Source organism: Arachis ipaensis, chromosome B8 (genome assembly GCF_059453495.1).
Source record: "Arachis ipaensis isolate K30076 ecotype BB chromosome B8, ASM5945349v1, whole genome shotgun sequence".
In the NCBI taxonomy this organism is placed as follows: Eukaryota; Viridiplantae; Streptophyta; class Magnoliopsida; order Fabales; family Fabaceae; genus Arachis; species Arachis ipaensis.
Genome location: NC_142443.1, coordinates 25,106,315 through 25,170,893, shown reverse-complemented (window position 1 = coordinate 25,170,893; position 64,579 = coordinate 25,106,315). Strand labels below are relative to the sequence as shown.

The following is a 64,579-nucleotide window of genomic DNA, read 5'->3' as shown; positions in this document are numbered from 1 at the left end:
AATTAAAACACAAATTCACAACTCACATTTAAATATCAGAGTAAAGCAAATACAAAATATGTTGATTTAAGAGTAAGATTCAACCTTAGAACAGTTTAGCATTCTTAGCACAAATTTTCACCTTTATCCTTGATGGAGTAACATCAACCTCATCAGCTGCTCCTACACCACCTTTGTCATTTATATCCATAATAACATCTGCTTAGCTGATGGGGTGCTCTGTGTATAATTCAATCATATGCCTATTCTCTACAGCAGTTTCATACATCTTAACAATATCTATGTCAAATCATAGAAGCTTCAAACCACCATCAATTTCTATTTCAGGCTGTCGCAAGTAGAAATCGGAGATAATTGGATACCCAATGTCTTTCAATAGGTCACTAATGAAGAAGTCATTCAGGGTATCCACGTTAGTTCTCTCCACCTCAGTAGTTTTACCTTGTACATAACACAATTTGCCATTTGATCCCCTTTCAAGTTTGCCTCTATAGTGTATCACTAACATGATATGCATGATGGTGGTCATTTATATGAATAACAAAAAAAAAAAAAAGAAGCCATCAAAAAATGAACAAACCATAAAAATACACCTACTATTTCCCCAAAATTTCTAAACTGAAACACAACCTTCACAATGACAAACTCTATGCGATCAGTGAAAGGAAAACCCTCTAACTTTAATTAACAAATTCATGGTGTATGAGTTCAATGAAAGGAAAAATTGGTAACTAAAATGAAAATTGGGCACCAGAACTACAAAAAGATGTCTTACCTCTCACTGTGGGAGTGACGACTGTCTTCCAATCATCTCGACACACCCACGCGACGGAAGGATCACCACATGACCACGATTTTGGATTTTGGAGTGGCCACCTTCAACCTTCTAATCAGTTTTATTGAAGCCCAGTAGGTGGTTCATGTCTCTCTCTCTGCTAGGGCATGCGGATATGTGGTGAGCAAGAAGATGAAATGGCGCGAAGTGAACTCTAAATTCTCTCTCTCCCTTTCTTATATCCATCTGGAACTTTTTTTTTTTTTGAAAAAAAGTAAAAATCAAAAGTCAGGTAAGCACTTAACGTGTCATGTTGGCCTTTAAGTTACCGGAACAAACGAGTTAATAACGTCCGGATAATTTCGTCAGACGGACCCAGCCTTTTGAGTCACTTTCCATCTTGTATGGGTACTTTTGTCAACATTCGAAAAGTTCATGGGTACAAATAGTAGTTTTTTCAATCAAAATAAGAAATCTGCACAAGTCGATCTTTCTCAATCTAATCCAAAAATTCTCAATTAAAAATGAAACTAACTAGACTCAATCCTAGACAAAGGTTAAAATGTAGAGGATGACTTGCTGGAAGGAAGAGCTACCAACGGTGCAAAGGCTGACGACGGCAATGAAGAACAATCTCGCCGGAGGCGGTGACGGAGATCGGACTGCAACAAAGACGATTATGTCTCTGATGATCTTGCTAGATGGCGAAACGACGAATACGGCGATGCTTCTGCCTTAGCCGAAGACGATTCTACCTCTGATAGAGACGATTCTCCTCTGACGCGACAAAGACAGCACGCTTCTGCCTCTGTTGTGATGATTCTTCTCGGGCTGGATGTTAGGTGCGCGACAACAGTTCTGCAGTGATCTTGAGATGTTATCCCTCATGGTTGGTCCTTTCGCTAGACCTGGAGAAGATGAAGAAGAGTTTTTTTTATTTATTTTTTTAGATGTTTTTTTTCTAGTTATGAATGGCTATGAGAAATTAGGATTGGTAAGAAGCATCAATAAGATTGAAGACTTGAAGTAATCTTCTTCGAAGTGGAAGAATAATCAGATGAGTTTTTGTTTTGTTTTTGTAAATTATTTGAAATGTAAATATATAAAATTAAAGTTAATAATTTTAAAATTTAATTAATTCAAGAAGGTAGTTTTGTCTAACACAAAAAAAATATTTAAATTTTTTATAAATTATATAATAAAATACTTTTATTAAAATATAAGAGTATTTTAGTAAAAATTAATGATATGTTATATATTTAAGGGTTAAGTACGATTTTGGTCTCTAAGGTAGGGATTGAAAATTTTTTTCGTCTCCGGCCTTTTTTTGCCTGCAAAATAGTCCCAAAGGTTTAACTTAGTTTTAAAATTGTCTTTTGGACGAAAATATCATTCCCCCTTCTTTCCCAAAATTAACTAGAAGCAGAACAGAAGCTGAAGCTGAACCAGAACCTACCACCACCATCACCACCATTATCATCATCATCAGAAGAACAATGGATAATGGAATCATAAGAAGAAACATAAGAAGAAGAAGAACAAAAATGGATAATGGAATCATAGAAGAAACATCAGAACTCAGAACTCACCACCACCACCCCCATCCACTACCACTCCATCACCATCTGCATCATTCCACCCAAAACTTAGAAAATCATCATCATCATCAAAACTCAGAACCTAAAACTTAGAACTCAGAACTCAGAAAAACAAGAACCCAAAACTCAGAACTCAGAAAAACAAGAAAATTATAATCATCATCATTGTCAAAACTCAAAACCATTAACAAAACTCAGAACTAAAATTCTTCCTCTTTCATTAACAAAACTCAGATGCAATTACAATAATCAGAAATCTCCAAATTCATCTTCAATTACAAAAATAAAAAATCCATAAATATAATTACCAAAACAAACGACAAGACGAGGTGCGACGGCGAGGAGGAGGTGCGGCGAGACGAGGGCAACGACGAGGTGACGATATCGACAAGGGCAAGGAGGAGGAGCAGAAACGGATCGCGGCGTGTGACATCCACCCTCGCGGTGAGATTCAGCGGCGAGGACCGAACGACGAGGAGCAGGAGCGGCGACGGCGAGGAACAGCAACAATGGCCTTTCCCCTTCCCTTCCCCCTCTTCTTCCCTGGACCAAAACCCTACCTCCCCCCCAGCTAAAACCCTTCTCCCTTCTCCCTTAACCTGTGTTTTTTTTTATCTTTTTAGTTAAGGATATTTTTGGAAAAAAAATTAAAAATTTGGTAAAGAAGACGATTTTAAAACTAAGTTAAACCTTTGTGACTATTTTATAGGCAAAAAAAGATTGGGAATAAAAAAAATTTTCAGTTCCTAAGGACCAAAATCATACTTAATCCTATATTTAAAAAAGAAAAATTAAATATTAATGTGATAAATATAATCACGTGTCATCTTTTATTGTATTGATATATATAAATTTTTGGGAAAAGCTCTACATCCATGTAAAAATTACATAGATGGTATCCATGCAACTTTCACTTCACGTCCGACACCCCTGTTTATTTTACAAGCGCCACTTATAACCTATATAACGAATTCTTATTTTGCTTTTTCAACGTTTCTCAACGTAAACCTTCTCATATAACGTAAACCTCTTTCGCATTCTTCTTCTTCTTCTTCTTCTTCTTCTTTAACCTAATTAAGTTTGTTGTTCTCCTCTTTCGTATTTTTCTTCTCTGTATTATGGATCTGGATCGATTCAACGCAATTAGCTTCGTCGTTCATCTTTTTCTTCATTTTCTTCTTCGATCTGCACTTTTGAGTTGAAACAATAAATGAATCACCTTCAAATCAGTTGAATGACTGCGATTTGGATGATTCTTCTAAAATGCATCAATTTGATGAGGTTTGGATTATTGAATTCTGAATCGAATTTAATGGAATGAAATTGCTAATTTTATTTGAACTGAATTGAATAGACTAAGGTGATCTATATTTGAATTGAATTCAAATCAATTGATAATATGTAACTGTGAGTAATTGTGAGTGTCAGTAACTGTGAGTAACTCTGAGTAAATTTGAGTAACTTTTTAGTTCGGTAAGTACTAAAGTGGTGGTTGATGCGTGAGCATCTTTCCTATCTTTTCCTAGTGAATTTGCATTTAAATTATCAAATTTAATCAAGAATTAATTATCTTTTAGCCACTACGGATGCTACTTTGAGTCTTGTGCAATTCTGTTTATTTTAGGTAGCATTTGGCTGGATTTGATGGAGTTTCCGTAGAAAAAGAGAAGAAGGCGAATGATGCTGTCAACCCTGACCTCTCTGCACTCAAACCTGAATAACTCGAGCTAAAGAGGTCCAATGGACGTGATTCTAGTGGCGTTGGAAAGCTAACTTGCTTTTCAACGATATATAATAGTCCATACTTTTCTTCCATCAACTCTACCAAGGCTGTGCCTAACTTGAGATTTCTCAAGTTAGGCGCAAGAAACAACAACAACACGCAACATGTGCTCTCCTCCAAGTAAGGCGCCTTGTGTGGTGAACAGCATAAAGTGGTCTCCACGTTACAAGGCGCAGATTATTTAATTAATTCTGATTTAAATTTAAATCTTATTTTAAATAGGAAAATATATTATTTTAATTTTAAAAAGATAGATTTTAAATTAATTAGGATTAGATATAAAAGGAAATTCCAACAGGGTGATTCGAACACAACATTATTCCAATTCATAATTTACAATCCTTATTTTCTACTCTGAACCATGAGCAACTAATCATCCATTGTTAAGGTTAGGAGCTCTGTCTATTTCTATGGATTAATTTTATTGCTTTTTCTCTTTTAATTCATGTATGGATTTATAATTTAAAGATTATTTTTCGCTCTTTATCTTGTGAATTTGGGTGGAACGAAAGTATGACCCTCTTTCTATTTGAGTTCTTGTATAATTTGGAAAAGCTCTTTTCTTGAACAACAGCTTGAAAACATATTCTCCTAAATTTTAATTATCTGGATTTAACGGGATACGTGACATATAATCCTTTTATTTTTGGGTAATTAGAGTTTTTGTGGCATATAAACTGGAATTTGATCATGCAGCTTCTAATTGGAATTAATTGACCAAGAAATTGGCAGTTAATGAATTTTAGAGGAGACTAGAAAGGTCTAAGGAATTAGGGTCTAGTCATATATAGTTTGCTATGAATTACATCTTGCATGATTAAAATAGTTAATAAGAAAAGTCAATCAGGAAAATAGATAACTCTGAAGCCTTAACTGTTTCTCCCATATTTTATTTTCAACTTATTTACTTGCGTGCTTGCCTTCTGATATTTTGAAGTCACTTCTTAAACCTTTTGAACATTTCAAAACTATTTTCTGCTTGGCTAACTAAGTAAATCATTTAACCATCGTTGCTTAGTCCATCAATTCTCGTGGGATCGACCCTCACTCACCTGAGGTATTACTTGGTACGACATAGTGCACTTGCCGGTTAGTTTGTGGTTAGAAATTTCGCACCAAATTTTTAGCGCCATTGCCAGGGATTGATTGTGATTGACAACTATTCGTTGTTTGATTACTTAGATTAGATAACTTTTTTTAATTAATTTTTATTTATTTTTTTATTTCTTTTTTTTTCTTCCCTTTATTGTCTTTCCGTTAGCAAGTTTCCTATCCCCCTTGTCATCGGTTTTCTTTTTTTTTACATCCTTTTATTTATTTTATTATTTTTTTAAATCTAATGTCCGTTCTTTTTTTTATTTTTCTTTTTTATTTTCATTTTGTTTTGTTTTTTTTTTTCTTTCATTATTTTTTTACTTTCTATATTTTACTAGTTTTATTTTATTTTTGTCTTTAAATTAAAAAAATTTATTTGCATCTCGTATTATTTTTTTTAATTTCTAAAATTAAGTTTGGTGTTATCCAGTTGATTTTATTTTAATATTTTTTTGTTTATTTTTTCTGTTAATTTTTGAAAATTTTTTTTTTAATTTCAGTTATTATTTTTGAATTTTATTTATTTATTTATTTATTTATTTAATATTTTTATTTTATTTCTTTACATAGGTTACCTCACAGGGACTTTTCTGCACTCTGACGCAGAGAGTCTCATCTTTTCTTGTCTTCTGTTTATGTATACACAGGAACAGAGACAAAGAACATCTCTTAGACTTTGATCATGAACCTGAAAGGAACTTTCAGGCGGCGTTTACAACAAGCAAGACTTTACAATGCTGCAGAGTCCACTATGGATAATAATAATGCTGTTAATGCCAATGTGGTAAATCCGAATGGGGATGATCAACAAAAGAGAGTGCTTGGCTCTTATTCTGCCCCTACTACGGATCTTTATGGAAAAAGTATTTGTGGTGCCTCCTATAGCTGCAAACAACTTTGAGTTGAAGCCACAATTGGTCACCCTGGTGCAACAAAATTGCCAGTATCATGGACTTTCTCATGAAGATCCAAATCAATTTATATCTGATTTTCTACAGATTTGTGATACTGTGAAGACAAATAGAGTGAATCCTGAAGTGTACAGACTCATGCTTTTTCCGTTTGCTCTGAGGGATAAAGCAAAGCTATGGCTAGATTCCCAACCAAAGGAGAGTCTGAATACTTGGAAAAAGGTTGTTACTGAATTTTTTACTAAATTTTTTCCACCAAAGAAGCTGACTAAGCTTAGGTTGGAGTTCAGACCTTCAGGCAGAAGGAGGGTGAAACTCTTTATGAAGCTTGGGAGAGATACAAGCTACTGACTAGGCAATGCCCTCCGGACATGTTCTCCAAATGGACCCAACTAGATATCTTTTATGAAGGCTTGGGTGAGATGTTCAAGATGAGCTTAGATACTTCTGCAGGTGGTTCATTGCACAAGAAGAAGACACCAGAGGAGACTATTGAGCTTATTAAATTGGTTGCTAGCAACCAATATTTATACTCATCTAACAGAAATCCTGTGAACTCTGAGACCTCTCAGAAGAGAGGTGTGTTGGAAGTGGAAGCTGTTAATGCTCTTCTTGCTCAGAACAAGCTTATGTCTCAGCAAATAAATCTACTTACTCAGCAGATGGGTGGCATGCAAGTCTTAGCTATCAACACCCAAAATCCACCTCAAGAGGCCTCCTATGACATGGCAGGTAATTTTGTGCAAAATAATAATTATGATTATACTCAATCTCCTTCTGAACAGGTCAATTACATGGGGAGTGCTCCTAGAAATTCCAATAATGATCCTTATTCTCAAACCTACAATCAAGGGTGGAGAAATCACCCAAATTTTGGGTGGAGAGACCAACCTCAGAGACCTCAGAACTTCAACAATAATTCTCAAGGCAGCTTCCAACAGAACAATTATAATAACCGCCAATTTCAGTCTCAGCAGGCAAACTCTAAATCCCAAAAAGATGCTAATTGGGAGATGATGAAGAGTTTTGTACAGGAAACTAGAGCATCAATCAAGAATTTAGAGATTCAGATGGGTCAAATAGCCACAAGAGTTAATGAAATTGATCAGAGGACCACTAATAACCTTCCTAGTAATACAATTCCAAATCCAAGAGAGGAATGCAAGGCTATCAGTCTATCACCTTGATAGATGGACAAGTGGCAAGTATGGAAGCACAAGTTAGTGAGGAGCCCGTTGAAAAAGAAGCTCCAGAGGAGAAGAAGGAAGAAGTAGAGCATGTCCCTCCAAAGTGTGCAGATAACTCATTCCCAGACTCTCTTGACACTTATCCTACATTGTCAAAGGCTCCTGAGTACAAGCCTAAAATGCCATATCCTCAGAGACTTCAAAAGGAGACCAAGGACAAGCAGTTTTCAAAGTTCTTGGAAGTCTTCAGAAAGTTGCAAATCAATATTTCTTTTGCTGAGGTTTTGGAGCAAATGCCTATTTATGTCAAGTTCATGAAGGAGTTGTTGTCAAAGAAGAAGCCTTTAAAGGGAGATGAGACAGGGGTCCTAACTAAAGAATGCAGTGCCATCATTCAGAATAACTTACCAAAGAAGATGCCAGATCCAGGGAGCTTTCAAATTCCATGCACCATTGGGAACACAACCTTTGAGAAAGGCCTATGTGATATGGGGGCAAGCATAAATCTAATGCTCTTATCTGTGATGAAGAAGCTACAAATCCAAGAGGCACAACCCACAAAGATAGCATTACAGATGGCAGACAAATCTATGAAGCCTGCATACGGATTAGTGGAGAATATCTTGGTCAAAGTGGGTAAGTTCTTCCTCCCAGCAGATTTTGTGATTCTTGACACAGGGGAGGATGAGAATGCCTCTATAATTCTAGGAAGACCATTCCTAGCCACTGGGAGAGCTCTAATTGATGTAGAAGTGGGTGAATTAGTACTTAGAGTGCATGATGAGCAACTAGTCTTTCATGTCTTCAAAGATATATATTCAGTAGGTGAAGAAGAGAGATACATGCAGACTGAGCTTATTGATCCAAACCTTCAAGAACCCACTGATGATGCACATCAGAAATTGTAGCTCAAACCTCCTTTGGTGACAACCAATAAAATTTCTCCTAACATCAAACCTAAGTTTGGTGTCGGAAATGCATCATCCACCAAGGAGGAGGTTCCCAAAAAGAAGAAAGTACCCAGAGGATGGAGAAACAAAAAGATCCCCACTGAAGGTTTCTCCCCAGGAATGAAAGTGGTGTTGACTCGCAATTCAGTGTGGATTTATACAGTAAACAGAATCCTCTCTCTTGAGCATATTTAGCTACTTTTTGGAGACACAGGAAAGAAGTTCAAAGTAAGGGGTGAAGAGCTGAGCTTCTATGATCCTCCTCCTTAGAGGAGCTAACCGTCAAGCTAATGACGATAAAGAAGCGCTTATCGGGAGGCAACCCGATAATTTCGTATCCTTAGTTATTTTTCGTAGTAGTAGTTTTCTTATTTATTTAATTTTTATTGAGTTTTTACTGTTTTTTTTATTTTACATGTATTTTGATCATGCAGCTATTTTAGAACAGAAACCAAACATTTGCCTATCTCCAAGTTCAACGTGGGAGAGTTGAAAAAAAAAAAAAAAAAAAAACATACAAGCTGGTCCCACAACACCTTTCTTCATCCCCTTATTCCCTTTCTCCTTATTCCCGGGATCACCCTCACTTACCCTCTCATTCATTAACCATTAAACCCAACACCCCCTTCTATATATATGTCTCTAATATATATATACATTACACGCGGCACCCCATATCTTTAATTTCCCAATGCCTATATAAAGCCAATCCATCCCATTGAATAAACACACAATAATAGATATCCCTTGACCCCACCCCCGTTCCTTATATTCCCTTCCCCATTCCCATTCTAAATATGTACGGTCCCCCCTTATATATATCTAAATAATATAAAATATATCTATATATAATAAAAATAAATAAATAAATAAATATATTCACAAAAAAAAAACAAATTAAAACTAATTCTCATTTTTTTGTCCTTTTATTATTATTTTTTTAATAATTTTTATTTTTACTCCTCCGTACATTTTTTATGTCCCTGTTTTTAGATTTTTTTTGCTTGAGGACAAGCAAACTTTTAAGTTTGGTGTTGTCGCTTCGCTTATAGTTTTTCTGTTTATTTTAATGGCACTAAAGGGAGACGAATCTTCTTCACGGAGGAGCACAACCTGAAGAACAAGACGGTCACTAGAATAACTGAGGTGGTTGAGTTCTTTTCATTCTATATTTCCTCCCATTCTTATTATGTTATATTCCTATTTTCTGTTTAATTTGTTATTGCATGATCAATTACTATTTCAACTCTTAGGGTCTAGTTTTATTTACTGTTCATCTTGTTATTTGAGTTTTATGAAAAAAAAAGGGTGTCTCATGTATTGCTCATTGAGCTTGAAAATCAAAAGAAAAGAAAAAAAGTGATGTAATCCATGAAAAGAGTGAGTTGATATCTAAGATTAGTCATATTTACTTAATTGTGGTGGTGTTATTTGTAATTCTGAATGCATGACATAAACCGTGCATGTTTGAATTTGAATCAAGGAATGTTGAGATATAAGGAAAAGGAATTTAGAAAAGTATTATGAATTTTCTGAAATTAGTGACAGTTAATCTTTGAAGCAAAAGAAACAGCAAAAAAAAAAGATATAAAAGCAAGGTCCAAGGCTCTAAGCATCAATGACTAGGGATGTCAGACATGATTAAAAGCTCAAAGAGTTGTTTCCCTAGTTATATGCTTGTGGTGTTCTTGTGTCAAGTAATCCTTGAGACAAAACATTTAGAGTCGAGATCAATTGCAATTAACAGAGTATGCCAAAGGCTTTGAGCACCACTGTCTGGGAGTAACTGAAAAAAAAAAATCAAAACTTCAAAAGAGTTCCCCAATTAAGTGCTTGTGGTGTTTCTATGTCAAGTAAAACTTGAGACAAAATATTTAAAGTCACGGCTAGGCTCAAGGTGCAAAGCACCAAAGAAAATAAAAATTGTTGTGTTCAATGGTTAAATTGAGTTACAAAAGATCAGAGAATTCATAATATTATCTGGATTCTAATTCTGAATGACAGTAACATTCCTCTGATTCAAAAGAGAGTAACATGCCAAAACTATTTAGAGTTACAACGAATAAACCCCATTTTAAGAATAGACTTGAACATGACTAAACTCTCACTTCTCATGCAAATTCACATCTTAATCTTGCACTTATTTTGGTTGCTTGAGGACAAGTAACAATTCAAGTTTGGTGTTGTGATGCGTGAGCATCTTTCCTATCTTTTCCTAGTGAATTTGCATTTAAATTGTCGAATTTAATCAAGAATTAATTATCTTTTAGCCACTATAGATTCTACTTTGAGTCTTGTGCAATTCTGTTTATTTTAGGTAGCATTTGGCTGGATTTGATGGAGTTTCTGCAGAAAAAGAGAAGAAGGCGAATGATGCTGTCAACCCTGACCTCTCTGCACTCAAACCTGAATAACTCGAGTTAAAGAGGTTCAATAGACGTGATTTTAATGGCATTGGAAAGCTAACTTCCAGAGCTTTCCAACGATATATAATAGTCTATACTTTTCTTCCATCAACTCTGCCAAGGCTGCACCTAACTTGAGATTTCTCAAGTTAGGCGCAAGAAACAACAACAACACGCAACATGTGCTCTCCTCCAAGTAAGGCGCCTTGTGTGGTGAACAGCATGAAGTTAGGCGCAGCTCTTAGCCAAGTTAGGCGTGGATCCAGTGAAGCCAAGTGGTCCCCACGTTACAAGGCACGGATTATTTAATTAATTCTGATTTAAATTTCAATTATATTTTAAAATAGGAAAAGATATTATTTTAATTTTAAAAAGATAGATTTTAAATTAATTAGGATTAGATATAAAAGGGAATTCCAACAGGGTGATTCGAACAAAACATTATTCCAATTCATAATTTACAATCCTTATTTTTTACTCTGAACCATGAGCAACTAATCCTCCATTGTTAAGGTTAGGAACTCTGTCTATTTTTATGGATTAATTTTATTGCTTTTTCTCTTTTAATTCATGTATGGATTTATAATTTAAGGATTGTTTTTCGCTCTTTATCTTATGAATTTGGGTGGAACGGAAGTATGACCCTCTTTCTATTTGAGTTCTTGTATAACTTGGAAAAGCTCTTTACTTGAACAACAGTTTGAAAACATATTCTCCTAAATTTTAATTATCTGGATTTAACGGGATACGTGACATATAATCCTTTTATTTTTGGGTAATTAGAGTTTTTGTGGCATATAAACTGGAATTTGATCATGCAGCTTCTAATTGGAATTAATTGACCAAGGAATTGGCAGTTAATGAATTTTAGAGAAGACTAGGAAGGTCTAAGAAATTAGGGTCTAGTCACTTATAGTTTGCCATGAATTACATCTTACATGATTAAAATGGTTAATAATTAAAGTCAATCAGGAAAATAGATAAATCTGAAGCCTTAACTGTTTTCTCCCATATTTTATTCTCAACTTATTTACTTGCGTGCTTGCCTTTTGATATTTTGAAGTCACTTCTTAAACCTTTTGAACATCTCAAAACCATTTTCTGCTTGGCTAACTAAGTAAATCATTTAACTATCATTGCTTAGTCCATCAATCCTTGTGGGATCGACCCTCACTCACCTGAGGTATTACTTGGTACGACCCAGTGCACTTGCCTGTTAGTTTGTGGTTAGAAATTCCGCACTAGTGGTTCATCACGTTCATGTTTTTGGTTTGGTACACAGAAAGGAGTCTAACAAAAATTAGACCAATATGTTCTATTTTCTTCCTTAAGCACTATATAATTATTTCACCATAATTAAGATTTCGGTTCACCCTATTTAATACTTTAGTTCACCATGCAAACCAGCTGTGTTGTGGATGAAAAATTTGTCCCAAAGGTGGGAATGATTTTCAAGACACTAGAAGAAGCTGGAAAGTTCTACAAATATTATTCCAAACTTGCCAGTTTGTCTACCAAAACCAGGAACACGACTCGGGACGTAGACAAGATTAAGAATCAACTAATTGTATGCTCTAGAGAGGGAAGGTGGAAATAAAATATATCTCCAACTTTGAAGACAAATTCTTCAGCTGGGTTAAATTGTCCGGCCAGAATTTATGTACACATAATGAAGGATGTTGGTCTTTGGACAATTTTCAAACTTGTTTTGAATCACTCACATCCTTGTTGTCCAGACCAAGCTGAGATGCTCAAACAACACAGGGAGCTTAGCATGTTCGTGTGTCGCACCATTGAAACCCACGAGGAAGTCAGAATCAGACCGAATAAAACTTACCAATCATTTGTGGTAGTAGCTGGTAGCCATCGTGAACTAGGTTTTATAGAAAAAGACGTAAGGAATTACATTACAAGGGAAGTACGGAATATTTCCGAAAAAGACGATGCTAAAGAATTTGGGAAGTACCTAGTTAGAATGAAAGATAAGAACCAAAATTTCTTCTTTGAGCTCAATCTTGAAGGTGATCACTGCATTAAACATGCATTCTGGGCTGATGCAAGAAGCAGGGCTACATTTGATTATTTCGGAGACGTGGTTTCATTTGACACCACCTATAACACAAACAGGTATTCGGTTCATTCAAACATTTTTTTGATGTTCAGTGAGTGTATATATTTCGGTTCAACATCGTGTGCTTGTTATTTATGCAGGTACAATTTGGTTTTAGGTTCTTTTGTTGGCGTGAATCACCACGGCCAGTCGACACTTCTTGGATGTGCGCTGATGAAAAATGAGGATATTCAATCATTCAAATGGCTATTTGAGTGTTGGCTACGTTGCATGGGAGGGAAGGCACCAAAAGGTATTCTTACCGATCAATGTGCATCAATTCAAAGGGCAATTGAGCTATGCATGCCAACAACAATTCACCGCTGGTGTATCTGGAACATCATGAAGAAGATCCCAAGCAAACTAAATTGCTACTAAAGACACAATGATATTGAACAAGAGATGAGCCATGTTGTTTGGAACTCGTACACAAAAGATGAATTTGACAGAAATTGGAACGATTTCCTCACAAAGTATGGTCTCGGAGGCAACAAGTGGCTTTCAGGTAATTGAGATTTCAATTCAAATTATTTTTATGCTCATATCTTTTTTCCCCAAAAGCATGCACTGTTTTCAGTTCACCACACCTTATAAGTTCGGTTTGGTATGCAGAGCTATACGAAAATCGACATATATGGATTCTGGTTTACTTGGATCACCACTTTTGGGCTGGGATGAGAAGAACGCAAAGGAGTGAGAGTATGCATTCATTTTTCAACAAGTTCATCACACAGAATAGCTCGTTGAGACAATTCGTGAAGCAATACGACAATTTCTTAGCAAGCAGAGAGAGAATTTGATGCTGCAGATTTTCACACTGTGATACCGTGCGCAACAAAATCAGTAATAGAGGCACAGTTTCAGCGTGTATATACCCATGAGAAGTTCAGGAAAGTTCAAGCTCAATTTAGAGGTAAAGTGAATTGTATCACAAGATCAATGCATTCCACCCTAGGTTTCACAACATATGAAGTCATAGAGCAGGTTTCCAACTCCACATTCAACAAGTTTGTCGTCACCTATGATGCAGTATCACGAGATGTAAAGTGCCATTGTTTGCTTTTTGAGTCTAGGGGCATATTGTGCTGCCATTCCCTAAGTATTCTAAGCTTTGAGCGAGTGGATAACGTGGCACCGAAATACATATTGGAACATTGGAGCAAGAACATAAAGAGGAGGCATACACACATCAAGAGCAGCCAAGATAAACCTCTACTCGAGCCAAGAAGTAAGAGATTTGATGAATTAATGTTTCGGTCACACAATATATGTGAATTTGCATCTGAGTCTGAAGAGTTGACCAGAATTTTGCATCGAGCATTTGACAAGGTCATGGCGAAGATGGAAGAATATCAAGAGAAAAGCAAAGGAAAAAGTTTGTTAACCCACAAAGAAGCGACATTAAGCAATGTGAATGACCTTCAAAGCCCACCACGTGTCAAAACAAGAGGTCGGCCCAAGAACAGACTTGGATCAAACCTGAAAAAAAAAAAGATCTCAAATGCTATGAAGAAAAAGAAAAAGACAGCTCCAAGCGAGGTAAAATTGACTTGCTTTTGATTAGTTAAAAATTGAAATGTTCATTTTGCTAATACACAATTATGCCTTTTGTAGTTGAACCTTTTAGACTCCGGATAATTGATTCAGTCAAGCTTCACTCTTTACAATACACCGGATATGAATTATCCAAGAGAGGATTGTACAAGTTTTAGTTTTTATTAATGTAAATTTTTGTTCACCCATGAGAAAATTTTGGTTCACCATGATTATAGCAGGTTTAATTTCTGAATGTTGATAGTCTTTAATGAATAGTCACTTTTTTTGTGAAATTCTATATTGATATATGCAGTTTTTCGATTCGTCTAGTGTATTAATTTCTAAGTTGAATAATTAGAATTTGTTTTTTGGTTCATGGTTCAGAGTTTAGAGTTCTGAAAGTAACATTTTTTTAAAATTAGATCTATGTTATGTTGAGATATGCACTTTTTCGGTTCACCAGTTGCATTAATTTCGGTTCATTGTGTTTTTGGGGTTTAGGGTTTAGGGTTTAGGTTTTAGGGTTTTAGAGATTTAGGGTTTATGGGTTCAGGGTTCAGTGTTTAGGGTTCTTGTTTTAGTGTTTAGAGTTTAGGGTTTAGGGATCAGTGTTTAGGGATTCAATGTGTTTCTACCTTTTGGTTCGCCCAGTGTATTAATTTCGGTTCACTGTGTTCTTTTGGAGTTCATAATGTATTGGTAATCACCCTGATTTCTTTCACTATGAACCTGCAACAAAACCGCAACCAGGCAGTTTCAACAGGTATATAACAAGACAAGGAGTAATTCATCTTGAATCAGTATATACATTAACATTAGATCTATACATTAATATTAACATTTACGTTAATGTTGACATATATACATTCAGAAGAAGCAGTGTCTGCTTTTTTAAACAAGTTAAACAAAATATTGTTAATTAGAACCATTTAAACTGCACTAGTTTTGAGATTCACTTGATGTTTCTGAATTCGTTGGAACAATTTTTTCTTTTTTCATGAGCCTCTTTTGTCTTGTTCTTTCTGCTAGCGTTATATTGTCAAATTTCGATTCTGATTTGGATTCCGAAAAGATTCTTCTTCCGAAGAAGAATCCACAACAACAACTTTCTTTTCTTCTTTCTCCCTTTTTCTTTTCTCTTTCCCCCTTATTTGCTTTCTATACAGAAGTCCCTAAAACACAAAATTATTTAGTTAGCAGAGTATTTGAAATGAGGAAATACAAAAACAATCAGGTGAATCAAAATGACCACAAACACTCAACTGAATTAAATTCATGTGATGAATAATACGTGATAAATATTCAATTATCAAGAAAAATATTTCTGCATGCACAATGCTTCAAATCAACACATTACCATCGTGTCCGTTGCTTACTCAGAAATCCGGTCAAGCATCATCTTCTTTGTCCAATAGGCCACCCACGGTGCCGGGGGAGCATCAAGTCCATCCAAGCGAGGGAACTTGGTTTCATGGAAGTATATCAGCATCAAAACAAAAACACAGCCCTCAACGGACTGTTTCTTCTCCTTTCTCTTATTTTTGATTCCATTCCTCAAGAAGCTAAGCACATGACTTGCCCAATCCCACTGTTGGATGTTATCTACACAAAAGATAGGTGGCTTATGGATCGCGGAGGCCATGCTTACCGTCATCCGCAGCAAGAAGTACTTCTGTACGAAGACAACAAAAGTCCAGCGGAATTTTTGCCGGTTCTCCTCCCCTTCAACACTCATATTTAGGACAGACTTTTTCAAAGTCGCCAACGTAACACATTTGAGGCTATCAAATATTGCCTTGTCTTCCTCATTCAGTTTGCGATAGTCAACCTTTTTAGGAAAATGATCCCCTACAATATTTTAATAGCAACAAATGAGCCAAAAAGGTTCAGTTTAATTTTTTATATACCAATGAACCAAAGTTAAAGGTAGCAATGAACCGAAATTAAAGGGAGCAATGAACCGAAATTTAAGGAAGCAATGAACCGAAAATAAGCAAGAAATGGAAAGTGTATTACCGCCGTGGCTTATCCCCAGCGCAGCTGCTACCTTGGTAGGTGTTATGTATATTTTTTCATGGAGAGTTTTCAAGCAACCATGATACTCATAATAGCAATCAATCAATTCTCTTAAGAGCGCGTGAGATACCTTCATTTCTGGGACATGTGTGGCACCGAATCCCATTTCTTCAACTATATCTTTCTTTTTCTAACTCATATTCTTGAACACTGTTGCTAAATGATAGTATTTCTCCATGCAAAAGAAGTACTGAACAGAGTAACAACCAATTTCAAAGCCCTAGTTACACTATCCACTGAATTGATTGAAAATAACAACAAATTTCATTCCAAACTCTAGTTATACTGTAAAAATGCATTCACAATAGTTCGATCTTTTAAACGAAGCAAATCAATCCAGTAAACCTAAAATGCAACTAGGAGAAACGCTACAGTACAAGATTTCAAGTGAACAGTAATTTTCTCATACCTTTGGTAGTCTCTGTTGCTATTTTTGTTTGTTTGTGGTTGTTCGTTGCCAAATCTTCTAGCTATTCTTCTACAGTAGTAGTTTTCGTAGAGAACGTGACTGAAATTTCAGTGATTTTGAGAGAGATTCGAAGAGAAGGATTGGTTTCGTGCATTTTGAAGAAGAAGGAATGTTTTATTATAATGAAGCGCGTAGAAGTCACGTTTATTTTAATGACGTTGGAGGCGGGTAAATTTATTTGTGCTTGGGTCAACTTGTGATTTAGGGTTTATGAGTTCAGGGTTCAGTGTTCAGGAGTTCAGTGTGTTTCAAAATTTCGGTTCGTCTCGTGTATTAATTTTGTTTCACCGTGTTCATGGTTGAGGGCTTAGGGTTCAGGATCTAGGGGTCTAGGGTTTAGGGTTCAGGGTTCAGGGTTTTGGGGGGTTTAGGGTTTACGCTAGGGTTCAGCGGTTAGGGTTTATGGTTTAGCATTTAGGGTTCAGAGTTCAGTGTTCAGGTTTCAGGTTCAGAGTTCAGTATTTGGGTTCAAGGTTTAGGGTTTAGGGTTTAGGTTTTAGGGTTTTAGGAATTTTGTGTTTATAGGTTCAGGGTTCAGTGTTCAGGGTTCTGGTTTTAGTGTTTAGGGGTTCAATGTGTTTCTACCTTTTCGATTTGCCCAGTGTAATAATTTTGGTTCACCGTGTTCATGGTTGAGGGTTTAGGGTTCAGGATCTAGGGCTCTAAGTTTTAGGGTTCAGGATTCAGGGTTTTGGGGGTTTAGGATTTACAGTAGGGTTCAGGGTTTAGGGTTTAGCATTTAGGGTTCAGAGTTCAGTGTTTAGGGTTCAGGTTTAGGGTTTAGGGTTTATGGTTTAGGGTTTATGGTTTAAGGTTTAGGGTTGAGGTTTAGGGTTTAGAGTTTAGGATTTAGTGTTTAGGGTTCAGTGTTTACGGGTTCAGTGTGTTTCTACCTTTTCTGTTCGCCCAGTGTATTAATTTCGGTTCACTGTGTTCTTTTGGAGTTCATAATGTATTGGTAAATACAGTGATTGCAATCACTGAGAATCTGGAATAAAACAGCAGCCAGGCAGTTCCAACAGATATATAAATATTAATATTTGATACATACATTAATATTAATAATAGATATATACATTAACATTGATATATATACATTTGAAAGAATCATTGTTTGCTTTTTTAACTAGTTAAACAAAATATATACAACTACTATATGCATTGTTTGATACATACATTGACATATATACATTTGAAGTATGCATTTATTTCTCTTTAAACAAGTTAAACAAAATATTGTTAATTACAACTAGTATATGCTATTTGCTATCTAAATCCCCATATGTGTATTTACAATAAGGGCTGGAGAGGAAAGCAGACGGCTTGGTGAGTCTTATTGCTTCAGATTCCGAAATCACTTTGTCTCTGATTGTGTTCACTTCATGAAATAGAAAATATGGACCATATTGGTATCTGGAGTCATCAATTTCTTTCTGCATTTTAATTGAAATGAATTAGTTACATAAGAAATGAACCCAAATGAAATAAGAACAATATCATTCAAAGCCCTAATCATAATGTAAAAATGCAATCACAACAACCCTAAACCCTGAACACATTAAATATCAAGTAAATCAAAATCACATTAAATAACAACAAATTTCATTTAAAGTCCTAGTCATACTGTAAAAATTCAATCACAGTTACCTTAAACCCTGAACAAATTAAAAGGAGTCCACCGAACCGAAAAACATTCAGTTGGTGAATCAAAATTATATGAGTTACCGAACCGAAAATTGTTTATGTGGTGAATTTTGTTGATGAAATTTTAATCAACAAGAATAGTATTTATGCATGGAAAAAAATTATTGAACAGAGTAACAACCAACTTCAAAGCTCTAGTTACAATATCAACTTAACTGAATGAAATAAGAAAAGAAAGAAGTTTATTAATTTAGAAAGTACTTACTTGTGACCAAGCTTTATATTTATATCTCTTCTTGCTTTTTATCAATGAAGTAATCCTACCGAACAGAAAAACATTCATATGGTGAATAGTACATGACAACTATTTATTCATAAAAAAAATGTTTCTTAATGCAGAAATATTCAAATGAACAAACTAGCAATTGCAAGTAAGACAAATAATTTAATTATAACCTAAAAGCATTTCAAAGCAAATTTTTCGGGGAATTTTAGTAGAGTATTTACCAATGGTTGTGTTATTTCGGATGAAATCCGTTCAATGATCATTTTCCTTGTCCAATAGGCCACCCATGGTGCATGGGGAGCATCAGGTGCAAACGGGCGGGGGAACTTTGTTTTATGGAAGTATATCAACATTAATACAAAAACACAGCTATCAACAGATTGTTTCTTCCCCTCTCTCTTGTTTTCAACTCCTTTCATTAAGAAGTTGAGAACATGCTTTGCCCAATCCCATTTCCTAATGTTGTCCACATGAAAGATCGGTGGCTTGTGGATTGGGGAGGCCACACTTACAGTTGTGGGAGCAAGAAGCACTTTTGTATGAAGACAACAAAAGTCTTCTTGAATTTTTTCCGGTTCTCCTCTCCTTCTACACTCATATCCAGCACATTCCTTGACAAAGTTGCCAAAGAAATATTTTTGACACTGTCAAATATTTTCTTGTCTGCTGGATTCAGCTTGTTGTAATCAACCTTTTTCAGGAAAAAAATTTTCTACAATATTTTAATAGCAAAAATAAGACAAAAATGGTCAGTTTAACTATCCGGACACCAATGAACTGAAAATAAGCAGTAAGTGGAAAATGTATTACCTCCGTTGGTTATGCCGAGGGCAGCTGCTACTTTCTGAGGAGTTATGTATATTGTCTCCTATAGAGTTTTCAGGCATCCTCTCTCTACATCAAACCGATTAAGCAATTCTATCAACAGTGTATTAGAGACGTTCATTTCTGGCACATGTGTCAGACTACCAAATCCCATTTCTTCTACAATATCTTTCTTTCCTTGACTCATTTTCCTGTACACTGTTGCTATTATCTTTGTTTAGCATCTGCAATAGTGAGTTTTCTGCAACTTTTGAAACAGAATGTGAGGATATATTTATAATACAAAATAGATATTATTCAAATGAAAGTAGATAAATATATTTAATCTGCTTACGTTATAATGTGCCTTCTCCTTCATTGTTGCCATCTTCTTCTTGTATTTTGATGTAATAAAAAATTTTGGTCAATATTTCATTCAATATATCAACAAGCACTAGCATGTATATGTTAAACAAGTCAATTAAAATGTCACAACCCACCGAACCGAAAATCCTTCACTCACAGAATCAAAATTACAAAAGCTACCGAACTGAAAAATGTTCATGTGGTTAATAAATGATGATCAACTTTAAATCAATAAGAATACTATTACAGTAGTATGGCTTATCAAAGTGAAAGAGTTGTCTCTAATGTGAATTGTCTTAAACAAAACTCATTCAATACATCAACAACTACAAGCATGTGTATGTTAAATAAGTCAATTAAAATGCCACAACCCACCGAACCGAAAATCCTTCATGCACAGAACCAAAATAAAAAAGGATACCGAACCAAAAAATGTTCATGTGGTTAATAAATGATGATCAACTTTCAATCAAGAAGAATACTATTACAGTAGTATGGCTTATCAAAGTGAAAGAGTTGTCTCTAATGTCAATTGTCCTAAATAAAACTCATTCAATACATCAACAACCACAAGCATGTGTATGTTAAACAAGTCAATTAAAATACCACAACTCACCGAACCAAAAATCCTTCATGCAAAGAACCAAAATAAAAAAGGCTACCGAACCGTAAAATATTCATATGGTTAATAAATAATGATCAGCTTTCAATCAATAAAAATACTATTACAGTAGTATGGATTATCAAAGTGAAAGAGTTGTCTCTAATGTGAATTGTTCTAAACAAAACACATTCAATACATCAACAACCACAAGCATGTGTATGTTAAACAAGTCAATTAAAATGTTACAACCCACCGAACCGAAAATTCTTCATACACAGAACCAAAATAAAAAAGGCTATCGAACCGAAAAATGTTCATGTAGTTAATAAATGATGATCAACTTTTAATCAACAAGAATACTATTATAGTAGTATGGATTATCAAAGTGAAAAAGTTGTCTCTAATGTCAATTGTACTAAACAAGAGTCATTCAATACATCAACAACAACAAGCATGTATATCTTAATCAAGTTAATTAATATGCCACAACCCACCAAACCGAAAATCCTTCATGCACAGAACAAAAATCACAAAGGCCACCGAACCGAAAAACGTTCATGTGGTTAATAAATTATTATCAATTTTCAATCAACAAGAATAGTGTTCTTCAATAAAAAATAAGTACTAAAGATAGTAACAGAGCTCTAATTAAACTATCCAAACCAATAAAAACAAACATCTATATCTTAAAGCCCTAGTTATACTGTAAAAATCATTTACAATAGTTCAATCCACTAAACGAAGCAAATCAAATCAGTAAAACTAAAATGAAACTAGGCGAAATGCAACATTGCAAGATTTTAAATGAACAGTAGTTTTCTCATTCCTTTTGTAGTCTTTGTTGCTGTTTTCGTTTGTTTCTGGTTGTTGCTTGCTAAAAATTCTTTCGATTCGTTTGCAGTAGTGGTTTCCACAAAGAATGTTATTGAAGTTTGAGTGATGTTCAGAGAGATTCGAAGAGAGCGAGTGTTTTGGTGTATTAGTTTCGTATTAAAGATGTAACGTTCGTTCATAATGAAGCGCGAATAGAAAAACAAGACGTTTTTTATATCTGACGCGTGTTTCTCAGTCTCTATTTAATGCGCTTGAATTAACATAAATTTGGACCAACTTGGTTATATAATTATATGGATGATTTATCATGGTAGCCCAACGAATAATAAATGAGGCTCCAATTTAATCTACCATTAGACTTGCTCCATCTCCAGCTTTTCTGCACGTCCATGAAAACAAATGTTAAAAAAAAATATTTTATAAAATACACTAATATTACTTAACTCATTTTTAATGAGCCATTAATTTGGTCCGATTGATCACCGGTTTGATTTTAATAACTGTTATTTCAATTTTAATTATAATTACTTTGTAGTTTGAAATTTCGGAATTTAGTAAAGTAGAGTGAAGAGCGAAGAGTGCATCTTGTTTGTAGCAGCAGGATGGTGATGGTTACGGACTTACGGTGACGGTGACGGTGACGGTGATGGTGTGGTGATGGTGATGGTGATGGTGAAGGTGAAGCTGACTAGCTGAGTAATGAGTAGCGAGCAGTGACTGTGAAACCGTCGATATCACTCTTCAACCTAACATATAATATAATCCTTTTATTTTTATGTGCGATCGGATCTGAAGCATTGGATAGGATCATTAATGGATCGGGTTCTGAGGGCGGCGCGTGCCTCCGGTTCCCTCAACCTCTCAAATCGCAACCTCCGGTAATTAACTCACTCACTCACTCACTCCATTTCCCAATTCTATCCATTCATTTATTCATTCATTGATTTCGCGATTATTGCAGACACGTTCCCGATGAGGTGTATCGCAATCTCGACGGCCTCGGCGGCGACGACAAGTGGTGGGAGGTAGCACCACTAACACCTCTCTCTCTCTCTCTCTCTCTCTCTCTCTCTCTCTCTCTCTCTCTCTCTCTCTCTCTCTCTCTCTCATTGGATTGTGAATGAAGCTTTTCAATCTGTTTTATACATTGTTCTTATTGTTTTATGTTACAGGCTGTGGAGCTTCAGAAGCTGATTTTGGCTCACAATAGCATTGAGTCTTTGAAGGATGATATTCGCAACTTGCCTTGCCTTGCTGTCTTGAATCTTAGCCACAACAGGCTTTCTGAGCTCCCGGCTGCTATCGGAGAGTGAGTTCTTACAAATCTCTTCATTTCTTAGTTATCTGCGAGGAAATCTCTTGCCATATTTACTTTACCTTGAATAGTGTTTTAGTTTATATGGGCATTAAATCAATTTAGTTGATTCGGCCGACGATTTGGTGGTTGATCAGTAAATATGTAGCTCATATGGAATCTCATGACTTAAGTGATTTATTACTCTGAATGTTCTTCTTTACATGTCATTGTCACGGGATCAAGTAGTGCATGAAATAATCCAAAATGGATCCAAGGAGGTATTGGAAGGTGATAGTGATAGATATCAGTTGAACAGGGGATACTTCATTGTGGCACTTTGTTTTGAGGTTTTGACATGGAACATTTTTGAAAGTTTAAGTAAATATCTATTATTAGATTAGACTGTATGGCTGTTTCACCTAATATTTTTTAATTTAAAATTCTGTATGCTTAATCATAAATACAATGTACACATAGAGTGATAGTATTGAATATTTAATTACAGTTATTCCATATGTAACAAGACTTACTCCTAGAGTAGGTGAATACCTTCTCTTTAGTTGTTTTTGGTTATTAAGATCGTTGCAAGCATGTGCAATTTTCAAGTTCCAAACTTGTCTGTTGTTTCTGATTGACAGGCTGCCTCAGTTGAAGTTGTTGGATGTTTCATTCAATTTGATATCTAAAATACCAGAGGAAATTGGCTCAGCAACATCACTTGTTAAGTACGTTGTGTTCATTTTCCTTATGCAGAAATGAAAGTGTTCACATCCTGTGATTCTCCTTTGTAATTGATCTACCTTTGTTACAAGAATCAGTAATGTTTTTGTATGATTCTTTTTAGGCTTGATTGTTCAAACAATCAGCTCAAGGAACTTCCAAGCTCACTTGGCAGATGCTTAGAATTGTCCGACCTAAAGGTAATTCTCATGTTGCTAATTGCTGAAACTAAATGTGGATCTAAGTTGGATGGTTAGGTTATGCTACTTAGGTCCAACATGAAAGATGGATTGCCTAAATTATGGTTATTGTGAATTCAAACTTGGAATATTGTTGCCTTAATCTTTCTTGATGTTTATAATCGGACTTTGTTTCTGTGAGTGCATGTTTGTGTGTATTGAATTTTAAAAGCATTCATTGACTGTTAACAATGAAAAAACCATGAGATTTCTGTACATGCTGTAATTTAAAGAGTTAAGAACAGTATGGTATTTTGGGGTGTATGATTGAAGATGGAACTTTTAACGTAGTAACAACAGCAGTGCATTAATCTGCCAAAGTTAGTGCAATTTTGGCATCCACATGCTCTTTGATGACATGGAGTTTATGATACTCTTCTTTCCAGGGATCAAACAATCTTATTGCAAGCTTGCCAGAAGATTTAGCAAATTGTTCCAAATTGTCCAAGCTAGATATGGAGGTAGGCACTAGTATAACAAATTTGGTGTATTAAATGACAACAAAAATTTTGAGAGGTTAAGGTTTTATTAACCAGTGCCTTCATTATAACGTCTTTCTTATCACCAGGGAAACAAGTTAACAGAGATATCTGAAAATCTCTTTTCATCATGGACCATGCTTACTGAATTCAATGCATGTAGGGCTTTTCTTCTCTAAATACACACATATGCTGCTTTGCTATCAATTTATTATTTTTATTCCTACATGTCAACTCACCAATTTTTTCCATTGTTACCACTACTGCAGCAAAAAACTTGTTGAATGGCATACCAGACAGCATTGGAGGCCTTTCACGTCTAATTCGTCTTGATCTCCACCAGAACAGTGAGCTCTTTGAACAAAGGGTCAATGGTTTTCTGTTTCTCCTTTCTTCATCTTGTCTTAAATCTAGCGTGTCTGTGTTGTGCAGGAATCTCATCAATCCCTTCATCAATCATGGGTTGTCATTCACTTGCCGAGATTTATTTGGGGTCAAATTCTAACCTATTAATATGCAAGTCTTCATATTATTAAAAGCATGCTGAGCACTTGGTTTTCTTCTGCTCAAAACTTCTGCATGTCTGATACACATTGTGCTTTCCTTTTCCAAACCTTATTTAGGAATAACAACCTTTCTACAGTACCTATGGAGATTGGAGCACTTTCTCATCTAGGGACTTTAGATCTTCACTCTAATCAGGTAGCTAGGATTGAAAGGGTATTTTGTAGTTACATTATAATTTATTACGTTAGATGAGGGCTCCTATGTTCATATAATTTTCTTGAAAAAATAGCAATAACTAGCACATGCTATAATTGTTTTTTTTTTCATTTCCTTCTCCCTTTTAGATTGCTAACTTAAAAACCTACTATTTTTCGCAATTGCAGCTGAAGGAGTATCCAGTAGAGGCATGCAAATTGAATCTTCTTGTGTTAAATCTTTCAAACAATTCACTGAGTGGGTTACCCGCTGAAATTGGTAAGGTCAGCAAGTTTTGGTATTTTAATAACCTCCTTTCAGCATGATGCTGTTTGGCTATTTCTATGTTGAAGTGTTAGAGACAGAAATAATCTAACATGAAATAAATGAAATAAATGCTTGGTCTTTTCTGTTTAGGTAAGATGACCACCTTGAGGAAACTTTTGCTTACTGGAAATCCTTTGCGGACTCTCCGAAGGTACAGAAAAAGGATTGGTGCTTTGTATAGTCAGTATATGTTTTTTAAATTGTTTTCAACTATTTCTTTTTCTCACAGCTCATTAGTCAATGGACCTACACAAGCATTACTCAAATATCTCCGAAGTAGACTTTCTGAAGCTGAAGGTATGTTAAACTGTTAAACGCATATAACTTATGCTTGAACCTGAAACTTATCATACTTATAATACTTTGAAATTATTATCTAGATTCTGGAGCAGTAATCACAGAAAAAGATGAAGTAATTGCAATGGCTACCCGGCTGTCTGTCACTTCAAAGGTGTTGCATCTTTTGTAAAGGAAAAGATATATATATATATATATATATATATATATATATATATAAACAGCATACAATTACCATTGTCAGCACTCAGTAGCCATATATGATTAATTGCACAAAAGCGAAACAATTCGAGTAAAATTTGATTTGACTGGTGTATCAATTTAAGATTTTGTTTAGGACAAAATTAACACAATTGATTATGTTATACATCCATTATATAACATCTAAGTTGATTACTAAGTGACTATAACAACCGGTTCATTTTGAAGTTATCATGTTGATACTTGCCTGAGATTGATATTCTTAAAATTACTGCAGACACTTCTGTTATATAGTGTTTTTAGTTTTAGTAAAATTTATTTTTCTAGAAAGGAACGTTGTTAACAATTCCAGTTATGTTTTTAAATTGTGTCAGGAATTTTCAATGGAAGGACTGGGGTTGAATTCAGTTCCACCAGAAGTATGGGAATCAGGGGAAGTCATGAAACTTGACCTTTCCAAAAACTCCATCCAGGAGTTGCCTGTTGAGCTTTCTTCTTGTGTATCCCTCCAGGTTAACTTTTTCTTCTGTTTGTATTTCTTGTAAGATGTTGCTTTGAGATTCTGGGTTAGCATGTTGTTTGAGTCATGATGTGATTGAATAAAGTGCTTTTGGAATAAACACCATAGTAAGTCATAAGAAAGAGATATGTGTTCATGGCAATATATATATATATGTGTGTGTGTGTGTGTGACAAAGGACCCCTTCACTTACAACCAGCAAAGGACACATGACTTTGAAGTTTGAAGAAGAAAAGCTTATGAGCTATGTTAATTTTCTATAAAAGCAAGTAATCAACCACAGCTAGGAGCTTTATTTTCTTAGTGATGCGTTTTGGCTTTTTGCTAATTAATTTTTGATGAATTGGAGCTGGGAAAGAGTAATTACTGGTTACAAATTGCATTAAAGCAGATTTGAAATTTTCATACTAATTCATATGTATACTTTTGTTCTTTTCAGACATTGATTTTATCTAAGAATCAAATTAAAGACTGGCCAGGTTCAATTCTTAAGTCACTTTCTAGTTTGTCATGTCTGAAGCTGGACAACAATCCTCTGAGGCAGGTAATGACTAATGATTTGGGAGCTTTTCTCTTCTTTTATCCCGTGAAATGAATAATGATATCAACATGTGTATATAACCATTGCAAAAAGTAATGCCTTATAAATTATTAAGATGGTTTTTCCAATAGAAAAAGTGTGTATAAATAATTTTGTTTCTCACTGGTGGCAATTACTATTTTGGTATTCTGCATTTCTCTGCCTACAGATAAGATAAATTAGAAAGTAAGACAGTATATGTTTTTGTTCCTTTATAGTTGGTCATTTCCAAGTTAATGTTTTTCTCTGGTATTAAACTGTGTCGGTGACCTGCTGTATGTAAAATAAACTTTTGTGTGCATATGATTTATCCTGTGTTTAAAATTCCAATTAGAAGAGTAATATCCTGACCCAAGTCTGCAATTTGATTATAGATACCATCAGATGGTTTTGAAGCGGTGCCTATGCTTCAGATCCTGGATCTCAGTGGTAATGCAGCTTCATTAGTTGATGGACCTTCATTTTCTTGTTTGACACACCTTAAAGAGCTTTACATGAGGTTGGTTATTTGAATCTTATGATTTGCATTAGATCAATTAGACTATCATATGTACATAATTTCACTTTCAAATAACTTTATATTTTTGGGATCTTATGATTAACTTTCACACCACAAAATAACAGGAGAATGCAGCTCGGTGAGTTCCCATCAGATATACTGAAGTTGCATCAACTACAGATCCTTGATTTGAAACAGAATTCCCTTCAGTCAATTCCTGTGGTATTTTTTTTCTCTCTCCATAGAGAACAAGAAGCAGGCGTTTCTAATTTCTATGCATATCATTTATTTTTTCATTTTCCCCCTTTCTTTCAGGGGATAAAAGATCTCACTTCTCTCAAGGAGCTTGATTTATCTGATAACAACATCTCAGCCCTTCCACCTGAGTTGGTGAGAAACAAATACTGGATCTTGCTGGTTTTTCATTTAGTTGACTTAATTTCATATCTTTATTGCAACTGTAGTAGTTCATTCACACAACTGAAAACTGAGGAATTTCTTGAAACCTGAATGTTGGGCATGTAAAACTAATAGCCAGAAAAGATAAGATAAATACAGAAACAACCATGCTTTTCATCTCTGGGTGGTATGACTGGTGTCTGCTATATTGTAACATAAAAAAATGAAAATAAATATATCATTTTGAACATCAGCATTTGTGAAACTCATGGCTTGTCCACAATTCATTACATTATTTTGGGAAATTGATTTGATCAGGGTTTGCTGGAGCCAAGCCTTCAAGCATTGAGACTTGATGGGAATCCACTCAGAAGGTAACTTTCTTGTAGCCCAACCTTTTTCATATGCTTTCACAAAATATAGATTTTTTTTGTTTTCACAATTTTCAAGATTCTATAAATGATTTTCACATCTTTTTATGTAATTGACTGTTGAATGCATAGTGGTTTACTCGAAAAATCACTGTCAAGAAGTATGATACTCCTTAAGCGGATGGAGCTTCAATGACAAATTTTATTATGCTTTTATATGGTTTGAAAGATTAGATTTTACTTGACCAAATTTACTTCTTCATAAGGCAGAAAAATGCCATGCGTTCTAGAAAAGCAGACAGGCGAGGAGGAGATATAGAATGCGTTAAATCCAAATTGAATCAGTAACCTTGATTAATGAAATGTTTAAGATCTTTTCTCTTTTTCTTTTTTAAAATGTGATTTTTGGTCTCTCAAACGGGACAGCAACGGTTGGCCAGTGGCCACTCTGATTAATAACATGCCAAAGGAAAAAGATAAAAGAAGAGGAAGAAGTTAATAATATGAATGAGTTAGCTTGATCATTTATTTAGCAGCCTAGAAGATGTCAGATAAGTTACCCAGTGAAAGAAAGGAACAAAGCATATAATTATCCAGTTATACTTGTGTATTATTAATGTATGGTAGATCATATCCTGTATTAATAAATTTTCTGAACTTGTTTCAGCATTCGGAGGACTGTCTTGGATAAAGGAACTAAAGCTGTTCTGAATTATTTGAAGGACAAACTACCGGAGCAATAATTTTATTATTTAATTTATTTTTGGTTTTGAGTGTGCTTCTACCTTTGGGGCCTTTTTCCGGCCAGGGTATGTTTGTTGTATAACTCGTAAAAGTAATTTATATCTGTGTTCGACTTTATTTTTGTGGGAGGAAAAAGTTGTAGAATAGTTGACTTTTGTTGTAAAATAAATACTGCAGTTTGTGCCATATGAGCTTACAGTTAATTCGTTACATTTAAATTACGTTTCTTGTTCTTAAAAGAATTTGTTAAACCAAAAATTAGAGAGAAAAAAAAAATCAATCCTACAAGTATTTATTAATTATTATTCATTCCTATAAGTAGTTATTTCTCTAACTATTATCCTAATGTATTTTTTAATATATGATAATATAAATACATGAGATATATTCCTTTGTCAAAGCATATAGTAAGATAAAATATAAGATAATGAAATACTTTCATATAATAAAATATAAAGACTTTTTGACACCTAGCATCTAAATGATGCCAATATATTTGCCCTATAAAATAAAGTATAGGATTAGACAAATTAACTTTTAATAAAACAAAGAAATAAATGAGTTAATTTTCTCTTAAATTTTAGATAATTTAATTCCATTATCGTACTATTATTAGAATACTAGAGACTAATTTATCATTATTTTAAAAATATTAAGTACAGATCTGTTTTTTATTTTATATTTGATAATTAATTAATTATTGATATATTGTTGTCAATTTATGATTTCAGGTGTGTTCCATAGTTGTCAGAATTGGATCCACCTAGCTGGTTGGACCGAAAAATTAGTAAATTGGTTACAGGACCGATCTGAGAATTGGATTGATCTGGTCGAACCGAAAAATTGGTAAATTAGTTATTGGACCGATCTGAGGAATTGGAGAAGGAAAAAAACTGGCATAAACCGGTTTGATTCGGCCAGTTCTAGTAAAGAACGTCAAACTGGCGGGTGTCCGGACCGGTCAAGAATTTTTTTTAAAACCTTCCATTAAAACCACGTCGTTTTATACTTAAAAATAAAAAAACTCTAGTTCTAGCTCAAAGGACGGATTTTTTATTTAAATTAATTAATTAATTATAATAATTATCAAAATAAACAATTTAAAAAATATTTATCGAAATAAATATTCCTCTTATTTCATTTACACGGTAAACGAAATAATTTTACATGTATCTCATCTACAGTAAACGAGATAAGACAGGTGGACGTAGAACTTGTATATCTCGTTAACAGATTATTTCGTTTACACTGATTTTTTCTTTAAAAAAAATTTGAAAATAATAAAAAATATTAATATTATCAATAATTTAAATTTTTAACATGTAATTAGTACATAAAAAAGTTAGTAGAAGAGATTAAAATGAATATGTTTGATCAATTGGTACTCAAAAAGATTGATGGAATAGTAAGAAGAGAATAAAAACAGTTATCTCTCACATTATTTCCTACTATATGAGAAATAATCGTTTCAATTCTCTCCCCACTATCCATCAATATCTCTTAACAATTAACAAACGAATATTTTTATTTTTCAAATTCAAATCAATCCAATTGAGTCATAATTTAAATTTAGTTTGACCGTTATTATTATATATAATTTTATTCGTGAATAATTGAAATATATAGGATTTTTATTTTTTAATAAGAGACTCGAACCCGTAACCTCTTAATTGAGTATGGGGAGACTATGCCATTTGAGCTATTATTCATTGGCTTCAAAAATTTGGAAAGATAGGAGACTCAAACTCACAACCTCTTAATTGAGTATGGGGAGTCTATGCCATTTGAGCTATTACTCATTGGCAATGTTGTTTTGGGTTATAACAAAATAAAGGACGAAAGCAAATTTAAACAATAGGGTAAAAAATCCAAATGAGCCAAGGGTAGCTCATTATTACCCAAATCCGCCAAATCAAATTTTGATACATCAATCCACCAGAACACATTTTTATATAATTCGAATCAAGTAGATTCGAAATAGGTTTGCATGTAGTTCGAATTGATTCAATTCGAATTACTCCTAAGGACTCCTCCAACGTAGTTCGAATCAATTAGATTCAAATTAGGCATGCAAGGTTCGAATTTAATCAATTCGAATTACTAGTATCACCAGCGTACAGAGGTAGTTCGAATCTTGTTGATTCGAATTAGTATGGTTTGCTAACTATGTGTAATTCGAATTGATATGATTCGAATTATATATATATGGTGCGAAAGAAGTTGATTCGAATTACTATGAAGCAGATGTCTATATATATGATATGTACGTGAGTTGCTTTCAATAGAGGGATCAGATGGCTAGTGAGGATAGTTTTCTAGTGTTGGTTCACCACAGAGGATCGATTAAGAGAAAAACTCGATCCGGTGTGAAGTTCACCGATAAGGATCCTCTCTGTATTATTGTGAGGCCTACCACGAGCTACGATGACCTTGTTAGTGCTGTACTGCTGAAGCTTGGTCTGGATGGTCTGAAAAGGGTTAAGAAGTTTTTCTATCGCATTCCAACAACGGTGCTCCAAGATACCGTGAAGTATGACTGTTTCACGATCGGGAGTGATGAGGACTTGCAGGTCATGTATCATTGTCGCCGGCAGTTTCCCGAGGTCAGGACGCCGGAGCTGTTGGCAAAGTTGGTTGATGTGGTATCCAGTTCGGGGGGTTCGAACCGGAATACTCACACTTTAGCCACGGTGGCCAGTTCTAGTTCCAGACCTGCCGTTGCTTCTTCGTCTGTCCCTGTGTACGAGCCACCGACGCAGCCTGTGGCCTCCCCTTCGTTCGCTGCTGACCTTAGGGGCAATGTCGGCGACGAGGTTGGTACAGGGGAACATCTTCCGACCTCATTACATTGTGCTACACCGGCCGGTGTTAGAGATGGATTTCTTGATGATCCAGATGACGATGATGTTGAGCCAGATCTGATTGCCGATGACAGTGGTGACGACCTTGGAGCGACTGACCTGAGAGGGGCCGCAGGTGGATCTAGTTCTGGCACACGGCAGTACCCACCCCATTTTTCTTCATTGGACCTGGATGCCATAAGGCATGATGGGCTTCCTGGGCAAGGCGCTGGATTTGGCGCTAGAGATGCAGACGGGTCTGCTGGTATGACAGAGTTCCAGGTTGGTCAGCAGTTCCAGGATAGAGATGAGGCCCTGTTGAGTGTGAAGACTTACAGCATCTGTCGAGGGGTACAGTACAAGGTAATTGAGTCTGACTATCGCCGGTATGTGGGAAAGTGTTCTGAGTTTAGGAACGGGTGCACATGGTTGATTCGGTTGAGTCTCCGGCAACGTAAGGGCATCTGGGAAGTGAAAAGGTACAACAGACCGCATACGTGTCTCGCCACCTCTATCTCCAGCGACCATAGGAGTTTGGATTATCATGTCATATCGACATTCATTATGCCAATGGTGAGGGCTGATGCATCCGTCAACATCAAGGTCCTCCAAAATGCCACGACCGCCCACTTCGGATTCAGGCCTACCTACAGGAGGGTATGGATGGCGAAGCAGAAGGCTGTTGCCGTGATCTATGGTGATTGGGATGAGTCGTACAACGAGCTTCCTAGGTGGGTGTTAAGAGTCCAGTTGACCATGCCTGGTTCAGTTGCAGTCATTCGGACATGCCCTGTTCGAGTTGGGGGCAGCTCAACGAGTCTCAAGCTTATTTTCACAGGCTGTTCTGGACGTTCCCACCTTGTATTGAGGCATTCCGTCATTGTAAGCCGTTGGTAAATATTGACGGCACTCATCTATATGGCAAGTATGGGGGAACGTTGCTTGTCGCAATTGCACAGGATGGGAACTCCAACATACTGCCCGTGGCATTTGCACCTGTCGAGGGTGAGAATGCTGAGTCGTGGTCCTTCTTTCTATCTCACCTCCGTGAGCACGTGACACCGCAGCCAGGTCTGCTAGTTATCTCGGACAGGCATAACGGCATCAAGGCCGCCCTTGAGTCTCCTGATGGGGGATGGCTACCTCCGGCTGCATACCGTGCATTCTGTATTCGACACGTAGCAGCTAATTTCGCCCTCACCTTCAAGGGTAAAGATGCTCGTAGGCTTCTTGTGAACGCCGCATATGCGAAGACCGAAGTGGAGTTCGATTACTGGTTTGACATTCTGCGCTCTGAGAACCCGGCGATGTGTGAGTGGGCGAACAGGATTGAGTATTCGTTGTGGACACAGTATTGTGACGAGGGGCGCAGATTCGGTCACATGACGACCAACATCTCTGAGTGTGTGAATTCAATCCTGAAGGGTGTCAGGAACCTCCTTGTGTGCTCGCTGGTGAAGGCCACATACGGCAGGTTGGCTGAACTATTCGTCCGCAAGGGGAGGGAGGCACAGGCCCAGCTGGGTACCGGACAACAATTCAGTCAATACCTGGTAAAGTGTATCGAGGCAAATCTAAAAATGGCTAGGTGCTTCATAGTGACTGTATACGACAGAGATAACTCGGAGTACACTCTGCGTCGCCTCAACCGGAATAGGAGTACCTCTCGGATCCCCCAAGTAAGTATCAGGTGACAAGAACCTCTTTCCATACTGATGCCACCAGGCCAAGAACTCATGTGAGGGTCCCGGGTCATCGACAACATCGAACCGTAACACGTGATCTGTACGTGTCTCCCAGTGAAGATGCCACTCCTGTAAATGGGACGGGAACCAACGGTCACCACCTCTCCCGTCCTTCGACATCAAGAAGTCGATGTTCAAGGCGGGATGTGGTGGTGGCTGTACGCCGCCAAACTGCGGTAACACTCTATCAACCTGATGCCACTCAACCACCGCAAAATATATCAGGGACGTCACACACCGCCATAACATCGTATGCTGAGGCTCCAAGACCTCCGGGTGGACAACCTGGAGGACGTCGGGTGTGCTGTAGGGCATCCATATGAACTGAAAAAAGGAATTCAAATCCATTTGACAAATTTGTTAAACCATATAAACTGAAAGAAGCATGAAATACACATATGAGCTTAGCTTACTTACATCCCGAGCCTGTAACAAGTCGATCCTCAGCCGAGCGATCTGCACCCGAGGTCCCTTCTCGCTAATCCAGGATTGTATCCTGACCACCTGAATGGGGAATTATACATAGTATTGCATTCATGAATGATTCTAACAGGTATAAATTTGCATGCGAAATTGAAAAAACATATAATAAGGATAACTAGTGCAATAAGATAGTGGTACCTAGAGGCAAGGGACCAGCTAAACGCATCGTAGCCAGCAGGCCTAAACCAGGAAACCGCCAGAAGATCCAAGACTGAAGTAACTGTAACGGCCCAGCTAACTTCACGACATGTCTGTTGGCCACTCGGCACATGCACCGATACAACCATGCTAGTGCCGCCGACCCCCAGCTATAGCCACCTATCTCCTCTAGCCGAGCCACAAACGGTAACCACCTGATGTGAATACGATTGCCGGACTTGTCGGCAAACAGCTGGGTGCCCAACAACATCATGATGTACGCACGGGCAAAGCGCCTGACCGTCTCCTCATCTGCCCCCTCGGGGCACTCTCCAAAGGTCTTCTGGAACCAGGTGCAGTTCACTGCAAACTTCTGTATCTGGTTCGCGGGAGGTAACACACCGAGCAACTCATAGAACCACTGCCAAGCTGGCCTGCCACCCTCTATGTATACGTGGAAGTCTGTCAGGCAACCACTGACGTAACGTCCATCTACCGGCAGGCCCAACTGATACGCGACGTCCTGAAGTGTGATGGTGCACTCTCCGAACGGCATGTGAAACGTGTGCGTCTCCGGACGCCACCGCTCCACGAAGGCACTCACGAGGGGCTCGTCCAGTCTGAACCATCTGTCGTTCAGTCTCGCAAGATGGTATAGTCCGGCCATCTGCAAGTACGGAACGTACCTCTCATCAAGTCGCATACCCTGCTGCCACCGCATGCTCGATATGCAACGCCGGGGCTGCGCATTAAATGAACCGCATAATTAGAACAACTGACAATACGACTAACTGATAAAATTCATGACGTAACCAAGTAACCAAAATAAATGCAACGAGAGATAAATCAGTCCACAACGAGTATAGCAAACAAATTTGCTAACATAGACCGCATCTAAATTCAACAGGATGATGTAAATTCTACTGAACCGCTAGCAAAACCGCAATCAAAACCGCAAACTCAAACCGAATCCACGATATTAGAAAAAGAACCACATGCAAATACACTTAATAAAACTACGGGCAAAAACAACTCACTAAACCACTCATTAAACCACGGCCATATCCACTTACAAAAACCACGGCCAAATTCACTTACAAAAACTACGGGAAAATCCACTTACATAAACCGCATGGCTAACAACAAATCCAAAACCACTAACATAAACCGCAAATAAAACCGCCTTTAAAACCACTATCAAAAACCACCTAATAAACCGATTTACAATACCACTAACATATACGAATATAATAAACCATCATAGTAAACCGCTAACCTCGTCGTTGATCACCCCGGCTATATGAGCAACTCCATCCAGTCGATACAGCCTTCCCGGATCGTCCCCCATCGCCTAAGTATGCCGCTGCAGACTTTCTCGAGCAGGTTTTGGGACGCTTTCTCTAGGATTTTGTGGGGTCTCAGTTTGGAAAACTGATTCGAATGAACTAGGTTCGAACTCCTTTTATAGGGAATTCACCTGTAATTCAAATCAATAAGGTTCGAATTACCTATTGGGACGAAATGTGTGTAATTCGAATTAATACAATTCGAATTACTATGAGTTGCAAGATGAGAGTAATTCGAATTGAATTGATTCGAACCTTGCATGCCTAATTCGAATCTAATTGATTCGAACTACGTTGGAGGAGTCCTTAAGGGTAATTCGAATTGAATCAATTCGAACTACTTGCAAACCTATTTCGAATCTACTTGATTCGAATTATATAAAAATGTGTTCTGATAGATTGATGTATCAAAATTTGATTTGGCGGATTTGGGTAATAATGAGCTCCCCTTGGCTCATTTGGATTTTTTACCCTAAACAATATGACTTTTAACATCGTTTTGCGGAGTACTCAAGATATTAATATTTATTTGGTTTAATTACTTTATTAATATTTATAATTTTATTAAAATTTTTTATATTTTTTTGAGTAGTAATTGATTAAATATATTTATTTTAAAAAATATAAATTAAATTATAATCTAATTGGATTGATTTAAATTTGAAAAATAAAAATAATCGTTTGTCAATTGTTAGGAGATATTGATGAGATAGTGGGAAGAGAATAGAAACTGTTATCTCTCACGTGAATAGTAGGAGATAACGTGAGAGATAACGTTTCCATTCTCTTTCCACTATCCCATCAACTTTTTTGAGTATCAATTGATCAAATATATCTATTTTAATTTCTTTTATAAACTTTTTTATGTACTAATTGCATGCTAAAAATTTGGATTATTGATAATATTAATATTTTTTATTATTTTTAATTTTTTTTAAAAAAATACATATATCTCGTTTACATTCTCGTTTACAATGTAAACGAGATAACTATACACCGTAAACGAAATACATACAAAATTATCTCCTTTAAGAATATTTATTTCAGTAAATATTTTTTAAATTATTTATTTCGGTAATTATTATAATTAATTTATTTATTTAAATAAAAAATTCCTCAAAGGACCCCAATCCCATCTCCCCTCACTTTCTCCGAAGTCTGAAGTTCACTCCAGAGGCAGAGCCTCTCCCTCTCACTCCCTCACACTCACAAATCTGCCACTGCCCACCGCTACCGTACGGTTGCTTCCACGTCGCCGGCTCCTCTGCGTCTCGTCCCGGCTCCTGTGCATCTTCGGCACTTCATCGTCGCCTGCGTCTGTGGCTCGCCTTCACTGTGTCGTCTAGTCTCCTTGCTCCTGTGCCGCTGTGCGTCTCTTGTCGCTGTCCCCGTCGTCGTCGCGTCCTCATCCTGCGGGGATCGCGTCTTTTCTGCCTCCCCTCGCTAGTCTCTGCACCGCCGAGCTTGGTCTCCCTCTTCTCCCCCCGCATTCTGCCTTCACATAATCAGTTAACCTATTTTTTAATTAGTTATTCAGTTATTGGATTATAATCTGTTGATTTCTTGCTGTTTTTACATGATTATGGTGAATTGAGCTGCTGTTTCTATAGTGTTGGTGCTGCTTTTGTATTGTTCTGTGAATTTATATTGTTGGATAGTGGATAGGCTCTATGAATTGAGTTGCTGTTTTTATAGTGTTGATGCTGTTCTATTTGTTACTGCCCTCTTCTCTGCCCGCGTTCTGCCTTCTTGTCATCAAGTATGTTTTCTAATTTTTCTTTAGTTATTCAGTGGTTGGATTAAAATTTGATTAACTGAGTAAGTGATTAACTGATTCAGTTGATTCTTGATTGTTGTTGATTATATTTTATTGATTATAATTTGTTAATTCTTGGCAGATTATTCAAATTTTTGTTTTACGATGTAATATATGTAGGTTTAGTGGTGGATTGATGTTTTTTCTGATTATTGGTGTTTAGGGTTGATTTTGTTGCTGTGCTATATTGTTCCTGTGAATTTATATTGTTGGATAAGGGATAGGTTCTGTGAAAGAGCTGCTGTTTTGATATTGTTGCTGTGAATTTATATTGCTGTTCTGTATTGTTGCTGTTCTATATTGTTGTTTTTCTATATTGAGACTTGTTAAAGTGCTAGTGAAAGATATGTATTTTAAATTTTAATTTTAAGTTTTTGATTATTTTATATTTTTTTATATATATGAAACCGAGTCAACCGGTTCAACCATGACTCACCGGTTAAACCAGTGACCTAGTAGCCTGACTGGTTTGGTTCTGACAACTATGGTGTGTTCTGTTAAGGTGATGAGCATGCACTCCAAGGTCATTCTAATGGTGTTGGGAACAACCCCAATCCTTAGGGCGCACACGTGCAGTAGCTAGAGCCACACCCACACCCACACTGTCTTTGTTCTCCGTTGACCGGCAGCGCCAACGTCGTCTTCTCCAGTGAGCCTCAATTTTATTTGTTTTACCTTTGTCTCTCTCTTTTCCCCCTAATCTTTTAAGTTTAGCTTTTTTTTTTTTTTTTTTTTTTCTCTCTTCTGCGAACAGGAATATGGAGGCAAATATGACAACACCCCATGATGGTGAGGATGAAGAAGAGTATGTTTTGCTTGACTTGGATGCTGTCTCTAACATAGTTAACATTCCACCAAATGCTAAATATATTCTCACTGTAAGTTCTCAAATATAAGAACACATAATTTTTCAACTTTTGTCTTGTAAATTATGCCCTAACATGGTTATTATCTTCCTTCAAATGTTGTGTTGCCATATAGCATACACCATGTAAGCTTTCCAGGCATTTTTGGTTTTGTTCCATTAGTGTAGAAAAGATTTATAACTCAGGGCTAGCTATCTTACCCATCAAGGTGCATACAAACTAGCAAGGAATTATTCATATTCAACGGGGGATACTGCTGTCGTGGACAAAGAAAATTGTATTTAGTTCCCATCAATATAGTATATTCTAAATTTTGGTCTCCACAATATTTAGTCAGGTTTTGATCCAAAATTTTATGGGGAAATGATAATTCCACTCCCATTTTTTATAATATGACTCCATATAAGATTTTTTTAAATTATATGTTGCATGAATTTTGTAGAAAAAGCAGTGGCATTATCAAAATTGGAGTGGCAATATCCATTCTGAATTTTAGGATATTCAGTTTTTGGCTCAATTGCCCTATTATTATAGTAAGTGGGATATTTTCAAAAATAAAAAGAGATTCCTATAATATTGTAAGGATTAACCAGAGATTCTAATGTTTTTAACTACGGATAGTGATGAGTGATCAATACTTAAAATAATGGGGACCCAATCACCCAAAACTGAATATTTTTTCAGAAACATTGGATCAAAAGCAAACTAAACATTTTCTAGGGACTAAAGCTTGAATTCACTTCATTTTCGGAGTAAAAAATATATTTAATGCATCAGCTAAATAAGCACCTAATTTCTAGTTTCATTATGATGCTTTCTTCTCTTTTCTTTCCCTCCTACTCACTTTGTCTTTGTTCATGTAATTAATTTTTCCTATGTAAGTCATCTTCTTGATCCTTTATAATATGTTGACATTGTATAGTATGCTTATATTTTTTTCTGTTAATTTTAGGGCCTTGATACATCAAACCCCGTATTGATCATTGATGACAAGTTGAAGCTGGTAACTTCTCTCTGCTTTTAAATTTTCCAGGTCCTTTAGAAGATTAGTATTTGGAACTTTGGGGATAAGTGATATTTTGATGCTCTCATTTGAATCTGATGATGCTATTTAGAGGTAGTTTATCAAGCCTATCCATGTGTTTAGACCATTAGATGTACAAGTCTTTAGTGCTTGATATAGGCTGATGCTGTTAATTTATTTTTCTTTTGGAATTTAGAAAATTCCGCTGGTAAAACCATCACTTCCCTTTGTTTTTCCCACCCTTCAATACTGTGGTTGTTTACTTTTGAGCCTTTGGAGTTGATAATAACCATCTTAAGGTTTGTTATGTTAATTGATGTTTGTTATACTTACAGATTGGGGAGTATGAAGAAACAATCGGCACATGTATAGCCTTCACAGAACAAGGTAAGCTACTTCATGTGTGCGGACTGCAGATTACTTTTGACTAGGGGTGGCAAAACGTGGTTGGTCTGTCAGAGTGACTTTTTTTTTTGGAGCTGTTACAAATTTTGAGCTGGCAAAAATTTGACCATGTTTGACCCCCAGGTTGAAGTTAGGTTGGGACATGTCACATGATAACCCTCGGGTTGAAATAGTAAAAAATAGGTTAAGTTGTTGGTATTACAAGGAAGAAAATGACAAAAAACTGAGAAGGTTCACCTCTCTCCTATCCTTCCTGTCATCTTCTCCTTCCTCTTTGCTTCGTGTCTTTGCTTCACTGTCATGGTCTGCTTTGTTGCTGCCATGGTCTCTTCTTCCCCGTGCTCAGCTCTGCTTTGCTATATGCTCTGTGCTCTCTGGTTTGGCCTCTACTTCAAGTAAATCATTTTTTTATTCAGTAAATTCTGTCACTCAAAGTTGATGTTAATTGATATTAGTGATATACATGCTAATGCAGATCAATGAAAAAGTAGTATTAGTGCTTTCATTTATCTTTTTTTAAATAATCATTTGTTGTTTGATATTACAGTAACTTGCTGTTTCAAAAAAAGATAGTTATGAGAGTGGAATTCGGTCACTAGTCTCCTTAATAATTATATTGCTAATAAGGTTCAGGACCTGGTAAAAAAAGTGTAAAACCCTTACCTCTTATTGCTGATTTTTTTTTTTTTTTTTTTTTTTTTGTAAAAAAAAAAAAAACTAAAACCGGTGTTAGGAAGGATAGGATAAAGAGGGCGAGGTACAATGCTTGTAAGATAAAAGTATAAGATTATGGAGGAAATGATAATGTACATGTAAGGAAAGATAAAGTCCCCTAAGATAGATCAATTAATCTCGGTGAGATTTGTGCTACTGCCATAATTAGGCATGACTTGCCATTCAACATTGTTATGAGATGATTAGAAAGTGGATTAGTTTGAATCCTGATGAATATATGCATATTTCTATGAATACTGCAAAGTCTGACAACTCAACGTGTATGAGGAGGCATCTGGGAAAAGCTCAAAATTTTGGTATTTAGGTTCCAATCCAAATCAAGCATAATGAATAGTAAACCCAATGTATCCGTTAGTAGTACAAGCTGTCCATAAATAAAAAATAAGACAAATCCTGTCAAGAATACTAGCAAGGTATTTTTCTCCTTCTCCTTCTCCCTCTCCCTCATATAAAATTATGAATCTTCATCACATCAGACTTAGCAGTATTCCAATAAATATCTATAACATCAAGATTGAAATAACTAATCCACTTCCTAATCATCACATATTCAACAATGTTGAATGGAAAGTCATGCCTAATTATTTATGGCAGCAGTATAAATCTTGTGGGAGATTATTTGATCTATCTTGTGGGACTTTAACTTTTCTTGCATGGCTATTATCATCTGACCAACATCTTCAAACCTAATTTTCTTACTTAACATGTCTGAGTAATGATGTTCTATATGATTTTCTCAATAATCTTATACTCTATCTTACAAGCATTACGCCTAGACCTGTCTACCGCATCCTTTCCAACATCAATTTTAGTTAAAATAACTTTCAGCAATCAGAGGTAAAGGTCGTAGACTTTTTTTTTCCCTTTTTTACCAAGGTTTTTCAGTAGCAATGCAGTTATTAAGGAGATTAGTGATCAAATTCCGTTTTCCACAAATATCTTTTGGAACAAAAAGTTACTGCAATATCAAACAGAAAATTATAAAAGCAAGCACTAATAATATATTTTCATTGATCTTCAACAGAATGCACATAACCAACACTAATTTATCATCAAGTTTGAGTGACATTTTTTTTTCAAAAAAAAAAAAAAAATCATGTACCTGAAGAAGCATAGGCTGAACTAGAGAGCACAAAGCAGAGCATGGAGACAAAGAGACCATGACTGGAGAAGTAGAGATCGAAGGTGAAGCAAGGACAAGAAGCAGAGCATAGGATTTTGAAGCAAACAGTAAGGAAAGGATGGAGGCGAATCATTCACTTTTTTGGCTTTTCTAATATCAAATTTTTTGGCATGTTAGAAGATGGTAGCATCTGTCATTTCTGTAATATTTTCAGTACATGACTTGCTATACCGGTGCTACTTCTAGTGTCTCAAGCAGGCTAAAATTGAAGCTTCCGAGGAACATATCATCATGGATAAATTGTTAAAACTTACATGTTGCCAGAAGAATAACTAACCTTTAATCACTCTATAATGATGCCTCTTGCAGTTATTTAAGACACTCACTTATTTCATTTTCTTCTCACTCGACAGAAGTTTTATGATTAAACATATCTTTGTGCAGATAACCCCGTGGTTCATGAAGAATCTGGACCATCTGATGCGAACCTTTTCTCTGCAACAAGAATAATCGATTCAAATCAGCCTCCAACAAAGGAAGTGAAACCTCTATGCCAGCTTCATAAGGTTCTCAAGTTTAAAGTCTCACCTGATTCTGAAATTCAAAGTGCAACAACTAAGGATGCCAAATGAATTTAAATCGTATTGCAATATTCAGTTTCCCTATCATTTTCTCATATCTACAAAGATTATTAAACTGGTTGAATTAATGGCAGTTGCATGTAATTGGGAGAACAAAAAGAAAAAAAATGGTGAGGTTTGTATTGCACTGTACAGTACTACAGTAGTAGGCTTTAGAAGCCTTTGATTTCCTCCTAGATATGTACAAAAGAAGTTTTAAAAAAAAATTAGTGTACTCTTTAATTTAATTCGATTAATGGGTGGTTTGGTAAATTTTTTGCTTTTCAAAAAATAACTTATTGAACCTAGTTGTAGTATCCTAAACTTTTTTAAAACTACAGTATTTATATTTGATAAAGAGTAAAGTATTGTTTTTGTCCCCAACGTTTGGGGTAAGTCTTAAAGTTGTTCCTAACATTTCAATCGTCCTATTTAAGTCTCAAAAGTTTCAAAACTGACTCAATGTTATCCCGCCATTAGGAATCCGTTAACAGAATTGACGGCGAGACAAAATTGAGATGATTTTAAAACATTAGGTCCTTAAATAGGACGAAAACGTTAGGAACAAAAATGATACATAGAAATAAATTTTAATTTTATCTTTCAATAATATCAATTTTTTACTATACATAGTATTCAATTATTTTTTAATCACATCTAAGTAAATTATACTTAATCATATTATTTTCATTTTAAATAAATTAATTTTTTTATAATTTTCCTCTTAAAGATTTTTATGAAATGTTTGTAAAATGACTAGTATATAAACTTGCAGAAAAGAAAAAAAATAATATACATACAATAAAATATAAATTATACATTTTGTCTCTAATGTATCAAAATTTTTTAAAATTATAAAAAAATAAATTTATTTAAAATGAAAGTAATGTGATTAAGTGTAATTTATTTAGATGCAATTAAAAAATAATTGAACACTATGTGGAGTAAAAAATTAATATTATTGAAAGATAAAATTAAATTAAAATTTATTTTATGTATTATTTTTGTCCCTAACGTTTTCGTCTTATTTAAGTCCTTAACGTTTCAAAATCGTCTCAATTTTGTTCCGCCGTCAATTCTGTTAACGGATTCCTAACGGCAGGACAACATTGAGTCAATTTTGAAACGTTAGGGACTTAAATAGGACGATTGAAACGTTAGGGATAACTTTGGGACTTACCCCAAACGTTGGGGACAAAAATGATACTTTACTCTTTGATAAATTAAATTAAAAATAATTTTCAATAAATATAAACAATAACAATTGTGTTTTATAAAATTATTTTTAAAATTAAAAAAATTATAATAAACATAAATAAAAAAATTTATATATTTATTAATATATAAGATTATATTAAATCTTTTAATTTTAATAAGTACAAATACTTTTTAAAAAGTATTTTTTTAGGTACTTTTAAACATTCTTAATTTTCAAAAAGTACAAATATAAGATTTTTTTTAGTACAAATATAAGATTTTTTTTGTCAAACATAAAATAAGGTTTTATATTTATTCTTAAAAAATTTACCAAAGTAAATCTAAGAATTGTCCTATCAACCAAATACTTTGATGTGGGTTCAATTTATTGAATTGGATTATTTGAAAAATTGTATTATTTTCTACCTTTTTTTTTTCTTTTTTCTTTTTTTTTTTTAAAAAACACACATCAAGTTAGTACACTTTTCTACCATTATATAGGATGGAGATCCATTTTATTTGACTTATCCCGTACAATTGAATGATTTGCCTTACATTTATCACCTGCCAAATATCTTCTGTTGCCAAGCAAACTAGCCTGGTTTCAAAGAGGGAAGTTTTTATGGTGGAGAAAGTATTTTTTGGTCCTTCAAAAGACTTGGATACGTTTTCAATTGTGAAAAAATTAGGAATTGTTTTAAAATTTTGCAATTCAGCATTAAGATTCATTTGTTGGTGATGTGGCGTAGAAATTATTATGTTAAGAGAAATTTAAATTGCGTGACCTCGAACAGTGAATTAAATGAAACCAAAAATGTAGTGAAGAAAAGAACTTGCTAGTTGCCACACTCACATGACTAAGACTGCATATGGATCGGATAATATCTGCATATATGCAGTAATTATCCGCATCTGATTCGAATTTTGCGGATATTATCCGATCCGCACTATGATAGAATTGGATTGTGGATTTAGCAGTGATATCCGCAGATCCAATCCGCAGATCCAATCCGCAAATCCGCACGTCTCCTATAAATAGTATAGTTTAAAAAAATAAATCCTAATGTGATATGAATTTTAGTATGTTGTTTTATGAATTTTATGATATCTTGTTTTTAATTTTTTATGTGTACTTCAACTTAGAATAATTAAACTTAAATCTTGTGTTATTATTTTTTTTTATTTAAGAGAACTTTTATTGATAATATTTTAGGAGTAAATAGGCTCAAACATGTGAAAAAGAAATTTTATGGATATTTTTTTATAAAAATAGCCAAATAGAATCTTAAAATAGTTTTTTTTTTAATTATGCGGATATACCCGATATCCAATCCGATCCGATCCGCATAGCTTGGAAAAATGCGGATATCGTATCCGATCCGATCCGATCCGATCCGATGAGTACAGTGCGAATCGGATAGAATTTTAGGCTATATCCAATCCGATTCGATCCGTGTGCAGTCCTACACATGACCCACTCATAGCACCATGACCATGGATCTGAAAAATTAATATCCACCTAGACACGCGGCAACATCCGAAAAAAGGGAAAACTGCAACTTTATTTTATACTTGTAAGTTGTAACATGTGAAATTAATAATAAATAGTTTTAGTAACTAAAAATGAATAAATAAATTAACTCAATAAAACATAATAAATAGTTATAGTTAACTTTTAAAGTTAGTTAAATAGTTAATAACCAAATTGAAATTTAATTTTCTAAATATAAATATAATTATTAGTATTCTTTTAAAGTTAGTTAAGAGAAAAATGCATGTTATTGATATTAATATATTAATATTTTTTATTAAAATAATCTTGTCTATATTGATAATTGTTTTGGTTAAAAAAATATTTATATCATAAATATTATAAGAAATAAAATTTAGTAATTTTTTTCAAGTGAATTTTTTAAACATTTTAGAGATCAAAATTTGTTTTGAAATTTTTTGTGCATTTTTTAAATATCTATTCAGATGTTGTCACAAAAATTTAGGTCACATAAATAAGTCATTTACTAAATATGAAAATCGTTTTATTACTTAAAAAAATATAATATTTATTGATTCTTTTAGTCGTATTTTTAAATTATTTAAGAGCTGTTTCGTCGATAATATCTTTGACTTTTTTGTCAGTGGCTGAATTTTTCGAGTACTGAATTGATAGTTACCCAAATAATTATTTAGAAACACATAGAGAATAAAAATATTTAAATATGTTAAAAATAAAAAATTAATTATAAATTATTTTTTTTATTATTCTAGATCAATATATCTTTTGTTAGATAATTAATTTATTAAAAAATTAAATTAAATTTATACATACGTATCTTTGTGTATTTAATTCTAATTATTCTTATAAATATAGATAATTTTATTTTTAAATTACAAATAAATTTATATTAATTCTAATTATCATTCAATATTGACATATTTTTTTCTGATAACGAACCGTTCGAAATTTTTCTTAGAGGCGGTTTTTCAATACAACTTAGAATAGTTTCGGACTTACCCATTATGTATCCAATCTTAACCTACTCACCTACTTCAAACCCAAATAAATGAATTTTGTTACTACCTGAAAATTGTCGCCACATCATCATTTATTACATTAATCACATGGGGTCCGTAAATAATTATACAAAGTTATGGAGAGTACTTTTTAAATTGCAGTCCTTTGTAGGACATTAATTATTGTCACTACTTTAGAATACCCTTAAGAAAAAAAATTCTAAACGACCAATTACTTCGAAAGACAACGAGACCCTTAAAAAAAAATTCAACTCGACCCTAATCTTTATTTTTATAGGACTGATTAGCCTTTGTACAAAAAAAATTAATGTTATTTTTTTTTTACACAAAGACTAATTAGTCCAAAAAAATTTAAAAACCTAATTTAATGTTTCTTTTAAGGGACCTCATAGTCCTTTCAAAATAATTGTCAGGAGTAAGAGGATTCACTCTATTCTTAACAAGTCCTCTAAATACTAACATCTACTTTCCTCACAATAAACAATTCTAAGAGGAGATACCTGATTCATATAAAGCGTATCTCTCCTTCCCTCCTCCTTTCCGTTTTTCTTTTAACACCTTAGCTATTGACCAAAATATTGTCACATGATCTTTTTGTGTTGTAGCAAAGTCAGTTTAATTTTATATGAAAACACAAGCTCTTAACAGGCTAGTATAAGCTTAATGCACGTTTAAATATATTTGGTGGTGCAAATTTGGGGATTCCAAATCTTGGCTCGGCTTTTTTTTTTGGTAAATTTGATGGGATTATCCGATAAATTCAGCCTATTTTGACATCTTTAATTTGAACAGAGGTTAATGTAAAACTTCCGATGCGTTTAAGTCAACATATTATTTGCCTTCCATGCTGCCTTTCTGTTTTCTTTGATACGGTGTGGCACTCTCTTTAATTGCCCCTTTTATTTTCTGTTATTATTATATCATATTTAATATATAATCAAATTGGAGACTAGAAGGTTCGAATTTCATGTTTATAGTTGGCATTAGCATATTGCTTAATTCCTGCTCTACTCTCGTTGTCCTTGCCAAGGAACCTTATTTGCTAAGGGATCCTTGCTTTGTTTAACAAAAAACAATATGTTAGGTAAGCATTGAGTATCTAGCTTGTAGCATATGGACAATTTGTGGTTTTGATCTTTACTAATAAGTAGTAAGAACCTTTTTTAGAAAAAAGAAAAAACATAAGGAAAGTGATGATGCAATTGCAAAAGTGAACCTATATGAATGAATGTATGCATTTTGAAAACATCTATAGTTCATTGTTGAGCATGTGAAACCTATATGAATGTAAAATAATTGAGCATGTGAAACCTACATGAATGTAAGCATTTTAACATTATCTATAATGCATGATTTAGCATGTGACTTTGTTTCATTTTTGGTGACTTTCTTTAATCATATTGTCTCCTTTTTATGGAAAAATAACAGAAATACAATATTATTGTTCATATAGAATCAATTGTAATGGTAAAGGAATAAATTTGATAAAAAATCATAACATGAATAATATTGTATGGATATATGAAGTTATGAACATACTAATATGATGCAAACTGTCATATACATCAACAATTAGACAACATAACCATTTTATTTACGTACGGTAAATAATATTATACGAGAACTATTTTAAGAATAGTAACTTACATTAATATTTAACGTAGAAAATCTTAAAATGGGGTAAAATTATGGGTCGAAATTTTGAAAGAAATTTCAAAATACAGAATAGTTACATAGTGTCTTTCCATACTCTTACACATAAGTGTTATGTATAGTGTTTCTCAGCAAGTACTAACTCCTATACTACGATGCTGAACAATAAATAATAGGGATATACTTCAAAAGATATTCTCGACTTATAAATCCACACCTTATACTTTATTCATATAATTTACTCAAGAGACAAGAAAAGTTAGATAGAGTTAATATCAATCCATATAATTCAGATTAATCAACATTTGTGTTGCTACACTAAACTAATAGTGTAGAGACTAAAGTGAGTTTAACTAATCAATTTAGAATACTTAATTAATCATACTGAAATTTTAGTTATGTCATTTTAATGTTAAGAATGTCACATTAATACTTTAAGTAGTATTTATTTTCAGATACCAAAACTCAAATTGAGAGACTAAAATATACGAATCCCGCTAGGGAGTCAATGAGGTATTTGTACAATATTTACAATGGGTTATTTATTTGGCTCAATTTAAAATAAAATTAAAAATAGATCCACTTTTTACTCTAGTGTCACAAAACTCTTCAGTTTCACTTTAATTCTAACCATCCAATCCTTATTTCAACTTTTACTCTATGCATTCTTTGTGAACAGACGGCACACCTCTCATCCCCACCCTCGCGACCTCCGACAACCATCCCACTGATAAACCCCATTTTTAGGGTTTATCTTGTGATTAATTTAGTAGATTTTATCCATTATTCTCACACTTATACATATAATTCGCATGTTTTATATTTTTCTTCCCAATTTTATACTATAATTGAAAACATGCTTCTTTGACCTTAAATTAACTAATTTTAATCCTCTCTTATTACCATTCGGTGCCGTGATATATTTGCTGAGTGTTTTCAGGGTTTATAGGGCAGGAATGACTTAGAGGATGGATAAGAAGCATGCAAAAGTGGAAAGAACACAAGAAATTGAAGTTTTGAGAAGTTGGCATTGACGCGCACGCGTGACCAGCGCAACAGCCAATCGACGCGTACGCGTGACCAGGTTTTTGCCAAGCGACGCATACGCGTGACGAGCGTCACGTGCTGCAATTCACAGAAAACGCTGAGGGCGATTTCTGGGGCTCCTTTTTGACCCAGTTCAAGCCCGAAAATCCAGATTAGAGGCTGCAGAGTGGGTAGAATGGAAGGAATCACTCATTCAACTTTCATTATTCACACATTAGGTTTTAGATGTAGTTTTCTAGATTTAGCTTTAGTTTTTCTCAATTTCATATTTCTACTATGCTTTAATTTAGTTTTTCTTCTACTTTCATTTATTCTAGTACTTTAGTTCATCTATTTCTCTTGTTGATTTCTCTATTTCTCCAATTTAGTTTATGTACTCTTCATGTTAGATTCAATTTTCTTTTTAATGCAATTGAGGTATTTCATGTTTATTGCTTCTTTCTTTATTTGTTGTTATTGATTCCTTGCAATTGTTAGTCTTAGATTTTACATTCTCTTATTACTTTTCTATGTTTTTATTTTGTGCCTTGCAAGTGTTTGATAAAACGCTTGGGAGAATTTTAAATTAGCTTTTTATATTCTTGACTTGGATTGATTAGTTGAGACTATAGAGTTATCAAATTCTCTTGTTGAAGGATAATTGAAAATAGCTAATTGGCTTAGACTTCACTAAATCTAGTCTTTGATTAGGACTTGTGAACTTAAGTTGATTTTGCTCACTTGACTTCCTTCATTGTAGAGGTTAACTAAGTGAAAGCGAAATACAATTATCATCACAATTGATGACGATAACGAAGACATGACTTCTAATTCTCAATCCTAGTTAAAAGTTTACTTAATTATTAGTTTATTTTCTTGCCAATTTACTTTCTTGTTCTTTATTTCAAAAATCCAAAAATATACTTTATCATAACTAATAATAAACACTTTCCTGCAATTCTTTGAGAGAGGACCCGAGGTTTAATACTTCGATTAATTTTATTGGGTTTGCTTAAGTGTCAAACATTTTAAATTTGATTGAGGTGATTTGTCGGATTAGAACTATACTTGCAACGCGATTATTTTTGTGAAAATCTTTACCGATGATTTACTCCCATCACCCACCGCAGCGGCGCCAACTGAATTCGCATCTCCCTCAGCACCTTTCGCCCCCGATTGCTCACCTCTCTGCGCGCGCAACTTCCCTCGCCGGTAGCAGGAGGTTCGATCCCCCCCGGTGCTTCCGTCGCGATACTCAGGTGCACTAAACCGGCGGGCCTTAACGTCGACTGGATTGCACATCGCACGAGGCTAGGTCGCTGATCGACTAGGCGCCAGAACCGAGATTTCTGTGTGCACACCCTGCATCCTCTATTGTATACATTGTACACTATCTATATTGATTCCTGGTACTTTCTCAAAACATAATATGTGTTTGATAACTCAAGACTAAAACTAAAATTTTAGTTTTGTAATACAAAATTTTAGTCTCTTTAGTACATCCAAAAAGTAAGAATAGAAGTCACTGAAATTTTTCGGATCAAAAACTCTAACAACATTTTTTTTATTAACTAAAGGTATTTTAGTAAAGGTGAATTATAGCATACAGATGTTATTTCATAAAGAGATAAAAATATTTTTATTTATGGAATGGTTATTTGATACTTAGTCCTTCTTTCCATGTGTAGGGAGGAGCTTGACTAAGTTTGGCAGAACTTGTCTCAACGATGACTAGTGATGTATGTGGGCATTGCATTCGATGGTCCTAAAACGTTTGGACCATTAAATGGTCTCATAATAAAATATATTTTTTAAATTTTTTAATAACTGTTAAATAGTCCTTATTTAATTTTAATTATAAATTAATTCTTTATATATTATTTAATTATAAAATCTATTTTTTATTTTATAAATTATTATTTTATCATTCATCTATCATATTTATTAATAATAAAAAACTAAAACAATAACAAATTAGATCTTCCAATAATAGTAATAAATATTTTGCAATGTTAATCGATCATAATTTTATTATTGATCCGTTTACATACATATTGGATTAGAAAAATCGTGTTTGTTAGAAATTCAATCGATTGGATGCACAAACCAATTGATTGAATTTTGCACGGCATGTGGAATTTTTTTATTCAATCAATTGAAATCATTAAAGCAATTTAAGAAATACATAGATACACGGGAATAAACCATATTTAACAAGAATTTTTTTATTATAAATTAAAAAAACCCATTATTGTACTCCTATATACTCTGGAGACGATGATAATGGTTGCCATTGTCTATTGTGAAGCTTAATAATTTGAGTTAGCTATTTTTGTTTTGAATTTGAACTGAAATTCGCCTTACTCTGCATAAAAAAAATTCGTATTTGAGAAATTAAAGTTGAAAAATTGAGTTTTGAAAAATAATAATTTTTTATTTTATTTCAGAAACAAATCCATTACTAAAAGATAAAAAAATATTTTTTCATTACATAATCAATTTCATGAATAAAGAATCGAAATAAAGAATTGCAAAATTAGAGATTATATTCACTAATCTCGATTTTGTAATCAAAATAATAGATTGTTTTCTAAACACTATAGTGAAAAAATTGATTGGATCTCTATCGCTAACTGTGATTATATTGGATACTAAAGAGATGGATAAATAATGAAGAAAAATTTGATATTAAGTAGATGAATAAACAATCAACAAAAACAATGAAAAAATTGATAATCAATCAGATTGATAAACGATTCTAATTGTAGGATTGAATAATTGTTGATAGATTATTCACCAATTTATAATCTTAATATTAAAGAAAAGATAAGATTAGAGTATCTAAATCAAAATAAAAACTTAAAAATTGAAGATAGAATTTTAAAGATAAGATAGATGAATAATAAAATAATAATTTATAATCACGAGCAGAAAAATTTAGAGAAGCTTAACATATAACGCATTGCACAATTGAATTGTGAAAATCTATATTAGTTTGAAGACTTAAATCGATTGCGTAATATGACCAATCGATTGAATAAAAAAAACCCACCAAAATTCAATCTCAATTCCAATCGATTGAAGTTTGGAAAATCTGAATTTCAATTGATTGATTTGTGCATCCGATCGATTGAATTTCTAACAAACACGATCTTTCCAATCCAATACGTATGTAACGGATCAATGATAAAATTATGATCAATTAAGATTACAAAATATTTATTACGATTAATAGAAGATCTAATTTGTTATTGTTTTAATTTTTTATTATTAATAAACACGATAGATGATTGATAAAAAAATAATTTATAAAATAAAAATAGATTTTATAATTAAATAATATATAAAGGATTAATTTATAATTAAAATTAAATAAAAATTATTTAGCAGTTATTAAAAAATTTAAAAAATATATTTTGTTATGAGACTATTTAATGATCCAAACGTTCTGAGACCATCGAATTCAGTGGCATGTATGTGATGGAGTCACATCTGAGATAGTAGCACCTTGTAACCAAGCCTTCTTATAAGGAATACATGGTTTTATATATTTTAATATTGTAAAAATTTATTCACCATTTAAATAACAATATTAAGTTGAGGTTTGTAATCAATAATTTTTATTTTGATATATTAAAAAGCATCTATTCACAACTGATTTAATACGTAATAATTAATAATTTTTTTAATGTATATATTTAGAGTTTATTGAAATAATTATTTTGTAATAAAGTAATAATTAGTCTATTTATATGTGTAATATAATTAAGAGTAAAGTATTATTTTTGTCCCAACGTTTGGGATAAGTCTCAAAGTTGTCTCTAACATTTCAATCGTCTTATTTAAATTCCTAGTGTTTTAAAATTGACACAATGTTGTCCTGCCGTTAGGGATCCGTTAACAGAATTGACAGCGGGACAAAATTGAGATCATTATGAAATGTTAAAAACTTAAATAGAACAAAAACGTTGGGGACAAAAACGATACATAGAAATAAATTTTAGTTTTATTCTTTAATAATATCAATTTTTTACTATATATAGACTATAGTATTCAATTATTTTTTAATCACATTTAAGTAAATTACACTCAATTACATTACTTTTATTCTAAATAAATTTAATTTTTTTTTATAATTTTACACTTAAAGTTATAAGTTAATATAAAAATAAAAAAAATTATTTAGAATGAAAGTAGTGTGATTAAGTGTAATTTACTTAGATGTGATTAAAAAATAATTGAATATAATATACGGTAAAAAATTGATATTGTTGAAAGATAAAATTAAAATTTATTTCTATGTATCGTTTTTGTCTCCAACGTTTTCGTTCTATTTAAATCTCTAACATTTCAAAATCGTCTCAATTTTGTCTCGCCGTCAATTCTGTTAATGGATCCCTAACGGCAGGACAACATTGAGCCAATTTTGAAATGTCAGGGACTTAAATAGGACGATTGAAACGTTAGGGACAACTTTGGGAATTACTCCAAATATTAGAGACAAAAACGATACTTTACTCTATAATTAAAATATTAACTAAGAAAATATATTTATTAAATAAAATATTTATTATCACAAAAAATATTATAAAAAAGTCATACTGTGAAATGAATATTTTATTAAAAGCACATTTAGTTAAAGGTAATGATAGTTTTTTTTTATCTACGATATTTTTTAGTCCGGCAAGTTAAGCAGTAATTCGTTGTGGATTTGAGCTCCATTTAAGGATCTGTCGTTGGCTAATAGATTGCTGTATGTACAAAGCGAAATTCAAACCTCCGACACTTACTTAAGCAAACGAGTGGGAGTTGACCACTCGATCAATCCAAATTAGTTAATTAAAGGTATGACAGTTGGGTGGAACATATTAACTAAGTATTAAATTGTTCATTTTATTTTCTGATCATAGTGCAATAAGAAGTATATTTAGTTATAATTCAATTCTTTTATATCGAAGATAGTCGAAAGCATTTAGAAGGATGAAATATTTCCGAAATACCTTGTAATCTAATCCCATGTTTTGTTACTTCTCTGTGCGAGGAAAATTTTTAAAAATAAAATTAATTGATTTATATCTCTAAAATAAATTAAATTAACTTTAAGAGTATGAGATTTGAGGATTTAAGGAATAAGGTTTAGTTTATATAGTTTAAGATTTAAGAGTATAAGATTTGGGTTTAAGTTTAGGGTTATAATTATTATTGTTTTTGTGGAGGTTGGTGGTTGTATAGTTTGTTTGTTGATGAATTTTTGCAAATTTTTCATTGAGATGAGTTATACGTCGGTAATAAAAGAATAAGGTGGTAGATATCTATAAAAAGTACTCCAACACCCAAGTCAATAAGTGAATAATAGGCTTTGCAAGTTGCAATAATCTGAACAACATTCTTATCCTTTCTTTTATATGTGAAATGGAAGATAATGGTTGAGTTAGGAGTGTTCATAGATAGAATCCAATCTGCATATCCGCGGTGTTTATTCGAATCCGATCTACAAGGATATCGGATCAGATCCGATCCGATCCGCACACTAATCGGATCGGATTGCGGATTTTGTATAGGTATCCGTATATCCGCCTATCCGCAAAAATAAAGAAATAAATAAATAAATATTTTTTTATATTTTATTTCAACTAATAATTATCATATATGTTGTATTATTTTAATTTATTATTTAAGAAAAGTATGTTTAATATTATTTTAATAGTAAACATATTTAAAAGAATAGAAAAAATGAATTTTATTAATTTTTTTAATAAAAATAAACTTTTAAAAATATTTTTATATTTTACGGATATATCCAATCCGATCCGATTCACAAATGTGCAGATCGGATCGGATTGGATCCAAACTTAAAAACTGCGGATATTAGATTTGATCCGATCCGATGATTTTAGTGCGGATTGGATCAAAATTTTGGTTATATCCGATCTGATCGATCCGTGTTCACCCCGTTGAGTCTCAGAGTAATTTTGCCATTAATGGAGAGTAATAGCATATTTGAGGGTTTTAATATTTGCTTTGATGATCGTTATTAATAACCAATCTATAATATTTTTGGCCGAATTATAACGTTTAACCGATTTATAACGATTATATCAATTATGATTTTGTAAGGTTTACGTTTTAAACTTTTAGATTTAAAGTTTATGATGTTTTATTATTTATTTATTCTTTTATTTTTTTTTTTACTTTTAACAGCGAGTTAATTTTACTCTACACTCTTTTTCCTTTTAAAGTGTATTAACATTTGTCTGAAATTAATATACTAATATTTGATGCATTGACTCCAAATTTATTTTATTTATACTCGACATAATAATATATACAAAAAATTAAGATACTAAATCAGTGTGTTTATGAATTATAAAACGGTTAAATATTATGTTTGATTACAAAAATAATTTATTACAAGTAGAATTAGATAAAAAACTTTAAGAAATAAGTATGGTTAGAGTTTAAAGATCTTTAGCTTACAAATAGGATAGAGTTAAATTTTAAAAATAATTTAAATACGCAGATAGAATTAAGGTAGACTATTATTATCCAATACATTGCTAATCCTAAATCATTATTTAAGGTTTAATTTAGAATTGTAATTATTGTTAGTTATTTTTAAGAATTTATGGTATTGTTAACTAATTATGTGGATATTTATTTATGAAAATGTATTTAAAAAACGTGTAGTTTTTGTTAAAAATATTTTGTTAATAAACTTCCATTAGAAATTTATATTACTATAAAATTGTTATTAGGCAAAAAAAAAAAAAAGTCTTGAACAAAACTCTTAAAACTCTTGAATAAAAAACAAATAAGTTTATCAAATTTTTATATATGATCACTCAAATGTGCTTTTAGCCAAGTCAGTCTTTCCACAGCTATGGTTACAAACTCTGATTTCTACAAGAAAGAGTAAAAGCACGTGTCTATAAACAAAAATTTCAAGAAGAATCTCTGTACTTAGCATCTGTATCTTAGTGTGACCTTTAGTAAATATTTTTATTTTATTTCTATATTTATTTTAAATTAAACAAAATATTAAGACATAATTTAATTTTGTACACTTTATACTAAATATAATACAAAAATTTAATTTAATCTAAATCTTTAAATCTATATCTTTGTCTCTTAATTTTTCTTCTAAATGCAGCCTTTATACTTCATGTCATCACTATTACTATGCTAACGGCAATTGAATTAGGGACTAATAAATTTTCCAATTTGCAAATTTAAGTACCAATTTGATCATTTCAAATTATAAACTGTTTTAATAAATGCTTAAAATTTCAACAACTAAATTAGACATTACCTCATTTTTAAATATAAAAATGGAAAGTGGACTTGACAAATAATTCAAACTATGTAAGGACTTTCAGATCATTTATGTGAATATTTTATCTCTCAATTATTATTTTCTTGCCTCAACTTCTAATTTTGAATTTATAATAGTTGCATTGTAGGTATTGTTCATAGCCGGTGTTGACACTCTAGAGATGGCGACGACTTCTGAAATAAAAGCTTGGTAGGGCAGCTATAATATTGTTACCAATCATCATTGATTTATAATTTATTTCGTCCTGCAATTCATAAATTTCTTCCTCCCTCAAATTTATTACAAAAACTCCATGTATTTTCTTTTTGTCATATTCTTGAAACTATAAGATGAGTGATGCTTCCAACTTTTTTGTGGCCTAAACGAAAGCTACGCCTAGTATCTATATATCGTCTTTGTCCCGAATGATTATGTCGTATTGTCAAAATCATTTCACTAATTTAATACTATTTTATCTTTGATGAATACTATAGTACCTATCATTTTGTACTAAGTTACTAAAAAAGGTAAATAAATAATATTTAATAAATTTATATAATTTATTTTTTATTTTAAATATTTTATATTTTATTTTAAAAAAGTAGATAAACAATTTAAATACCATAACAAAGACACCATAAAACTCACCTTTATCTTTTTATATGAGAAGTCACCAACCAACAAACCCCTACACCTGTGGAAAATAAAATGGAATATAATGAAGGGTCTCGCAATACTTTTGATTTGAAAGTAATTACTGACTTCCGAATTGTTAAAAAACACTAACAGTAATTACTCAAATCAATCTTCAAAAATTTTAAAAATAAATATTTTAATTTTCAAAAAAATTAATATATAGATTATTCCTAAAAATTTTATTCCAGGACAAATTAATTTTTAATTTATTTTACAGCAGAATAATTACTCATATCAGTCCCCAAAGATTTTAAAGCGGATATTTTAGTCCAAAAAAAATTAACATATAGATCAATTCTCAATTTTTTTCCATCAAACATAACAGTTTTTTGTCCAAAAAAAATTATTATTATTATTATTATTATTATTATTATTATTATTAATTACACAATAATACTATACTATAATTTTTTGTATTTTGGATAAAAATAATAATAAATTTATTCATTAGATTCTTATGTGTGTATTTATAATATATATATATAATAATAATAATAATAATAATAATAATAATAATAATAATAATAATAATAATAATAATAGTCACTCAATAATAATAATAATAATAATAATAATAATAATAATAATAATAATAATGATAATAATATTCAATAAAATTATTATAGATTATTCTACAAAAATTTAAGATTGAAACTATTTGATATTTTTGTATTTAATATAATTAAAAGATGTCCTATTTAAAAAAAATATATTTGTATTAAAAAAATATTTTAATTTGGATTTTAAAGCATCATTATTCACCTTACTTGTTTTTAACGAAAAGAGTATATTAATATGTTAGTGTCGTCATATCCACATGCACAAAGCTAAGTTAATAATAATAAAGGTCGACATATAGTAAAGGGTTTTTTACTTAAATAAATTCTATGGAAAGCAAAATTACTTGATTCCCCTTAAACGAATTCTGCAACGTGATTACCCTATTGGTATTATTATATAAATCGTCCTAGGCTGTAAGGGTTATATAAAACGTGAATCATCTCAGCTTAGGACGATTAATTCATGAACTTGTAAGGCAAAGTAAGCATAAATCGTGGCAGGGTCTCTAGGGTTAGAAGGATAGTGTAAATCGTCCCAGGCCGCTAGGTTTCACGTGTTTATGGGCTAAAACTCATTGGGTTGCCACGATTTACGCCTTATTGAGACCCTCTCCAGCCTGGTGCGATTTACGTGTTAGTTGGTAACACAAACTGAGTTGGGACGATTTATGCCCAACTTAGTAACCCTAAGGAGGTTGGCACGAGTTGTGTTAGTAGTGCAGGCTGAAGGCACTGCGGCGTAAATGTGAGAGGAGGTTTGGGAGCCACCATTTTGACCGGAGAGGAAGCTTTGGGGGGAAAAGTGTTTGGGGGTGGATCCCAACCTGCGGCGGAGGTGCAACTGGTAGTGGGCAGAGGCGTCTGAGTGGCACAGGTGGTGGTGGGAGTGAGCCGCTGGTGGCCGGCTGGTGGAGGAAGTAATCCGTCTGGCGGTGATAATGGCCGCGAACCAAGGAGATATGTACCGCCTGAACGGCATTGCGCATGTTGCCGGATTTATGATCAAGAGGTAAGTTTTCGAATTTTGTAATGTTGTTGAGTTGATGCCATGGAAATGTTAAGTACGTTAATATGTTGAATCATATAGTACGTTGGATCATATTGTATATGCTGAATATGCATCTTAAAATAATTTTTTATTAAGACGTTGTGCGATACCATGTTTAGTGATTTAGTTAGTTTTTAGTTCAGTATAAGACGTTAGAAATCAGGGTTCTTAATAGATTAGGGAATTCACTCACGATAGAGCGATGGTTCTGATGGCAGAATTTCCAAAAAATTTCTATTCTTCCCGAACTGGACACACTTCCCATGATACTTCAATTGGTCAGACTTAAACACTTTATACTCTACACCACACCGAATATTATAACTCTTGATTGTCAGTACAGCTTCCTCTTTTGTTTCAAACCGTTGCCCGACCTCAAACTCGTTCGTGCCAATCACGCTAGGCCTTTCTCCGTGAATCACAGGGTGATGCTGGTCTACATTTACGGCCTGGTTCATTGCTTCAAGGTCCAACGTGGTAAAGTGTCGAGGGTACTGCTGTGTACCACTGCTACCATGGGTTTGAGCTCCCCCGACAACTACGGTGTCCTCTTCGCCGTCGCTCTCATCACCAATAATTGGTGGCTCCGAATCTGACCCATAATCACCTATAGCCTCCGCAACTGATCTCTCTCTTTTACCTCCATGAATGTGGGTGCACCATCCACTACAGGTGCAGATCCCATCGCAGCTGCAAGCTGGCCGAAGCTACACCCATCACCCAAGTCATAACCCGGGACAGGCAAATCAGCAGCAAAAGATGGGGACAAAACAAGGGGAGTCGCCGGTTGCCCTGTCGGAACGGCGGTGGAAGTCCCTTCTATGACTCCAGTGGGCGGATTCGGAGCAGATCCCCCGCTGCTGCCCTCCACATCAACCATTCTAGCAAACAACTCCAGCGCGCCTAAGTCCGAAAATCTTGCTTGACTGTGAAATATAACTCACATGTCGTCATCACCCAACATTGCGAACTTCCCAAACTTAACATAACCTTGCCTCAATGATATCGGAATAAGAAAAAATAATTGCTTCACGCATTTTTTACCATACTTTCCAGCCTTCTCTAATATACTACTGTGCAATTCCATCAACGTTGTTGACGGAGTTATAAACACACCTATCTGCTTTTTGCTAGAAAAAGTTACACCCTCACTTGTGTTTTCATCAATTTTTCTCCGGTGATGCACTAACAAGAAAATACTCTCCGTCATCTCTCACACCGCTCAACAAATGTCCAGTGTGGTTCATTTGTTTGAAACTCGTTTATTTATAGAGTTTATGCCTGTGTAAATTGTCCTTACCACCTTTGGGTTACTAACTTGAGCATAAATCGTTTCAACCTAGTGAGTGTTACTGAAACAAGCATTAATCGCACCAGGGTGAGAGGGGTCTTCTTTATATGTAAATCGTGGCAGCCTAATGAGGTTTAGCCCAACAACTTGTTAAACCTACCATCTTGGGACGATTTACACTCTCCTTTTAACTCTAGGGACCCTGGCACGATTTACTCTTTGTTTCCCATACCAGATCATGCATTAATCGTTCCAGGCTGAAATGATTTACATTTTATTTAACCCTACACACCCTAAGATGATTTATATAATAATAGTAAGAGGGTAATCACGTTGCAGATCTCATTTCAGGGGAATCCAGTAAATTTGGGTTCCATACAATTTATTTAAGTAAAAAACCCTATAGTAAAAGTAAAATGGACGGAGAACTGTTATGTCTGATAGAGAAAAACATTGGAGATTAATCTGTATATTAATTTTTCTTGGGGACTAAAATGTTCACTTTTAAAATCCTTGGTAATTGATTTATGTAATTACTCTGCCAAAAAATAAACTGAAGACTAATCTATCTGTCAAAGTAAAACTTTAAAAATTAATCTATATATTAATTTTTTTGGAACTAAAATGTCTATTTTTAAAATTTTCGGAAATAATTTAGATAATTCAACATTTTTTATAACCATCAATTCACCAATAAAGTAGTAGAAGGCCAAATGTTAAGCAGCCGAAAGAAAAACTTTAGGAAAAATTTCAAATATTGTAAAAATTTTGGTATTTCACTAATTATAGTAATTAATTTTAATTAATATATTATATATATACTTTTTATATTTAAGATTAATCACTAAAATTATTATAACACTAGCATTATTAAAATACTTAAAATCCTTCCAAGACTTTAAACATAAATAAATTACTATTCACTGATGATCATTTATAAAAAAAAATTAATTCTTAATATTTTTTAAGAATTCGACTAATTTCATTTGATTTAATAAAAATACAGAATTTTTTAATACGAGTTTTTTTTTACTTAAATAAGTTCTTGGTCTCTATAAAATACTTATTTCTATTTTTATTTCTATAAAAATTTTATTTGGTTTTAGTATATTAAAATTTTAAAGAATTCTATTTAATATATGTTATTGGTGCACCTTGTTAAGCGATGATGTAGTAGGTTAGATAAATAGTCATCTTTATATTTTGATTTAATATTGATTAGACTCACTCACTCACATATTTTTCTAAAGATATATAATTGCATTGTTTTGCAATATATATATATATATAAAAAGATAAAAGAAAAAGGAGATCTCCTACTTTAATAAACACTAAATACTAGCAAAAAAAATAATAGAAGAAATTGGAGATTTATAAAAAATAGTGCTCTATAACTTGAGTCATTCCTTGTTAGAGTTTTTTTGCTATTTTCACAATTACTGTTGCCGCCGGCTTCTCACCTTCAAATATCTCCAAATTTGTCGTCTTTCACAACGCCCAACACAGAGATGCAAGGAGGGTCATAGAAGATTGTCCTCTTTCAATGCCTCTACTTGCTGTTTGTCACCAGACTGTAAATTTTATGGTTCCATTTTTCACTATAGCATTCATAAAAGGAAAGGAAGACAAAATCTCAGGAGTGAGACCGCATTGCACTAAGGTGTGAAAGATTGTTTTGTTGTCATTTCTATATCTTGGACACATTGCTGAAGTATCTGAGAATCTCTGATTGATCAAACTGAGTATAGGTAATTTTTCATGGGCTGTTCTCCATAGAAAATTTTTTACTTTGGATGGTAATTTTAACCCCCGAATTGATTTTTAGAGTGTTGAATTTGTCATCACCGTTGAAAGGTGCTCAACTAGCACATGAAAAAAAAATCATAAGCCGTCCAGTACTCTGAGACTACATTGTACTACTTCCTCTTGTTCCAGGCCCGTTCAAGCTTGTCCTCACCATCGTCGTTCAGTGGCAAGGAGAGAATTTGCAAACTGAGCTCAGGAAAAAAAATTGCTTCAACTAGCTCTTTATTCCAACTTTCATCCACTGTAAGTAAATTATGTACCCAATTGATTATCGGATTGTTTTGTTACTGAGTCTAAAAGGGTAGGGTGGGGGTTAACCATGGATCCTTTCAAATACGAATATTTGTGTCAGATCCTATACTCCATCTCAAGCTCTACTTTTCTACCACTTTCCTTTCCTTCAATAGACTTTGCCAACCTCAGAAAGGTTGGTTTCCTTTATTTTCCAAAAGGAGGTTAGTGTATCTATAGTATTTTTCTTTGAGCATACGCGCAAGTAGCGAATTAGGCTTAATAGTAATTCACCAAAACCGTTTACCCAGTAAGGCTAGGTTCTGGGCTCTGAGATCCTTAAATCCCAATCTGCCTTTTCTTTTTTGGGTCTGGTCATACAATCCCAACTAACCCAAACCATCTTTCTTTCCATTCCCTTCCGACCCACCAAAATTGTCTTAGAATCCTGTGTATTTCTTCCACTAGAGAATCTGTAAGCTTGAAATATAAAAGTGTATATATTGAAATAGCTTCTCCGACAGCTCTGATTAAAACATGTCTGCCACCTACTCATAATAGGTTCCTTTTTCAAGTCTGAACTCTTTTCTAAACTTTATCCTTTATTGTACTGAATGTAGCCTTTTAGATCTCTGAATAATGGATAGAAGGCCTAGATATTTATCTTGGGCTCCCACATGTTCTATGTTAAGTAACTCTGCTAGTTGTTGTCTTCTGACAAGTGGGATATTTTGACTAAAAAAAAACTGTTAATTTGTGGCGGTTAATTTTCTGCCCGCTAAGCATATCATATTCATTAAGTAGAGATAGGATATTGTTGCATGATTCCTCATTAGCCTTCCCAAATAAGATAGAGTTATCAGCAAAGAGAAGATGATTGACTGTTGGAGACCTTCTGTGAATCTAAATTCTCTGAATAGACTTTTTTTGCTCTGCCTTGTGTAACAGATAGGATAATCCTTCCGCACAGAATAGAAATAAATAGAGTGACAAGGGATCTCCTTATCAGATACCCTTTGTTGGCTTAAAAAAATCATAGGGTTGACCTTCTATAAGAATAAAGTAAGAAACAGTCTCTGATCCAAGAATCTATCTGGTTCCAAAACCCATTCTCTCCATGATGAGCCATAAAAAACTCTACTCAACTCTATCATATGCTTTACTCATATCCAATTTAATAAACTAATAGGTCTAACCTATGACATGTCTCTAGTATCGAAAATCATAGGGATCAACAAATCTGTGTATGGTTAAATGCTTTGAGTATTTTATCTCCACCAAAGAAACTACGAACCACCTTAAAAACATCACCACCCACAATGTCCCAATAAAACTGGTATAACCGTACTGTGAAGGCATCCTCACCTGGAACACTTTGAGGATAAACACTGAAAGAGGATCTCTTAGTTTCTCCATAGAGATTGGTCTCATTAGCCTCCTATTTATGAAAGCTGTAACTAGAGGACTGAAATCGCTGAATATGTCACCAGGTTCTAATGGGTTAGCGGATGAAAATATTTTCTTGAAATAATTTTCAACCATCAGAGCAATATTCTGTGGATTTGAAGCCATCTCACCATTGTTTCGAACTAGTCCCCAATTTTTTTTCCGGTTTCTAGCTTGGAACTTATGATAAAAGAACTTTATGTTGCTATCCCCTTCTTTCAGTCACTTGCATATTGATTTTTCTTCCAAAATTTTTTTTCTTTTGCTAGCTTCTCTTCTAATTTTTTCTATCTCTGACACCTCTGACCCACTAAAATAATCCACTGTCCTCAATTGTTCCAACCTAAGATTTAGATCTTCAATTACCTTCTTAAAATTGGATTTGTTATGTTACTGCGACTGCACTAGACGGTGTCTACAACACTTCAATTTCTGTGCCAAAATGTACATAGGTAATTCATTAACTTCTATACTCCAAACTTCTACTATCAGTGCCCTTATATCCTCCATCTCACACTACCGCTCCTGAAATTTAAATCTTCTTTTAGTAGACCATCTTAGAGTATCTGAATCAAGTAAGAGAGGAGCGTGATCCAAACCATTTTTCGATAATCTTCTTACCACTGCATCTATCTAAGTCTCCCTCCAAGCCATTCCAGCCATAAAACGATCAAGTCTCTCCTTAATTAACACCTCTCCAGCCCTTCTATTTGACCATGTGAACTGCTGTCCTATCATCTCAAGATCAACCAATTGATTATCATCAATAAAACTATTGAAATTTTCAATAGAGGCATCACACTTCATTTTCCTTTCCTCCTTTTCTCCATAATTTATAATTGCATTAAAGTCACCTAAGATGATAAAGCTACTTTCAAATTGTTGAAGTTGAGAAGAGAGTTCTTTGAATTGATTGATTCGAGTCAGCTCATTAGTGCTCAAATAAACTCCAACCAACCCCCAATTCACATTCTTATTCTCATCTTTAACCGAAACAATTATGTAAAAACATTTTTAAAACAAAATGTTTACCTCCACATTATCTTTCCATGCTAGAGCCATTCTTTCTGATGTTCCATTCAGGTCCACTAATATAAAACTTTGATATCAGCATGATCTAACTTTACATACCACCATTCGAGATTGCTTTTTAGTTTCATAGAGAAAAATCACCTTGGAAGAGTGGGATTGGCACATCCCTTTAAGAGCGTGGACTGTCAGGAATCTTCCCAAACCTCGACAGTTTTACATTAAGACTCTCATAGTGTATTGGGTGCCACTGAACGGCTGATACCCTCCACCATCTCTTGATCCATATCTCCAACAACTCCTTCAGTTAGTGATTATGAAACTATCTCCAGTTCATCTTCTGCCCTTCTTTTAGTCCCGAACAGCATCTCCATCCCTCCATGGTTTGATCTAGTCATCTGTTTCAGCTTTTTATATTTGATAGAGTATTGAGCAGCAGAAGTACTTGGCATACAATTTTTAGTTAGGGCCCTATATTAGCATGCTTCGTTTGAAAATTACTTGTTCCTCCATTCTGAATCTAATTCGATTTTATAACCATAGCATCATTTATACTCCTATCATTTTCCTTTTTCTCATTACGTCTTTCATTCTTGGCAGGACTCTTGACTCCTTGATCATTCCTTTTTTTGTCTTTGACATTCAAGTTTTAAAACCCATCTACCAGGCAGTTTGGGAGCGGTTTCTTTCTAAGGGATGACCCACTTGAAAACTCTTTTCTCATTTTCTCCCTTTATCCTTCTTAGTCTCTACTCTTATACCAATTTGATCAGCTCTAATCCATTCTCCTATCTTATCCTCCC

The 64,579-nt window shown here is 33.8% G+C and overlaps 3 protein-coding genes across 5 annotated transcripts; all 3 read left to right on the top strand.

The window, feature by feature from the left end:
- The first annotated feature begins 12,373 nt into the window (after window positions 1–12,373).
- LOC110265265 (protein FAR-RED IMPAIRED RESPONSE 1-like) lies at window positions 12,374–14,680 on the top strand. The gene is made up of 5 exons (XM_088495459.1): window positions 12,374–12,831; window positions 12,916–13,067; window positions 13,264–13,319; window positions 13,595–14,264; window positions 14,664–14,680. The coding sequence occupies exons 1-5, from the start codon at window positions 12,374–12,376 to the stop codon at window positions 14,678–14,680; spliced, it is 1,353 nt and encodes a 450-aa protein (XP_088351585.1).
- A 7,093-nt stretch (window positions 14,681–21,773) lies between these two features.
- LOC107613627 (Leucine-rich repeat (LRR) family protein) lies at window positions 21,774–29,047 on the top strand. 2 transcript variants are annotated; one of them, XM_088496236.1, is made up of 21 exons: window positions 21,774–22,311; window positions 22,395–22,458; window positions 22,606–22,742; window positions 23,369–23,455; window positions 23,575–23,650; window positions 24,076–24,150; window positions 24,258–24,327; window positions 24,438–24,515; window positions 24,601–24,661; window positions 24,792–24,870; window positions 25,059–25,149; window positions 25,288–25,348; window positions 25,427–25,494; window positions 25,578–25,648; window positions 26,070–26,207; window positions 26,655–26,759; window positions 27,170–27,294; window positions 27,420–27,516; window positions 27,610–27,684; window positions 28,012–28,067; window positions 28,732–29,047. In XM_088496236.1, exons 1-21 carry the CDS (start codon window positions 22,247–22,249, stop codon window positions 28,805–28,807), a joined length of 1,755 nt encoding a protein of 584 aa, XP_088352362.1. In that variant the 5' UTR covers window positions 21,774–22,246; the 3' UTR covers window positions 28,808–29,047. The 2 variants fall into 2 exon arrangements, with proteins under 2 accessions (XP_088352362.1, XP_088352363.1); XM_088496237.1 differs by having other exon boundaries at window positions 21,775–22,311; window positions 25,059–25,154; window positions 25,293–25,348.
- A 7,445-nt stretch (window positions 29,048–36,492) lies between these two features.
- Window positions 36,493–42,222, top strand: LOC107613715 (Transcription factor TFIIIC, tau55-related protein). 2 transcript variants are annotated; one of them, XM_016315834.3, is made up of 6 exons: window positions 36,493–36,868; window positions 37,679–37,825; window positions 37,931–38,054; window positions 38,995–39,045; window positions 39,402–39,453; window positions 41,774–42,222. In XM_016315834.3, the coding sequence occupies exons 3-6, from the start codon at window positions 37,935–37,937 to the stop codon at window positions 41,959–41,961; spliced, it is 411 nt and encodes a 136-aa protein (XP_016171320.1). In that variant the 5' UTR covers window positions 36,493–36,868; window positions 37,679–37,825; window positions 37,931–37,934; the 3' UTR covers window positions 41,962–42,222. The 2 variants fall into 2 exon arrangements, with proteins under 2 accessions (XP_016171320.1, XP_020964782.1); XM_021109123.2 differs by having other exon boundaries at window positions 36,528–36,827; window positions 41,774–42,097.
- The last annotated feature ends 22,357 nt before the right edge of the window (window positions 42,223–64,579 follow it).

Excerpts from the sequence above, each read along its gene's own strand:
- LOC107613715 (XM_016315834.3), top strand. The coding sequence starts at position 37,935 with ATGGAGGCAAATATGACAACACCCCATGATGGTGAGGATGAAGAAGAG. Across the intron at positions 38,055-38,994 it reads ATGCTAAATATATTCTCACT|GGCCTTGATACATCAAACCC; the intron begins GTAAGTTCTCAA and ends TGTTAATTTTAG. Across the intron at positions 39,046-39,401 it reads TTGATGACAAGTTGAAGCTG|ATTGGGGAGTATGAAGAAAC; the intron begins GTAACTTCTCTC and ends TTATACTTACAG.
- LOC107613627 (XM_088496236.1), top strand. The coding sequence starts at position 22,247 with ATGGATCGGGTTCTGAGGGCGGCGCGTGCCTCCGGTTCCCTCAACCTC. Across the intron at positions 27,517-27,609 it reads CCCTTCAGTCAATTCCTGTG|GGGATAAAAGATCTCACTTC; the intron begins GTATTTTTTTTC and ends CCTTTCTTTCAG. Across the intron at positions 28,068-28,731 it reads GATGGGAATCCACTCAGAAG|CATTCGGAGGACTGTCTTGG; the intron begins GTAACTTTCTTG and ends AACTTGTTTCAG.
- LOC110265265 (XM_088495459.1), top strand. The coding sequence starts at position 12,374 with ATGAAGGATGTTGGTCTTTGGACAATTTTCAAACTTGTTTTGAATCAC. Across the intron at positions 13,068-13,263 it reads GGGAGGGAAGGCACCAAAAG|AAATTGGAACGATTTCCTCA; the intron begins GTATTCTTACCG and ends TGAATTTGACAG. Across the intron at positions 13,320-13,594 it reads AGGCAACAAGTGGCTTTCAG|CAAGCAGAGAGAGAATTTGA; the intron begins GTAATTGAGATT and ends ACAATTTCTTAG.